Source organism: Capsicum annuum, chromosome 12 (assembly GCF_002878395.1).
Source record: "Capsicum annuum cultivar UCD-10X-F1 chromosome 12, UCD10Xv1.1, whole genome shotgun sequence".
Classification (NCBI taxonomy): Eukaryota; Viridiplantae; Streptophyta; class Magnoliopsida; order Solanales; family Solanaceae; genus Capsicum; species Capsicum annuum.
In genome coordinates this window covers 205,254,175-205,308,362 of record NC_061122.1, presented here as the reverse complement: position 1 = coordinate 205,308,362, position 54,188 = coordinate 205,254,175, and the positions used below count along the sequence as shown (strand labels likewise).

Below are 54,188 nucleotides of genomic sequence, written 5' to 3'. Positions count from 1 at the left end.
AACGAAAGAAGTGTTCTTATTCAAACCCCACATATCTTGGATTATGGATTTAAGATGAACAAGCTTGATTGGGAACACTTCTTCACACTTTTGAGCTAAGTTTCTTGATGCCTTTGACTTGAAAAATTTGATTCTTGGACAAATTGATAAAATCTTTGGAAGATTCTTAAATTTCTTGGAGAAGATTTGATTTAGGATTTTAGAAGAAAACCCTAGTTTCTTGATCTTTTCCTTGAAAGAGAATGAGAGATAATGAAGGTTTTCTCCACTACTAGTATATATATAGAGACTAAAAATGAGTGTAAAAGACCAAAATACCCTTTTAAAAACGTCCTTGAGTTGCTGGAAAAATATACTTGATGCCATCCGTGACGGGCCGTCAGGTCCGTGATAGGCCGTCATGAATGGTCGTCACAAAAAGGGGTCCAATTCTTGATTTTCTGTCCAGGGCTGACGACGTCGTTAGAAATGTCATCAGAATGTGACGAAGTCGTGAAAAATGGCATCAGAAATGTGACAGCCCATTAGAACCGTCGTCAACGTTTTTCAGCTTGACATGCTGGAGTAAAATGGGCATAACTCTTTGATCCGATCTCGGATTTTGGCGAAATTGGTATTGTTGGAAATATAATTAAATTATCTATCATTTTATAGGTCACTAGATCAAAAATTCCAAGTGTAATGAGATATATGCTCATTTGAAGTTGACTATACTAATATCCTTTCCAAGAATTCAATCGGTAAGGCATGTTTTGATTCTCCAAATCGTTAAGACATCTTTAATGCCTTAATACACACCATACTTGATTAGAAAACAACCAAAGCACTATAATTTATTTCTCAAGATATTGATTCATGGTTGCACTATTGGTTAGATCTTGATGAATTACAAAATGGCTCTAACTTTCTCACCGAGTGTCGGATTCGGGTGAATCTTATGTCGATGGAAAGCTTATCCAATTCTCCACATGATAGAAAGTAGAATTTAGGGAAATACAACATGAGATAAACAACAATTAATTTGAAATTCATCAATGTTCACTCAAAAGATGGATTTAGGCTTAAGAAACGATCGGGGTATTATAGGTATTCTATTGCGACATATTAGTAATCTGTTCCAACAGATAATTAATCTGTTGCACCAGATTAGTAATGTGTTCCAACAAACAATTAATCTATCCTAATAGAATATTTATCTATTGCAGCATATTATAATTCTGTTGCAACAGATAAATAATCTATTTCAAACAACAGATGAATAATCTAATTCAAACAACAGATGAATTATAATTCTGTTCCATATTATAATTCTGTTGCAACAGATGAATAATCTCTTGCTATTGATACTGGATTCAAATTATTTCTTAATCATAGACATGTTCGTTTAAAAAATAGACATAATGAAAATTAAAATGTCAAAGTGGATCAAACATAAATTTTTTATTAAAAAAAATAAATATAAATACATTTATACATAGGTAAAAGAAAAAAATAATCTAATTATTATTATCATCATTATTATTATTATTATTATTATTATTATTATTATTGTCAGTCGGCCAATCTTCAACCGGCAGCAGCATTGCCTTTGGCATCCTGAGGATCTCCCGCAACATCCTTACTCTAACAGTGGCCAACTCTCATTGTATGTCATGAACTTGCCTCTGCAGTTCCCTCACGGCGCCTCATAAAATAGCATCATCCCACACTGGATCAACCATATCTAGAACACACATAAATTGATTAAAAAAATGCAAAAACAAAAGTAAAAAAAAGAATCATAAAGTAATACAACGTATATTTACACATAAAACAAGAAAAAAAACTTACCAAAGACAGGAAAAAGTTATCAAGTCCTTGAAGAGAAAGTAGTTAAACGTGTAATATGAAACGCAAGAGCAAAAAATAAATAGATATGTGTAGCAGAATAAACGAGTAAGGAGGGACCTATTTATAGAGGATTGAATTTGAATGAGTTAGGCAAAAAGGCGCAACTGTTCACCTCCATTTATTAATTACATTCAAAATGGTGACTTTTTTATTACTGTGGAAAGTTATGACTTAATTATTTCTTTTCAGTAACCATTTTTATTGAGTTATGGAAACAGAACATATATCTGTTGCATCAGATAACCCATCTGTGACAACAGATATACCATTTATTGCAATAAATCTACAATCTGTTGCATCAGATAATCTATTTGTTGCAACATATATCTATTTTAATAATCATCATATCTTTATCTTAAATTCAAACTTGGTGACTTTTTTATTATATAAATTAAAAAACAGATTCAAAAATAAAAAGGAGCGACTGTTCACCTCCATTTATTAGTTACATTCAAACTGGTGACTTTTTTTATTACTGTGGAAAGTTATGACTTGATAAGTTCTTTTCAATAACCCATTTTATTGAGTTGTGGAAACAAATTATATATCTGTTGCATCAAGTGTGACAATAGATATACCATTTATTGCAACAAATAGATAATCTGTTGGATCAGATAATCTATTTGTTGCACATATAAGCTATCTTTTCTAATAATCACTATATCTTTAATCTAAATTTGATGACCTTTTTATTATATAAATTAACAGATTTAAAAACAAATATGTCGAAGAGTCACGATCAGTTATTAAAATTAAATAACCGTTCTTTTACGGTTATAAATTGTGTTTATCATTTATTTTCTTATCTTACGAACTATTTTTCATATGAAAAAAGTCATGACTAAAGACTTTTCATCCTCTTAATAATAATAATAATAACCTTATTTTTATTAATAATCGCCTGTTGCAACATACGCTAAAAGGAAAAACATAACCTATTTATTGTTACTATTATTATTATTATCATTATTATTATTATTATAAGTATTACTATTACTACTTTCATTATCTGAAGGATAATTTTCATCCAACAGCAGCAGGACCCTCCTCAGCCTTGCTCTGAAGTCCGTCAAATCCCTCTGGAGTTCATCATACGGCCTTCGAAGTTCCCAGAAGGACTCAATATAAATGTTCTTGTACGAATCTAGATCAAACATATCTGGAAGTGTAGTAGTAGAATGAATGAGTAAGGAGGTACCTATTTATAAAGGAAGGAGTTAGTAAAAATGTCACGACTGTTCATCCCTTAATTAAATAAACTGGTGACTTTTTGAATATATAAATTAAAAAATGGATCTAAATAAACATTGTATCTTTGTATCTTTATTGTATTTCATAAAGGAAAGAAAATTGCTTTAAAATAAATCTAATAGATGCGTAATTTATTGCAAATACATTCTAACTATTGGATAATTTATAAAATATTTAAAATGTTGCAACAGATTCATATACCTATTTGATATGTCCAACAAATAAGTCCTATGTCACAACAGATTAGTCATCTATCATAACAGATGTCTATAATTGTTTGACATTTTAAACAGATGTGACATCTGTTACAACTTATTAGTCATCTATTTATTTAATTTAAGCCATAGATGAGCTAGGAAGAATAAAGTACGTATAGATGGATGGATCCACTTTCATGCGTGGGAGTTAAGTATTACTGATAAGGTCATCGGGACAATACACATAGTATAATGTTTTTGTGAATGCAGTTTTTAACCGATTAGGCACTGATCATTCAAACAAGATCCTACATTGTATAGTTAAGTTTGATAGGTTTGAATTGATAAGGCCGGGGAGGGGGGGGCATGATGATAGTTCTGATACCCTGTTACGAATTACAGATAGTTGTTGCTTATGTTTATACGTGTCAAGCTTTGAGAAGGGATCAATATTTGCTGTCATTGTAGAGATCCAATAGAAATTGGACTTAACTTTAAGTATGCATTAAACTCTGAGAAGACCTTCAAAGCCTCACACTACATCAAACAAGAACGAAAAATCAATAGAAATTCCCCTATCCTAAATTTATATGGAAGAGTTGTTCGAGAAGATAATTATATACCAAAAAGAGCCGAAGGAGAATATCTGCAATGGAAAGGGGAGTTGATGAAAGATTATATCATCTGAGAGCTAATTAAAGAGGAGAAATAGGGTAGAATGGAACTTCTAGTGAATCTAGCTGATGAAACTGAATTAGAACATGAGAAATCTGAATCAAGTACAAATATGAAAGTGTATCCATTAATGTAAATCCATATGTTATTTCTCTGAAAGAAAAATAATCAAGATAGACACTTTTCTAGGGTACTGCAACTAGGTAGTGTGGTTGGGATAATCACCTAGATAGAAAATAGCAGAAGACCAAGAAAGCAGCCTTGCAAGCATCGAGGGTTGAAATGATGTACACTAAATCGAGAAAACTTATGCCAATAACAGCTGCAGTTAAAATAAGAAATTTAAAAGAAGGCTACAATTTTTGAATTTTAAATTGCATACCATGACTTCTTGTTTGTGGTTCTGATTAGGTCCACTGTTGTTGACCTGATCGAAACCACAAACAAAATTGAAAGGCAGATTGAGTATGACTACTTTCTTAGAAATATGGATTAATTGATTGTGTTTTCTTTTCATAGCATGCTTTCAACATATCTTAGAGAAGATCAGAAGCTTGTTATAGTATGTGAACCCCGATAAGTTTCAAGTTTGCCTCCAGCTTGTCAATTTGGTATTCAAGCTTGTCGTTGCTATCTTTGAAGTTGGTATAGAGTTACTGGTATTTTGTGAGCGCGATCAGGAACACTTTCTTCCAAGTTATGGCATTGTAAAAGCCCTTCAAAACACTTTATTCAGAAGCCTTGAATGATACATGGAAGGTCGCTGTTCTTGTTTTAGGTCCTTCAAAACACCTAAAATGCTTGTTTTAGGTCAAAATGCACACTCAAGCAGTGGTCCCAACAGTTGAATAGATCACTTTATCGAGTTTTGTTTAATCTCTTAGCCTTTCTGCTGATCTCTATTCTCCCATATAGAGGACAACATATCCTCCATGCTAAAGTCTACACCATCGCTAGAAATTCTTGCCACAGCAAAAGTCTTTCAAAGGTATGTATAGTAATCTCTCAATATCACTTTTATGACTTTCTTGATGTCTATTGTAATTATCTTAGAATGGACATAGCGAGTAATTATGCTTAGTTTGGTTTGGTTTGTCCATTCCAATATAATTTCTAGAGACGTCCAGAAAGTCATAATAGTGACATTGAGAGATTACTAGTCATGCCCTCTTAAGACTTTCGTTGTGGCAAGAATTTCTAGCGATGTTGTAGACTTTTGCATGATGGATATGTTGTCTTCTATATAGGAGAAGAGATATCAGCAGAAAGGCTGAGATATTGAGCTAGTTTGATTTGTGCACGAACTCAAGCAAAGGTTTTTGATAGGGTAATAAGCCTGGAGTTACGTAACATCTGATAGGCTTGGTAGAGTCAGTGTAGATAAAACATTACATAACTCTTTGCTAATTAATTTATCAAATCCCTTGAAGATTGATTGAGCAAGCTACATTAAGCAGCGCTAAAAAAAGTGAGTTACTCAACTGTTGGGACCACTGCTTGAGTGTGCATCAACACATTTATATCTAAAACAAACACAGCGACCCTTCATGTATCATTTAAGGCTTCTAAATAAAGTGTTATGAAGGCCTTCTATAATGCCACAACTTTGAAAAAAGTGTTCCTGATCTAGTTTACAAAAGACCAGTAACTCTATACCAACTTCAAAGACGGCAACGACAAGCTTGAATACCAAATCGGCAAGCTAGAGGCAAGATTGAAAATTATTAGGAATCACATACTATAGCAATCATCTGATCTTTTCTACGATATGTAGAAAGCATTCTAAGTCTAGAAAACAGAATCAACTATACCTATATTGTTAAAGAAGTAGTGATACTCAATTTTTCTTTCAATCTTGTTTGTGGTTCCGATTAGGTCAACAGCAGTGGACCTAATCAAAACCACAAACAAGAAGGCATAGGATGCAATTTAAAATTCAAAAATTGTAGCCTTCTCTTAGATTCCTTATTTTAACTGCAGCTGTTATTGGCATAAGTTTTCTCAACTTACTGTACATTATTTTAACCCTCGATGCTCGTAAGGCTGCTTTTTTGGTCTTATACTATTCTCTATCTAGGTGATCATCCCAACCATACTACCTATTCACAGCTCCCTAGCAAAGTGTCCATCTGCACTATTCTTTTTTTAGAGAAACAACAGACGGATTTACATTACTGGATACACTTTTATATTTGTACTTGATTCAGATTTCTCATGTTCTAATTCAGTTTCATCGGCCAGATTCGCTAGAAGTTCCTTTCTACACTATTTCTCCTCTTCAATTAGCTCTCAAATGATATAGTTTTTCATCAAATCCCCTTTTCCCATGTACGTATTCTCCTACCACACCTTCTGGCATATAATCATCATCCTGAGCAACCCAACCATATAAATTTGGGCTAGGTCAATAACTATATTGGTTTTTCATTTTTGTTAGATGTAGTGCTAGGCTTTGAAGGCCTTATCAAAGTCCAATGAACCCTAAAAGTTAGTTTAATCACTGTTGAATCTCTTTACAATGACACTAAAACTAGATCCCTTCACAATGCTTGACACATAAACATGAGCAATAACCAACATAAAATATTAACAGGGTATCAAAATCATATTTATGGTCCCTCAGCCTTATCATTTCGAACCTATAAAACTTAACAGTAAAATTGTAGATATCTTATTTATATGATCAATGACTAAATGGTAAAAAAACATTCACAAAATTAGTATATTCTATGTGTTTTTTCACGATAACATTATTAGTAATACATACCTCTCATATATGAAGTGGTTTCATCTGCGGTCAGCTTATTTCTCTGAAGCCATCTTTACTGTAGCCTCTTGTGTTGGTCGGGCAAAAGTTGATCAACTTTCAGTTTCTTATATCTACAAAGAAGAGGAAAAAAATTAATGTCAAACAACAGAAGAATAGAAAGAACATTATCCATTTGTTGTAATAGATGTGGAGCCTGTTGTAACAGATGTGGAGTCTGTTGCAATAGATGTGGAGTTTGTTACAATAGATATAGAATCCGTTGCAACAGATATAGAGTTTGTTGGAATACATCAAACCAGCCTTGCTAGTGGTTTGATTTGTTCCAACAGTTGCTCCATCTATTGCAATATCAACAACAACATAACTATAAAGAAATAATAAATAAAAAACATCAACAACATCATTTGTTCCAACACCATCAATATCATCAACAATCAAAAAGTAACATTCTTTGTTCCAATAACATTAACAACACCACATAAAAATTTCCAAAAACACCAACAACATCAATAACAGCATCAACAACAAAGAAATAAATAAAATACATACAAAAAAATGATACTGCCAACAATGCTTTTAGACTTCTCCCAACAGATGACTTTTTCTCCTATTGTAATAAAAATTCTCAGTTCATTTATTCAATACTTAAAAGTTCCTTCAAATTTTTTAAATAAATATGATATGGGTAAATGGTAATTAAATAAAAAAATAAATGTAAATAACTTGCAAAGAAGAAGACGAGAATGAAGAGCAATGGTGAACCATACCTTACCTGCAATATCAAAAGGGGATCAAAACAACAATTTCAGTTTAGAAAAGCTATGGATTGGTTTAGATCCAAAAGGATCTTTATGAGAAAGAAGATACAAAACGAGAGAAAAAAATTGTAATAACCCTAAAGAGGAGAGAAAGTGTAAGAGCCCACAAAATTCTTAGCTTAATGCAGTCTTTTAAGATTGTTAAGGGGTCCCAAACTTAGAAAATTTTAGCTAAGTATTCTCATTCAGAGTCATTTTATCCTTCATAAGTTGGAAATCTTATTTTATGACTTCCTGGCCTTAGTTTGTCGATTTTCAAATTGATTCATGATCAGAGTCACTTGTGGGTCATTTCAAGCGAGTTTTGGATTTTTCGGACTAGCATAAGGGCGAGTTTGGATGCCTAAAATAGTAAGGGGTCATGATAACCCTATGTCGCGAGGGTCACTCAACCTAAAAAAGGGTCACGCCATAATGGCTGCTTGACCCGAGTAGGGGTCGCATCGCAATGGCTACTTGACCCAAACAGGGGTCGCGATGTGAGGGAAACCCTATTCAACATTATTTTAATATGGGTTGTGGGGTAAAATGGGTTATTTTTCCCACTCTTATTCATCCTTAACACAAAATTAATAATCCTATAAGGCAAAATCTCATTATTTACTCATAAATTCTCTCAAGAGCAAGCCCTTGCCTCATCAAGTTCAAGAATTCAAGTCTCAATAACTCACTTCAATCTCCTCGAAAGTAGTAATCAAGGTATGTGAAGTGTTCATCCAAGGGTCCCTTCCACCCTTGGAGTTTAAGAAACCATTTTTAAACTTCAAGTTTATGGATTTCATGAATTCCATGTTGGGTTTAATTATATTCATGTTTAAAATGATTAATTGGGATTTTAATCCATGTTTTATGATATGTTTCATGTGAGGTTAATTAATATATATATGTAATATTATGTGGATCTATGTAAAACCCATGAAATTGTGAAGTTGGAGTTGAATTATGATTCCCACTTGTTGTTAATGTTATGTGCATATATAATGCTCACTAAGAGCTTGATGAATTTCTCATGTGAACTAATAAGATAAAGAAATCATGTAATGTTAGCTTATGTTCAAGTTGTATCACGCAAGTGTTTGACAAAATGCCTCCATGAATGAGTTATGAACAAGTGCACATGATTATGCTTTCCAAGGCTATGCTATGATTTACTTTACATGCTATCGAGTCTTGGGGGTATTTAATACCCAACAGTTTAGCTGTTTACTTAGAGCCAGTGTCAGTTACAGAATGGTATCAGTCATGTCACGACTAGTAGTACTCTCATCCAGTTACAGAACCAATTAGTATTCATTCAGTTAACAGGATTTAGTAGTATTCCATCAGTTAATAGAACTCAATAAACTCAGTAATAGTTCAGTCAAGCCAAGTATGAACTAGAAAATTAGTCCAGTATTTATTCAGTTAGGAGTAGGATTCAGTACCTAGTGAACCTAGGGATGGGGGTACACCCATTAGATAGGATTGGTTCCCTAGAAGCAATCCTTAAGTTCCAGAACTACGTATCCAGTGTAGGTTTAGAGATGTCACCCGTTAGATAGGAATAACATGCTCAGGGATCACCCACTAGATTAGGACTGATCTCAGGGGTCACCCGTTAGTTCGGACTGACTCCACAACAATTGTGTTTACCCGTGGCATGGTACTGATACCCTTCCAATTGGGGTTACAAATTGGACCCCAACTCAGTCATCTTAATTGGGGCATATCGGTTAGATGATTACCTCCCACAATTTCAGTCTCAGTGTTAGATTTAGTTTCAGTATAGAACTCAGTTCAGTTCTACATATTCAGGACTATCAGATACAGTTATTCAATAATCAGTAATACAGTATCAGTAAACTAGAATATCAGTTAATCAGTATTCAAACTTAATATTCAGTGCTATCACGATCTCAGTTATAGTTTTTGTATTCATGCATATACTCTTATTCAGTCATACTTATGTTATTCTGTTCATGCATATGAACCCATACATTTTAGCCCACCTCACTGAGCATACCAGTACATTCAAAGTACTGACGTGTGCCTTTTTTGTGCTATAATGTCTTATATCATAGTTTCAGATGCACAGGCTTCCGAGCACCCTTAGCAAATTTAGATTCCCAGCAGACATAGTAGTGGTTAGTCCTCATAGTTCGAGGACATGATTGTTTTTTTTTAGAATTTTAGTTCATTTTAAGTAGTTGAAGTTAGTTGGGGATTTGTCCCATCAACTCCATAGTTCAGATAGTTTAGAGGCTTTTCAGACTAGAGTATTTTCTAATAGATATTTTAGTTTTGGTATTGTTATACCTTATTCAGTTTATTTTCAGATCTGAACCTTATGGCAGTTTTTCGTATTTGTCTAAGTTATATTATTGTTATAGTATTACTATTATTCAGTGCTCACAGTAGGTACCAGTCATGGGTTAGCTTATGGTCCTTCAGGACTATGAGCACCATGTAGCGTTCGAGGTACAGACTCAGGGCGTTACTGAAAGAAAAAGAAGAAAAATGAGAGATGAATAAAATAAATTTAGGGTTGAAGGAGACATGGGTAATTATTTATTAATTAATATTCATTAATAACTTTGATGGGCATGAGGAAGACGGGTGACATTGAAAAGACAAGACAACACTACTCAATGAGATTTTAAGTTATCCAAGAAATATTTTTTACCGCCTTTATTAGTACTATTTTATCTATATTTTCTTCTTTCGAACAGAAGCTTGCTTTAAAACTAAAAGAAAAAAAAATTTCAAACAAATATGTCATCTGTTGCAACAGATATCAATATCTATTTGAAAAAATCCAATAGCTCAGTCATCTGTAACAACAGATGCAAATGTCCATGTGATAATTAAATCAGATATGTCATCTGTTACAATAGATATCAATATATGTTTGAAAATTTCCAATAGCTCAGTCGTTTGTCACAGCAGATGCAAATTTCTATTTGATAATTAAATCGGATATGTTATCTATTGCAATAGATATGAATATCTATTTGAAAATTTCTAATAGCTCAGTCATTTTTTGCAACAGATTTTCTTTAAATTAGTTTTGGTAGAACTATGGATGAATGAGTTCATAGGATCAACTACAACTTCAATTGAGTTTTTGATATTACATGCTGTTGGTATTGCATTTATCATGACCCGAGTAGTCGATCGATCACTTTGAGTTAAAAAGATTCTCATTAACTTAATGTTAAGCTACTACCTAAATTGATTTAGGTAGAAATAGGGATGAATGAGTTCATAGGGTCAACTACAACTTAAATTGAGTCTTTGCAATTGCATGGTGTTAGTATTGCATTCATCCCAACCCGAGTCCTTGATCGATCACTCTGAGTTTAAAAGATTCTCATTAACTTAATGTTAAGCTACCACCTAAATTGATTATGGTAGAACTAGGGATGAATGAGTTAATATGGTCAATTACAACTTTAATTGAGTCTTTGCAATTGCATGATGTTGGTATTGCATTTATCCTGATCTGAGTCGTCAATCGATCACTTTAAGTTGAAAAGATTCTTATTAACTTAATGTTAAGCTACTACCTAAATTGATTTAGGTATAACTAGGGATGAATGAGCTCATAGGGTCAACTACAACTTCAACTTCAATTGAGTCTTTACAATTGCATGTTATTAGTATTGCATTCATCCCAACTCGAGTCATCGATCAATCACTCTGAGTCGAAAAGATTCTCACTAAATTAATGTTAATCTACTACCTAAATTTATTTAGGTATAACTAGGGATGAATGAGTTTGTAGGGTCAACTACTACTTCAATTGATTCTTTGCAATTATATGGTGTTGGTATTATGTTCATCTCGAACCGAGTCGTCGATCGATCACTCTGAATTGAAAAGATTCTCATTAACTTAATATTTTAAAAACTATATCTTTTAAAATTTTAAAAATTAATTAAGATCAATTCAAACCAAATCAACAATTCCAAAACTTATCATTCTCTTCCAAAATTACAAATCATCCATTTGCGGGAAAAACTTTTTCTCATTTCAAATCTCAAGTTCTCACTCTTCTCTCTCTCTCTCTCTCTCAACAATACAGATAACAACTACTCAACATATTGATCAATCCTTCAAAATAGATTGATTTTCTTCCCATTTCCGACCACATAGTTGTTATTTTTTACTTTATTCTCGCTTGTATCCGTTGCTTTCTCTGTGTTTGTAGGTAATAGAGTTCGAGAAGAGTTCCACCTTTGTTATTTATTCTAAAAATTAGGTTTTTTTAGTTAATGATGAAAAAAAAGACTTTTAGCTGTATCATCTTTGAGAATGAGTTAGCAATTTTGAGTTTTGATGCTAAAAATGTTGGAAACACCTGAGAAAATCTTAGTTTTGTAGCAGTGTTTTTTTGTTTGTCATGGTATTTTTGGATGGTGTTTGTGGTGTTATTGGTGGTTGTTGGTGGTTGTTGGTGGTGGTGTCGGTATTTATGATTTTGGTGGTGGTGTCGGTGGTCTTGGTTTTGGTATTGGTGCCATTGGTGGTAGTGTTGGCGGTCTTGGTATTGTTGTTGGTATTGGTGGCATTGGTGGTGGTCTTGGTGGTCCATCTATTGCAACAGGTGGAAGATCTGTTGGGAGATATTAAATAGGTCTTCAAACAGATTCCCCATCTATTCCAATTGATGGGTCATCCATTGGAGTATTTTTTTTGTAATGTGGCGTATAATAATTTATTGAAATTTGTCTTACCTTTTTTAAAAAATTTTTACAGACATCAAATGTTTTGTATTTTTTGTTTTTCTATTAGTTTTAGTTAAAATATGTCTCCCAAAAGAAAAGAAACTGAAACTGAAAGTGGATCAACTTCTTACCACTCAACAAAAAAAAGATAGAGTATAGATAGATTCGGAGGAACTTACTGAACAATCTCAGTTAGGGAAAAATAAAGCTGAGGAAAGTAGGAACTCCTTCTCACAAATAGGGTATGAATTAATATCAAATACCCATATTAATCATGTCAAAACCATTAGTATCGATAGGTTTAGAGTTGCGATGCTGATGGATCACCCTAAAGAAGAAACTGGTGATCTTATACTTAAATATCAGTTGGGGAATTGTTTTGATGAAGTTAGGAGTATTATGAAGAATGAAAACATAGACGGACTTTTTAAGAGGAGCTATTTTGCATACTTTCTTAAGCTGCCTGAGGACTGCACTCTCCGTTTTCAAATGAGCATGGTATATGGTCTTCTCAAGCACAGGATCAAGTACGTGAACGATGATAAAGATCCGAAGGAGGGTAAAAAAAGATGGATGGAATCTGGATCAACTACTGTGGAATGCTGATTTGTTTTGGATTGAAAGAGTTTGCCATAGTGACGAGCTTGAGATGTAATCGTCTAGAAAAACCTCTCATCAAGGAAACACCCTCCAACAAACTCAAGAGAAAAAATGGGTTATTGGGCATTGTTAGATGACGTAGCTAGAAAGCGGGGGATTTGATGGCAAATCTCAAGGATAAAAACATACCAAAGCACTACAGGGAGAAATTGTGCTTAGTTTGGTTTGTCCATTCCGTTTTATTGGCAAGAGACATTAGAAAAGTCATAGAAAATGATTTGTTGGTGCTTGCTGATAATTTTGAGAAATTCAATGATTATCCCTGGGGATATGCAGCTACTACTTGACTATCCAAAATTTACTGAAAAAGCTATCCACAGGGACGATCACATTATACGGCCTTCCTTGGGCTTTCATGGTAAAATTAATCACTATTTTTACTCATTCATTAATTTATATTGAATATAGTTATTATGACTTTTTTTTTCTTGCTTACTGTTTACATTTTTTAGGCTTGGGCATTTGAAGTCATTCCTCCTCTCCGAAAGTAGTTCAAGGATTACACAGATGAGGTTTCTCATCCAAGGATCCTTAGGTGGTTGGCTACAAAAGGTAGCAAAAAAATTAAGGAGGCTGATCTCTTTAACCCTCTGGATGAGGCGGTACGTCTTCTTTCAACTAAAATAATTTGCCTCAAAGAAAGATATTGAAACAGATGTGCCATCTGTTGTACCTATCTATCGCGACAGATTACCCGTCAACTATAACTAGTGCAATAGATAGGTAATTTATTGTGATAGACGATCTATATTTCACAATAGATTAACCATCTGTTGCTCTGGTTCCCTGAACCCAACTCAATAGATTACCCATCTACTATAAATTATGCAACACATGGGTAATCTTATGCAATATATTATCAATATGTTGTGACTATAGATCAACTGTTGTGGCAGATAGATCATCTGTTGCATAAATTAGTTGTGTTAACATGTAACCCAACTGACTCTAAATTATTATTATATGATATAATTTAAATGCCTTCTATTTTTTTCATAGGTTGTGCATCCTTGGATCGTACCTACTGAGTAGGAGTTGGGGATGACTTTTTTATTACTCTAGGTCTTATTGATATAATAGCAAACCCAATGATGGAGTTAATAAAGAAGGAATTGGCTGGAGCAATAGCCATAAAAAAAGAATTTAGGCAAGGTCAGCCTAATGTTAAAGCTCTTCATGACCAACCTACTGCAATAGATCCGCATACTTCTTCTAGGGGTGTTGCTAGTGGAGTTATTGATGATGGTGGCAGCTATCCTGATGCTGCTTCTGCTGCTTCCAGTCGTGATTATGATTATGTTGGTGCTAAAAAAAATACATTTGGAAACACCCTTGCACAGTTCCCCCTCACCCATCTTTACCCTCATATTCTTATTGCAAATGCAAAGTGTGCAAGGATAGAGAGGATAAAACCCTTAAAAAACTATAGGCTATTGCTGAAGATGCCGAGGAGTTAAAATCCAAGAGGGGTGCCATACCATCCAATAAGGTGAAGAAGTTATACACTCCTATAGCAGCGGTTAGGAGGAAAAAATGAGCAATTAGCCAAGTACTCTCCAATCAGGAATTCAAAAAAATTGCAACTCCTCCCGCTCCAAGAGTTGTTGAAGTTCAAGGGCCTCTAAATAATATGGACATTTACGTGACACCTGGATACAAAGAGAAGGAAGGAACTGTTTGAAATCATGACTGACAAGACGAAGGTTCCACGAGAATACACCATGCATTCATTTGACGCCAAAAACTTCACGAGTATGATAAATATACATGAGTAGTACATGGACAATGTAATTTTACTTTTGCAAACCTAGCCTTCCTATCTACTCCATGAAGAAGAAGCTATGCAACAGATGTATAATCTGTTGGAATAGCTGGGTATTCTATTGCAACATAATACATATCTGTTGTATAAGTTGCGTTAGCTGGGTAGTCTGTGAACTGATTCAGAGAACCCTTTGCAACAAAATCTTTTCACTGTGTTTTTATTTTTTACAATTACTAACCTATTTAAAAATTATCTTCTTATACCATAGTATGTTGATAAAATTCTCTGCCTTATGAGTGGCAGACAATTAGCATACCCGGATGCTTATGATGTTGCCGATATGATAATGGACCTCAACTTCTACAATAATTTCCAGAGTAGGTACTATAGTCTCCTTAGTCAAACTGGTCTTGGTGGCCAGATAATTGATCAGTTAGTTTCTATATTTGAATGGGATAAAGACATAATTGGCCATGTTAGAGAGAAGAGGCCATATCCACAGGGCAAGAGCTGGACCAAGGCAAAGATAATCCTTCCAGTCATGAACGTGGAAGTCAAACAGTTTCTCATTATTGAGATACTACACGACGAGGGAAACATTAAGGTTTATGACTGAAACTTACCTGTATTCAAGGAGGCCAAGTTTTTAACCCACATGCAGCTACTCTTGAAGCTGTTCCCCAAGTTGTTGACGCAGAGTAAACTGATAGATCATTTATCGATGGAAGTCTTGATGAAGGAATCATGGGATTTTCAAGGTCGAAGTAAGAAAATTTACCTCTAAAAAATAAAACCAGTTCAGTGTACGAGCCGTACTCGCTTGTATACATTGAGTGTTTGCTGCCTGGCACAAAAATGACCGATATGTGCGATACCATTGTGGAAAGATAAAAAAGGTCTGGGCATATGAGGTACTAACTAAATGGTTGGAGCTCGTGTATAAAGAAGAATATGTACAAAGACAATGACGAAAACGATAACAAATTTTTATTTCAAGCCACTTCACTTCACTTTACATTGTATGCTAATTTTTTTTATGTCTGACAAAAGTTGAATTTTTATAATGCAACAGATTGTCTATCTGTTGTAACAAATATCATACCTGTTGTGGTATATTGATTATCTGTTTCAATAGGTTGGTCATCTGTTGCATTATGCAAATGTTTCTGTCTCTCTATCGCAACAAATATACAATCTGTTGCAACATATAATCTATCTATTGCAACCGATGGGTAATCTATTAGAACAAATCAAAAAAGTAAGAAGACCTGTTATATAATTTTCAGTAGATGACCTACATGTTGTAATATATGTCAAAATTTATTTGATAAGATATGTTGTCTATTGTAGTAGAAGTATTATCTGTTGTGATATTTGAATCTAGTTTTCCATTTCAATTAACAAGTTCAAAACTAAGGATTAAATTATATTCAGAGACAATATAAAATAAATCAAAGCCTTCGAAAATTACATGAAATAACTCAACAAATAAGTAAAATGTAGAAAAATTATTATGGGTAAAAATGATCTACTCTACAAATAAATCAACAAGTTAACCGAGGAGGATAGGTTATTACATTGACAGACTAAAGCTATAAAGATCTACTCAATATGGACAAGTTGTTCTTCATCCGGTGCTATGAAATTCAGCTTTGGTCGTTGTGGATCTTTAATATCGCTTGTGCATGGTTTTTAAGCTTTTGCTTCTCCGTATTTCCATAAAAGAGTAGAATATCTTTGGCAGAGTAATCTGGTATCAAGTCCATCATTTGGTACTTGTAATCCATCACTCAAATACTCAACGTAAGCGGCAACAAAAAGATCGCAATCCCTGCGTTTTAAAAAATAGATAATCCATATCTTGAAGTTCATGTAAGTGTTGTAAAATTTATAAAATGAAACTAAATCATGATACTTATACTTACAGGCTACCAATTGTTTGTTGAGTAATTCCTTCAACATATTGTACATTAAATGGATTACCCATTTTATTGCGGTATGCTTCAATTGTCGACCAATCAGTATAAACCTTTTGATCCAAAAAGCCACTCATATCAAGATAAGTAGGCAATATTTTAGCCAGCTTTTGTATCTCATATGATGGCTCGGAACGTCTCCTTCACGACATCAAGTAATAAACTCAGATGTGCCTTTCTTTTAGAATGACGGCGGTCAACACCTAATGGAATTCATCATGACAATTGACTAGAATGTACACTTCGTTGATCAAATTCCAAGGTAAGCCAGTGGAATACTAAAACCTTTGAAGATATTGATTAAGAATTCCTCATGTCGGGAAACTTCCGGCTATTGTTGACAATACCTATCGTAGGCATTATTGATGTAAACTTTGAACAAACAATTGTCTGACGTGTATCTGTATTGTTCTTGTGTTTTCAACTTGGCCTTCTTTTGGAAGTAGTAAAAAATAACATCAATGTGCTGCACATATTATCAAACATTTCATATTACGTGATGAAAAAATTAATACACAGATATAAATAAATAGAGTATTAATTAATAGTAATATGTATGGCATTTAAACCTCATCATTCCAGCAAGTTTTGGGGTGTGACATCAAATAGAATTAATTCTTCATTCCAGAATGTGCAACAACAAAGTCAAACATATCAAAACCAAGACTCGATTCGTTCACTTTGTAGTGTTAGTCCTTTTGTTTTCTACATGATGATTTATATATGCTAATGTCATGTTTTTACAACAAGAATTGTATCAATCAATATCTTTAAAATTAATTTATGTACCTCCCGGTATGATGCTTTAACAGCCCATCGGCAATCCATTATGAATAGTCGTAGATCAATTTTGTTAGTATTTTTAAAGCCTCGTCTGAGATGTTGAATTCTTCAAATGGTTAATTCTTTCGTTCTCCCGAACTGACAGGTGATCTTGGGCGTATTTATATGTCTAATCACCAATATTCACCCAGATGTAGGCTTGTTTTGAAATCTATAATGTGCTATTTTGAGTGTAAATTTAGCTTTAATTGTGTTATTGATCTAATGGATATGATTAGTACTTGCAAGAGTAAATTGTGATGAATTATCCATGATTGGATACATTAAGGATACGCAAGGGTAAGGAAGAGCGAACAAAGGGGGAACATAGTTTAGTAAGGCAAACTGGAAGTCAGAAATTTCCATTTATGCAGTTGGCGCATCGTGGAGAAGGACCAAATGGCGATTGTAAAAAACCAGTAAGGCACCGTGAAATCACTGCGTCGTGGTTAAGAGACATTTCTCAATTGACAAGATTCTAGAAAAAGAAAGTGATATTACCGCAATGTGGCAAAATTCCAGTTGCCAGTTTTTCAAAATCTAAAGCTTAGCACATCGCGGAGGAGGATGAATTCACAATTGTCACAAACTAGTAGCCCTTCGCGATATCACCACGTTACGGTGATGAGCCAAGTCGCTATTGGCCCAAAATAGGTACCTTTCACAATAACCCAGATTTGCAAGGAATTATGGCATTTAACAGCACGCCGCAACACATCAGAGGTCCAAATCAGGTTTTTTGTGCCCAGCTATAAAAGGAAAAATTTAGAATAATTTGGATACTTTTGAAAAACATAGTAGCAGCGGAAAACACACAAAACTCTCTCTCTTAGGGTTCTTAGAATTTCTTTTGAACTTCTTCATTTTAAGATTAATTCTTGGTATGATTAATTTCTTATTTTTGGTGTTGAATTCAAACATGAGTGGCTAGATACCCTTGTTCTGGGGTTGAGGCCAAAAACATGATTACTCTTTGATATTCTTTATCGTAGTTTCTTTTTGGATTACTATCTGGGTTGTTCTTAATTTCTTGAGCTTACTATTTTGATGAGTGGCCACCATTAAATAAATCTATATTTCTATGTGAATTCGGGAGGAGAGTCATAGGATAGAACGAAGAAATTAAGAAGCAAGGTTATTATCATTTTATTAAATAAGGGGTTTGAATTAGCATCTAGGATAGAGATATACCTAAAAGTGTTGCTTGGTTCAATTACAAGAAGACAACTTTATGAATCTAGAAGAATTGTTGTATATCTGGGGGAGTTGTAGTTGCAATATTCAATAGATAAAAGATTTGAGGTCGAGAGACCAAGATCATAGCATAAACCTTACAAATCAACAATCTGATAACCAAGTAGATTACGATAAGAATAGAAATTTGTATGATTGTTAGAAATGCCTCAACCCTGGAATTCTCATTATTACTATTTACAATCGTGTTTGCTTTGCGATCGTCACAAATTATTATTTTTTATTCATTAATTTACATTTTTATTCATAAATTCCAAATCATCTTGATTATTTTCAACACTTAATACATCATTGTCTAAAACTAAAAGTTGGTTGAATTTCTAGTTGCTTAGTCCTCGTGGGAATGATATCTGACTGTCTAAGTCACTATATTACTTGTGAAGACCCGTAGTAGCACATACAAATCTTCCTGGAAATAACCGATACTTACAATCCTAAAGGGGTGAATACTGATTATGTCAGATTGACACTCTTTCTTTTTTATTTAATTGGGGAAGCAAAGAGGTGGTTACATGCTGAACCACCACTCTCTATTACTTCATGGGAAAATCTGGCTTAGAAGTTCCTTATTTGATTCTTTCCATCAGGGAAGACTGCACATTTGAGAAGTGAGATTCTGAGTTTCAGACAGAAAGAATGAGAGAATCTCTACCAAGCTTGAGAGAGATTTAAGGGTATGCTCAAAAGTTGCCCTGACCATCATCAGTCTAATAATGTTCTTGTTCATACTTTCATTGAGGGATTAGATCCAAACTCCAAGATTCTTTTAGATTCAAAAGCAGGTGGGCAAGCTCTTGAAAAGACTTATGACGAATTGTACACACTGCTGAATCGGATTTCACAAGGGAATCCTGATTGGCATGCTGATTCAAGGAGTTCCCCTAAGAAGGTTGCAGGGGTATTGGAGGTAGACCAGTTTACTGCATTACAAGCACAGATTGCACCAATGCAAAATCATATAATTGCTCAGCTTAATAATATTAAGTTGGGGATTCCATAAGCAGCAGCTATAGATAATGTAGTCTAACAGGCAAATTCCTGTTGTGAGGTTTGCGGAAGTAGTGAGCATGCCACAGATACTTGTACAGATAATCCAGATTCTGTCAACTATGTGGGAAATACGAATCATCAGGGATAGAAGAATTTTGGTAATACATATAATCCCAACTAGAGAAACCATCCCAATTTCTCATAGGGTAGAAATCAGGCACGAAACACTAATTAGTATAAGGGGCCAGTGCAACAAAATCAATAGCAGGTTCAGAATAATCAGGCTACTGCTCAAGCTAGTAATATGGATGAGATTATGAAGCAGCTTTTAGCTCAACAAGCATAGTTTGTAGCAGAAGTGAAGACTCAACAAGCGCAGTTTGCAGCAGAGTTGAAAAGTCAACAACTGTTTACGAGAAATCTAGAGTTGAAACTCGATCAAATTATAGAAGCACAGAATATAAGACCTCAAGGAGCTTTACCTAGTGATATAGAGGCAAATCTAAAGTAGGTAAATACAGTGACAACAAGGAGTGGGTTGTAGTTAGAGGAGGCAGTATCTGAGCAGGCTAGTCCTATAACCACTGATGATGATCTCAAGGTCAATGAAGAGAAAAAGGTAGAAGAAAAAGCTACAAGTGATTAAACTCATAAAGAAAAGAAGACTCTACCTCTACCATTCCCTCAAAGACAAAGGAAGCATCAAGAGAAGGCCAGTTATAAGAAATTTTTGGATCTTCTAAAGTAGGTTCAAGTAAATCTTCCTCTTGTTGATACTCTATAGAGTGTTCCAATATATGGAAAGTACCAAAAGGATATAGTGGAGAATAAGAACCGGTTGACGGAGTATGCTACAGTTGCACTTACTAAAGAGTGCAAATCCAAGATTCAAATAAGCTACCTACGAAGCTAAAGGATCCAGGTAGTTTTACTCTGTAGATCACTATAGGGTAGACCATCAGTACTCGTGGATTATGTGACTTGGGGGCTATTATAAATCTTATTCCCACATCAGGGTACCTGAAGATGGCTCTTACGAGTCCTAAACCCACTACTATTGTTTTGAAGTTGGCAGATAGGTCCCTTGCTAGGCCTGATAATATTATTGAAGATGTCTTGGTGCAATTTGGATCCTTAATCTTTCTGGTGGACTTTGTAATTCTTGACTTTGAAGCTGATCCTATTGTTCTATTTATTTTGGGATGGCCTTTTCTAGCAACAGGATAGTCATTAATTGATGTAGCAGTAGGGAAGATGACAATGAGAGTGCATGATAAAGTAAAGGTTTTTGATGTGTATAAGGCACTAAAATTGCCAGCTATATATGAGGAGTTGTCTGCTATATGCATTATAGATTAGGAGTCTGATCAGAGGTTATTATTGTTAGATGATCCATTAAAGCAATCTTTGGTGGGTCGTTATCCTTATGAAAATATAGAGGCATTGAAATTAGTTCAAGTCATGAATTCGCCGGTCATTAAAATAAGAAAATTGCCTTTTGAGCCATTGAATAGGACTATTGGTCCATCCCCCAAAGCTTTAATTGATGAAACTCCAAAATTAGAGCTTAAGGTTCTTCCTCCTCACTTGAAATATATTTACCTTGGTGACAATGATACCTTGCCTATTATTTTGTCTACAGAATTATCTAATATGCAGGTAAAGAAAGCAATAATAGTTTTGAAAAGGAGGAAGAAGGCGATTGGGTGGCAGATGTCTGACATTACAAGGATAAATCCAGATTTTTACACGCACAAGATGCACATGGAAAAAGGTTTAAGGGTGTAGGAACAACGTAGGTTAAATCCAGTGATGAAAGGCGTGGTATGAAAAAGGGCCATCAAGTAGCTCGATAATAGGATTATTTATCCAATTTCAGACAGCAAGTATGTAAGCCCAATACATTGCATCCCAAAGAAAGGTGGGATGAATGTTGTTACTAATGAAGCAAATAATCTAATTCCCACTCTCATGGTGACTGGATGGAGAATCAATTTTGACTATTGGATGTTGCATAAAGCCACAAGAAAGGACCACTATCCCATCTCTTTCATTGATTAGATGTTGGATACGTTGGCAGGGCAGGAGTATTACTATTTTCTTGATGGTTATTCAGGTTATAATCAGATCACCATTGCTCCCGAGGACCAAGAGAAGATGACTTTTACTTGCTCATATGACACATATAAATTCAGAAGCATGCCTTTTGGCCTCTGCAATGCACCTGCAATATTTCAGAGATGTATGATGGCAATATTCTATTACATGGTTGAAGAATTTGTTGAGGTATTTATGGATGACTTCTCTATTTATGGTGATTCTTTTGATAAATACTTCCAGAATCTAGATCGAGTCCTAGCTCAATGTGAAGAGATAAATTTAGTGCTGAACTGGGAAAAGTGTCACTTTTTGCCAAAGGAAGGAATAGTCCTTTGCCATAAAGTGTCATGTAAAGGTTTTGAAGTAGATCCTGGAAAAATTGAAGTTATTGAAAAAGTACGACATCCAGTTACATTAAAAGAATTATGAAGTTTTTTGGGGCATGTAGGTTTCTACAGGCATTTTATTCAGGGTTTTTTGAAGATTGCAATCCCAATGTGTAAATTGTTAAAAAAAAAGGCCAAGTTTGATTTTGGGGCTGATTGTCAAGAAGTCTTTGAGAAGATGAAAAAGAAGCTGATAGAAGCCCCTATTTTGATTTCTCCATATTAGAAGTTATTATTTGAATTGATGTGTGATGCTAGTGGCACGGCTGTAGGAGCTATTTTGGGGCAAAGAAAACATAAGGTATTTCACTCTATTTACTATGCTAGTAAAGTCTTAAACGATGCCCAAATAAATTATACAGTCACTGAAAAGTAGATATTAGTGGTGGTTTATGCATTCGACAAATTTAAAGCATATTTGGTGAGCACAAAGGCTATTGTTCACAAAAACCATGCAGCCATCAAGTATCTTTTCAATAAATAGAAAGAAAAGCCTAGATTGATACGGTAGATTTTATTACTGCAAGAGTTTGACTTGGAGGTTCGTTATCGAAAAGAAGCAGAAAATCAATTGGCAGACCATTTGTCAAGGTTAGAAACTCATGACTTTCTCTGCATTCGAGAGGAATTTTTGGATGAAAAGTTATTATCTATAAAAGAGTATGAAGTTCCTTGGTATGCGGACATTGTGAATTTGTGGGCAAGTGACTTTTACCCTCCTGAAAGTAAATTCAATAGAGGAAGAAACTGCTTCATAATTCTCGTGCTTATATATGGGATGAGCCATATCTTTTCAAGCAGGGCCCGAATGGAATTATACGAAGATGTGTTCTGGAAGCTGAATTCACTCAAGTGCTACAAAAGTGTCATTCATCCCCTTATGGTGGACATCATGGAGGTGAGAGAACAACTCGAAAAATGTTGTAATCTGGTTTCTTTTGGCTAATATTGTTTTAAGATGCAGTAGCTTTTATAAAGATTTGTGATCAATGCCAGAGGTTAGGTACCATTTCAAGGCATCATGAGATGCCCCTAAATAACATCCTCAAAGTTGAAGTATTTGATGTTTCGGGGTTTTATTTTATAGGACCATTCCCACCATCAAATGGTAATTTGTACATCTTAGTGGCGGTTGATTACGTATCTAAATAGGTGGAAGCTGCTGCTTGTCCTACTAATGATGTGAGAGTAGTGTTGAAGTTAGTGAAGAAGCACATATTTTCTTGGTTTGGCACCCCAAGAGCTATAATCAATGATGGAGGTATGCACTTTATTAACACTTGGTTTAAGAATCTTTTATCTAATACGGTGTAAGGCACAAGGTGGCCACAGCATATCATCTATAAATGAGTGGACAAGTTGAGGTCTCCAATCGGGATATAAAGAAAATACTGCAGAAGACGGTTAATGGGCAATGGAAGGATTAGGATGAAAAGCTAGATGATGCATTATGGGCATACAAAACAGCTTATAAGACACCCATAGGGACCTTCCCATATCATTTGGTTTATGGTAAAGCCTGTCATTTGCCCGTAAAGATGGAACATCAAGCTTATTGGGCAGTTAAAAAATTTAATGTGGAGATGAAGGCCACGGGAGAAAAAAGATTGTTATAGCTTATTGAATTAGATGAATTTCATCTCAATGCTTATGAGAACGCAAAACTGTACAAGTAGAGAACCAAGAGATGGCATGACAGGAAAATTCAGGACAGAGTATCTGAACCCGAACAACTTGTTTTGCTATTCAACTCAAGGCTAAAATTATTTTTGGGTTAATTACAGTCTAAGTGGTCTGGGCCTTTTGAGGTAGTACAAATGACGCCTCATGGAGCAGTTGAACTATGGAACAAAGAGAAGACTGAGAATTTTTTGGTGAATTGACAACGTGTGAAGCATTATTGGGCTACTCATGGAGACATGCACAACGTGTCTATTATTTTTGCTGATGAGTGAGACTGAGCTAAGTCGTGCCACGCCATAAAGTAAGGCGCTATGTGGGAGGCAACCCACAAATGTAATGTAATAGGTAGTTTAATTTTTAGTTGTTAAAGATAAAGAGAAAAATACAAAAGATGAGTCGTGCCACGACCAAAACTAAGGCGCTGAGTGGGAGGCAACCCACTTTTTCTTACAATAGTTTCTTTTTTTTTGTTTGATTTATAGGGATGAAGAAATTTGAACCAAGGAGAACATCATGTCCAAGGAAGCAATCAGGATCGAAAAAAAATTGATGTGTAAGTCATGTGCAAAAATCAGGTAAAAAGGTTGAGAAATGCACTGAGAATGTAAATTGGGATGCCAACGCATCGCAGAACCGGCTAAAATGACAATTGTCAAAATTCAGTGGTCTGGCGCGATACCCACGCGTCGCAAAACCCTCCAAGATAACAATAGTCAAAATCCAGTGGCCTGGCGCAATACTATCGTGTCGCGGTGGGCTGTTAAGTGGCAATTGGTACTTTCCAGTAGACTGATGTAATCCTTCTGCATCACTGTGGGGGTACAAATCGGACAAAATATTTTAGGTGAACCTGATCCGACTCGGTTTTGGCCCCTTCCCTTTATATATATTCCCCCTTAACCCTAATCCCCTTAATCTTTCTTTTTAGAGTGCCGCCTTAAGATCCCCACCACCAAAAAATTTTCTCGTTCACTCTCCTTAAACGAAGAATCAAGGTCACTCTTGTTCCTTCCCCATTCATCACCAAAAAGGTAAGTATTTTAAGTCTTTTGACTTGGTATTATCTATTTACTAAGGGCATTTTGCAACTGATATCATGTTTGATTTGAATGGGGCATGTGATTTAATATTAATGTTAGGTTAGCCTTGCTCATTTCAACTCTATTAGGTGCGAGATTTTCATGGTCCATAAGATTTTCTGATAGAAATTGTATGTTATATCATTATGAACAATGAGGTGTGGCTTGAAATTGTGCAGATTGAAAGTACATTGAGTGAAATTGATTAGTCACAGTCCTGCTCTGAATTCCGTTTATGTTGCTTGCTGTTGTAAACGTGTGTCTAAATGTGTAGTTGGGTAATAATGGTGAAACCATGCACTTTTCCTATCAACTCCTGACTATGCCTTATGATAACAAAGGTACAATTTTAAGGGTTGCCCGTTCTAGTGTCCATGTTTGCATTATGTAACTAAATGAGGTACATGTATTGGGGTATTTTGATTTTGAGTTCTTATGATGAAATCTTATCGACCAATTTTTATATGGTGGTAATTTTCCACACTGTTTGAATGTGTTAATCATGGGGTAATATGCGTTACCATGAAGGGAAGTCTGTGTACCTTGCGTTGTGATGATGGACTGATATATAACAAATTAAGTGTGGGATGAATAAAAGAGTTGTAAAAAAGGTGGAATTTGGAGTGAATGTGCATGATTGAATCATTCTTGTAGTAATGTGCATACCTTGTTTGTCGACCCCTTATTTAATATACCATGATGTTAATGAATATTCTAATTTGGAGCTGTTTGAAATTGTATCACAATCGCATCAACAGGATGTAACGAATAGTGAACATTACTGTGGATAGCTGTCTCTGTTCTTAAATTTGAGGATTGCTTGAGTTAATGACATTCTAGGGTCCTAATTTATTTTGGTTTAGCTAAAATTTGACATGCTTGCATTATGGACCCATGTGTGTGAAATATTTAGAATATAGGGAAGTCTGAGTACCCTGTTCTTATTTGTGCACAATTGAGCTAACAACTAAGAGTGGGGTGTCGATTGAGACCCGTTGACACCTATGACTCAGTTACTCACTTATTAATTGCTTGTATTGAATGACAGGTACCATGGATCCCCAATATCAGAAAGGAAAGGCCAAGGTTGGTCCCTCTACACCAGCTAGGAAACGAAGTAGGCCATCTAAAAATCAACTTGCCAGGGTGCCCCGTGCTCTACCATTACAGCGTGGGAAAATGAGGAAGTTCGGGTTCAAGGCAGTCCGAAAAGTAGGAAAACAATGGTACTCAAAAAACACTGAAGCCCAATACATTCCGTAGGTCTTCATTGATAGGACAAGCCTGCTAAGGGACTGCCCAAGCAGAGATGATGAATTGAGTAGCTGAATATGAACTTCATCTTTTATCAGCCTACTGAGTGCAACTTGCACTTAGTACACGATTTTTACGCTAACTGGGATCCAAGTGACCCCGATCATGAATTGAAGATTCGAGGTAAAAAGGTCCAGTTCACAGCTACGGATATTAATGATTTGCTGGGTATACCTGAGGCGAATGCAAACTAGTTGAGGCAGTTCATTGTCACTCCTTATGCTTACATCAGACATTTGTTAAGCGGTACGCGCTCATCTGCAAGGTGGACCAGGCATTAAGTCACCGACTTTCACTCATCTTTCCCCTATGCACAGATGAACAAAGAAGCCCATATGTAGGGACGCATTGTATATCATTGCCTTGTCCAAGGCAAACATATGACAGAGTTTACACGTTATTGGGTATGTTTAATTTATGCTCTAATATGTAACCATGTTGAGATTAATGTGGGCCAGGTCATTTTCTCTGCTATGAAGAAAGCACACTATCAGTCAGGCCGTTGCTATAGTTTTGAAGGATTGCTGACTCAGATCTTGAGGAGGCATACGGTGGATAAAGAGGAGCTGGATTACAAGCCGGATATTGTCACTCGCCTGGTTGATATCAAAACTGCTAGGAGCACCACTGGGGCCCAAGGCCCAGTCCTGACTATGGCCGAGCGTCAAGTTTGGGCTGATAAAATATCTGCCTGGATGTTTGGCCTATAGATGTTGTAGCTGTAGATAGGGGGAAGATCTGCAACGAATGAAGAAATTCATGCGGTGGAGTTAGATTACCCCCTAGGCCATCATGCTTGAACTCTGCTGCGGATCGAGCCTGAGTTTGTGGAACCTGTTGATGATGACGTGTCTACTGATGCTAAGAGAAAGTACCAGGACTCGAAAGATGAGTCAGACACTGAGGATCAATCTGATGAGGGTGAGGGCGATGCATAAGTTGATGATGTTTATGATGAGGATGGTGCAGATAAGGTCATGACGGTGATTGTGCCCTTTGACTGAGCAGGGAGCATGATGCCACCTTGCCTTTTGCTTACTAATAGCACTGGGATAATTCTATGTTTAAAGTGTGGAGTGGTTATCCTCTATTTTCATCTCTGCTTTCTATCTTGGTTTATTTTGGTTGGACAATTTCTATTTATTTTGGTTAGACAATTTCTATTTCTTTTATGTTTTGTTGGATTGTAATTGTTAGTAAGTTTAAGGATGGATTTGTGCAATTTTCCCTAAAGGCATTTTCTGCATGTTGTTATCAGTTTAAAGTAGTTGTTTTATTTATTTTCTCCCTCCTTGGCTAATTTCAGTTTACAGTATTTATTTATGCCCTCTTTGGAAATTCAAAATAACCCATCATAGATAGTGCCTTCCCCCATGATAAATGGATGACGACCATCTTAAGGGGAGTTGGTCTTAAGAAATAAAGGATTGATGAGAATCCGATCCCAACTTTAGAGAAGTGCTTTATGTGGGCCATATTTTTTTGCAGTGATTTGGGCTAAATTGAGTTTTAGCAATGAAAGAATGTCTGAAATTTCAAAGTATCTGATTATAAATAGCTTCATCTCAATAGGTGAAATATGAGTTGTTGGCTTAATGTTGAATTTGACAAAGAACAAGATCGGGAACCGTAAGGATCCAATTTAATTTGTTGCATGCATTGTGAGTGTGAGTATTTGTGAATATTCTACATGTATAAGAGTATCTAGAACTTTTCCGGTGTGTTTAAAAAGCAAAATAAAGGGTGTTGGATGAAGGAAATGATTTAGGTATTTCTTTGTTAGCCTAATTGTAAAGACTTTATTTACCTACCCTTATGCATGTCCTTAGTTAGCCCCATTGAGCCTATATCGTAATTTCTTTGGTAGCCGCATATAAAGCCTACTCTCTTCTTTGATAGACCTTGCTTTGATCCATAGCTCCTAAGTGTTTTAGTAAAGATGATTAAAAGAGTAGGGAGTGTGAAAGTGAAGTAGGGGAGAGGTAAAAGTGAATCCCTAAAGAAATAGTTATTTGTGTGTTTAATTGTGATGGTTAGGAGTTATATAAAATTTGAGAGAAATTTTAGTTTTTGTAGCCCGATTTTTATTACAATGAACCTGTTTTGGCCCTAGTCCATTTTGATTACTGTGCACCTCAACCAAGGTGAATGTTTTAGTTGAGGGTGACTATGGTAGGGATGCGAACAGTAAATGGGTGTTAAATAAGGAGTTAAGAATCAAATCGTGATGTAAAAGAAAAAAATACTCCTACCATAGGTTATGTTAATGTGCTTGATAAATTGGGGCAAAATGAATGAGGTGTGAAGGTAATGAAGTGGAAATTGGGTTGATAGAATGTGATCTTGATTGAAAATTGATGTGTATTAAAGTGCTTAGGGAGATTAGTCACTATTTCCTAAATGGTTCCAACCCGTCCCTTAGCCTACATTACAACCTTGGAAAACCTAATTGATCCTACTTTGCAATATCTGACTATTAGTGGAGTAGTACACTAAAGGCAAGCTTATGGCTCACTATCTATTATGTATGAATTCTTTGTTGAGAGTGAGCGATTGAATTTCGATATGCCCCTAATATGAAAAAAATTAAAATATTGTAAGTGGTATGGGGAAACTTTATTATTATGAGGGTGCATGCGCGAGAAAATTCGAATTTCTAGTTGTGTTATTCGATTGAGTGATTTGGTTAAGTTTGCCAACAAATCAAATGTCACTATTGAGATAGTGAGGTTTGAAATAATTTGTTCATGTGCATAAAAGTAGTTTTGACATGTGTTGAGATGAAAAGTCATTGCCATAAATTGTAAGCACCCAATTCAAGCATAACTCTTTGGTTGTGATGTGAAGATTGATTGAGAGATTGTGTTTATGTTTGTTCAAGAACGAACAAGGTTTTAAGTGTGGGGTGGTGATCTTGGGCGTATTTATATGTCCAATCACCAATATTCACCTAGATATAGACTTGTTTTGAAAGCTATAATGTTCTATTTTGAGTGTAAATTGAGCTTTAATTGTGTTCTTGATATAATGGATATGATTAGCACTTACAGGAGTAGATTGTGATGAATTATACATGATTGGACACATTAAGGATATGCAAGGGTAAAGAAGAGTGAACAAAGGGTGAACATATCTCAGCAACGCAAACTGGAAGTTAGAAATTCCTATTTGTGCAGTCGGCGCATCACGGAGAATGATCAAATGGCGATTGTCAAAAATCAGTAAGGCACCCCGAAATCACCGCATCACGGTAAGGAGATATTTCCCAATTGACAAGATTCCAGAAAAAGGACATGATATTACCGCGATGCGAAAAAAATTCCAGTTGCTAGTTTTTCAAAATCTGAAACTTAGCGCATCACGGAGAAGGATGAATTCACAATTGTCACAAACCAGTAACCCTCCGCGATATCACCGCATCGCGGTGATGAGCCAAGTCGCGATTGGCCCAAAATAGGACCTTCTATGATAACCTAAATTTGCAAGGAATTATGGCATTTGACAGCACGGCGTGACACGCCAGAGGTCCAAATCGAGTTTTTTATGCCCAGCTATAAAAGGAAAAATTTCAGAACAATTTGGACACTTTTGAAAATCATAGTAGCAACGGAAAAACACAAAATTCTCTCTCTTAGGGTTCTTAGAATTTCTTTGAACTTCTTCAATTCAAGATTAATTCTTGGTATGATTAATTGCTTATTTTTTATGTTAAATTCAACCATGAGTGGCTAAATACCCTTGTTCTGGAGTTGAGGCCAAAACATGATTACTCTTTGATATTCTTTATCGTAGTTTCTTTTTGGATTATCTCTAGGTTTTTCTTAATTTCTTGAGCTTACTATTTTGATGAGTGGCCACCATTAAAATAATCTATATTTCTATGTGAGTCTGGGAGGAGAATCATAAGATAGTACGAAGAAATTAAGAAGCAAGGTTCTTATCCTTTTATTAAATAAGGGGTTTGAATAAGCATCTAGGATAGGGATATACCTAGAAGCCTTGCTTGGTTCAATTGAAATAAGACAACTTTATGAATCTAGAATAATTGTTGTATCTCTGTGGGAGTTGTAGTTGCAATATTTAATAGATAAAAGATTTGAGGTCTGAAAACCAAGATCATAGCATAAACCTTGTGAATCAACAATCTGATAACCAAGTAGATTGCGATAAAAATAGAGATTTGTATGATTGTTCAAAATGCCTCAACCCTGGAATTCTCATTATTACTGTTTACAACTGTGCTTGCTTTGCGATTGTCACAAATTATTATTTCTTATTCATTAATTTACATTTTTATTCTTAAATTCCAAATCATCTTGATTATTTTCAACACTTAATACATCATTATCTAAAACTAAAAGTTGTTTTAATTTCTAGTTGCTTAGTCCTCATAGAAATGATATCTAACTGTCTAAGTCATTATATTACTTGTACGATCGCATGCACTTGTGTGTGCATTTGAGTCCAACAATAGACTCCACTTTTTCTTCTTCTTTGGAAGCAGTTGATGGATTATCAACTATGATATTATACTCTTCAGTAGTAGCTTCTACTGTGACATCCACCTGGAAAGCCAGAATTGTCAATGCTAATTACAGATATACAACAGATTGTCTATCTGTTGAATAGATGAGTCTTATGTTGCAACAGATGGATCATCTGTTAAGACAAATTCAAATAGAAAAAATAGAGCAGTACGATAATTTTGAACAGATGACCTATTTGGTGCAAAATAAGACTCATCTGTTGGTACAAATTAAAACAGTACAAAAACCTGTTTGATTTGCTAAAACAGACGAACATATATTGCAACAGATAACGCTTCTGATGCAAAATGTTAGATAACAGTTGCAACAGATGTATGTATCTATTTGATAATTTTTAGCAGATGTAACATCTATTGAAATGGATATGTGTCTCTTTGTTTGTTGGAACAGATAATATATATTCACCTTCTTCAGCTCATACTACTTTCTTATGGCCCTTGTACATTGAACAACGGTACAAGACAAAGACAGAGGAGTTGCAATTCTGCTTTTTTGATACTTGATGATGCCCTGGAAATATCTTTCCTTCTCATATTATACACTTTGATCTCAAGTGGAGTGTATGGATATGAAATCCTCGTTAATGGAATGACACCCCTCTTAGATGGCATTTTCTTTACAGAAGTAGTTAGTGCATTAATAGCATTAATTACTCGATCATGTTTCTCTTTGCAGTCTTGACATTTGCATGCAGAATATTCGCTAGAAGGGACAAAATCTGTATAACCAGTATGATCATAATCATAGTGGCTTGTTGTTTTAAAAACTATAAGAGGAGTATTATTAGCACAACAACAGCACCAGCACCACTACTACTACCATCATCAACAACAATAAGCCCACCCGCTAAAATTATTTTTCTTGCGATGGTTGTTGCTCCAAAAAATTCCATTTTTATTCCATGAATAACCTTAGGGTCCGATAAAGTTTGAACATACCATCAAGTAAGAAAAATGGCATCTTCAACTCTCGATTGGTCGGAACAAGCCACGGATGGACAATCTAAAATAAATTAGTACATATATTAGAATGATGATGAAATCATTTAAAATAATCATTAATTAAAATAAAAACTTGATTAGAATTAGACTTACTGCTTCCTTCAGGGGATTGAAACTATCAAGAAATTTTGCATTTTTACAATTTTGGCCGACAACCATCTCACGATTCTTGGACAGGAAACTTCTTCCTAGTAGTTCACTTATTGTCTCAAATAAGAAATGACTTCAAATGCCCAAGCCTATAACATAACGACAATAAATCTAAAGTAATATTGAATTAAAAAAATGAATCATATCATAATAAAAGAAATATTTACCATGAAAGCCCATAAAAAGCCATATAAGTTGACTGTCTTTAGCATTAATGGAGTCAACAAATATTTAATAGTCATTTTGAACCTTTCATAACCCTAAGGATAGTTGTTAAATGCCTCAAGATCCTCGGAGAGATTTATTAAATAGAGGCTTATGTTATTGTTAACATCTCTCGCCTAAAGAATATTATGTACAAACCAAACCAAGCACAATGATTGCTTATGCTTCTTTGAAAGTTTTTTACCTTTCAACGTTTCTATCAAATTTTTATTTTTGAAGCTTGGACCAACAATGGACACCAGGTCATCACGATCACTCAACTTGCCTTTGCCTTTTTTTGGGTATGCGGGGTGCATTTTTGGGGTTAGAGTAGGTATAACTTGAGAAGGAAGAGGAGGATAACATTTTAGTCCAGTAACTATGGCAAACTCCTTCAAACCAAAACAAACAGGCATGCCACAGTAATTTATCTATGTCTCATCCATATTATCTTTATTTTCATACATAAATCTACGCTTGAGAAGATCATATACCATTTTTATTTGAAAACAAGTATTGTTGTCCTACGACAAATCAAGATATTGCCCAAAGTAACTTTCCCTGAAATAAGAATCCAGTTTTTGTTCTCGAAGTATTTTTCTGAATGCATCAAAAGATTTTCCCATGGCTGACTTAACCACGAAATAACCCATTAAATCTGTGGCACCATCGCACTGCATTCTCACAGAATAACGATCAATACTGAAGGTTTTGACAAACTCTTCGGTAGAAGGACTATTAGCATTTGGATCATCTATTTTGAAACATTCATCTTTTTTGTGTTCATTATCTTCTACTCTTGATTGAGATAACACTTGTAAAGCAAGCTCATAGAGTGGTGGATGTAGCCTGGCTGCTTCACTTGTTCCTTTACTTGAACTTGATTCAGTTTCTTTTCTTTTGGGAGCCATATTATCTTAAATTAATAGGCACAGAAAATAGATTATGATTGATTAATGCATCGTTAAAAAGGATAACAGTAAATCTAACATACAAACAGTAAAATAACAATTCTAACAAACCACATATCTTTTTCGCCAGGTATGTTATCTGTTGCAATATATAACCGACCTGTTGCAACGGATGAGTAAATTGTTGAAAACAATAAAAATAGATCACTCATTTGTTGCACTGGAAAGGTTATCTATTGCAACATATAACCAAGCAGTAAAGGATGAGTAATCCATTGGAAAGAATAAAAACTGATTACTCATCTGTTGTACCAGGAAGGTTATCTATTGCAACATATAACCAACCTATTACAACGGATAAGTAATCCATTGAAAATAATAAAAACATATCACTCATCTATTGCACTAGGAATGTTATAAGTTGCAACATATAACCAACTTGTTGCAGCGAAGAAGTAATCCGTTGGAAATAATTATAACAGATCACTCATCTGTTGCACTAGGTTGGTTATATGCTGCAACAGATATCATATCTGGTGTAATAGATGAGCGATCTATTTTATTATTTTCAACGGATCACTCATCTGTTGCACCAGGTAGGATATCTATTGCAGCATATAAGCAACCTATTACAGCGGATGAGTAATCCATTGGAAATAATAAAAACAAATCTCTCATATGTTGCACCATGTAGGTTATCTGTTGCAGCATATAACCAACCTATTGCAGCGGATGAGTAATTCATTGGAGACAATAAAAATAGATCACTCATTTGTTGCACCAGGTAAGATATCTATTGCAGCATATAAGAAACTTATTGCAGCGAATGAGTAATCTGTTAGAAATAATAAAAACAGGCCACACATCTATTGAAATAGATGACTCATCTGTTTCTAAATGAGTTATCTATTGGATCAATATTATTTAGATTTATTCCAAACAGAAGAGTCGTCTGTCACAACAGATGAATGATCTGTTGTGTTCATCTATTATATCAAATGTTTCATCTATTGAATCATATGGTTAATCTGTTGCACCAGATGGTTAATCTGTTGCACCAGATGGTTAATCTATTGCATTAGATGGTTAATCGGTTGCATCACCATTTTTACCAAGAAAAAACAACAAATCAATCCAGCAACATTAACACAACACACACACATTAAGAACATCAACGATGACTAAAAATCACCAATAAATTGAATCAACAGTTGGACAACAAGAAATAACAACAAAAAATTATATTTCACACCAAAAAGAGTAGAGAAGAAATACCAAAAATTAGGATTTATTCAGTTCACATTTCAAATTTAAGCAAGAAATATTGAAATGGTTAACCAATCTAGAAAAGAAGTTGGCTCAAGTCATAATTTTTTACCTGTGAAATAAGAAATGGGACGACGAAGAACTCGAAGTTGTTGTTGCTGGAGAAGTTGGCTCAAGTTCCTCTATTTCTTCACGTCGATTGACGGTTGAAAGTCGAAAAGGAACTCGCCCAGCTATTTGTCACCAGAGCTTAAAGTGAGAAATTTTACAGAACTGTTGATTGGGAGAGAGTCGAGAGACTGTCTCGAGAGAGGAGAGAGAAAGTTAATTTGGAGGAGAGGGGTGTGGATTGATTTGTATTTTTAAAAAAATTAGAAAGTCTTGAAAATATTAACAAGTCCACAATTAACTTAATCAAGTTTTCTAATTATGTTTGACCCTTTAAGTTGATCAATGTCATAAATCCTTCATTCAAGACTTAAAAGATACATTTCCTTCAATTTTCTCAACTTACTTGCTAGTTTGTATTTGTCACTTGGTATTATACCTGAACCAAAAAAAAACTATCTTAATGTAATTACTTGAATTGATAGAGGTGGTATGTGTCGAAAGTTAGAACAAACATTTCACATATCCAAAAATATTCAAGATACACACAAAAATAAAAAAGCTTCAAACAATACCTCACACTTCATTTCTTCTAATTTTTTCTATGCAAAGCTGTAGAATCTATATAAACATAAAAAATAAAAAAAAAAGTAAGCCCTTGCAAAAGTTATATAACATGTATTGTTTGAGGGGATTAAGTAAGGGAGGAAAATATATGAAAAAAGTGTAGTAGCTTAAGAGTTAATTTAGAAGATTTTTATCTTACAATTCAAATATAAAATTTTAATCTCAATGCACATATTTTCTCTACATAGAAAGGAACATGTAGGAAAAGGAAACAATTGATTTAATTATACCTACTGAATATACTAAAATTAGTTGTGTTTCATATTTTAAGAAAATATTAATTAATAATTGTCTTAATTTAGGAAAAATATTATATGATTATTTCTATGAATGTTCTTACCTATCAATTCAATACAAATTCAATTTTTGTTTGTTTAAATTCAAAATTTTACAACTTTCCATTCAAATTAAAAGATTTTATCACAATTCAATATTTTTTTCAAATATGTCTCACAATTACTAATTGATTATCCTATGATCTTGATTTACGCAATTTAAATTAAATCATAAATAATTTTATCATGTAATATAGATTCTTATACACATATATATATTTATGTCAAATATAATTGATTATATGGATAGTTTTTTTAACAATAACCCTTTTCATATACATCACTTGATTTGTAATTGATTATTTCCAAATTGAAATGATATCATAAATATTTAATTGAACCATAGTATTTTAAAAATAATTATATTTATTTCTACCATTTTTATCCATCAAAACCATAAAAATAAGTTTGGGCTAAAATAACGAAAAGAAAAAAAAAAGTAACGTGAAGAATTTTGATATCCTAAAAAAAATTTGAGTTTGATGCATTAAATATTTAATAACAAAATTAATTCACTATCGAATTAAATTTAGGAAGAATTTGATTATTTTAAAAATATATTTTATATTAAATTCAATCTATATTCAATTATTTTTGCCTCAGTCTATTCAAATTAAATTCCTAATTTATTTTAAATATTCTTTCCGAATAGATATTTTTTTATAGTCCAAACTTATGAGTATAAAATCATTTTATTGTTTAGCTTAAAAAATATTTCTTATGATTTCCAACAATATTCTATTTGAATTCTTATTAGATTTTATTAAATAAATTTTATTGTAAAAATGTCATTGTTTAGTATAAAAATGAAAATTCTCATCATTACCAACAATATTTTTATTTTAATTCTTATTAGATTTTAGTAAATAAAATTTACTGTAAAAATGTCAAATGGCTGCTACTACTATTATTTTTTACCACAATATGAAATAATATTAAAGAAAATAATATGAAATTATAATAGTTTTAATCAACTAGAAATAAATCTTAATAGTTTATACCACAATATTCTAAATTTTAGTCTAAACTATCCTTATTTATTATATATATAGATTAGCAACAATATTCTATTTGAATTCTTATAAGATTTTATTTATTGAATTTTGTTGTAAAAATGTCATTGCTTAGTATTAAAGATAAAATTCTCATCATTACCAACAATATTTTTATTTGAATTCTTATTAATTTTATTAAATAAATTTTATTATAAAAATGTCAAATGGCTAGTATTTTAACTAATAATAATAATAATAATAATAATAATAATAACAATAATAATAATAATAATTTTATTAAATTATTAATAATATTAAATAAATAAATAAATAAATAAATGATCAACTAAACGTAGAATGATATGACATAATTAAATACTAATCTTAATATGAAATAATTGAACAACCATAATAGTTTTAATCCGATAGAAATGAATTTTAATTGGTTTTTACCCCAATATGAAATATATTAAATGGAATAATATGAAATTATAATAGTTTTCATCAAATAGAAATGAATCTTAATAGTTTATACCACAATAGAAAATAATATTAAATAAATAAACAAATAATCAATAAAAATCATAAATAATTTTCATCCAATAAGAATCAATCTTAATGGTTTTTTTACCACAATAAGAAATGCATTATAAAATAATATTAAATATTTAAATAATTAACAAAATAACTTTTTCTTATGAAATGATAATTTTTTGTTGTTAGAATTCAAATAGGTAGTTCTCAAAATGACACTTGTCTAAATTTTAGGCTAGACTATCCTTATTTATTATATCTCTCTCTATATATATAGATATGAAATAATATTAAAATAAATAATATGAAATTATAATTGTTTTCATCAAATACAAATGAATTTTAATAGTTTATACCACAATAAAAATAATATTAAATAAATAAACAAATAATCAATAAAAATCATACATAATTTTCATCCAATATAAATCAATCTTAATTTTTTTTTACTACAATATGAAATAATATTTTAAATAATCAAAAAAATAAATATTTTTGTTATGAAATGATAATTTTTTGTTGTAAGAATTCAAATAGGTAGTTCTCAAAATGACACTTGTCTAAATTTTAGACTAGACTATTCTCCTTTATTATATATATAGATTTGTATAAAGGCAAAAAGATCTTCAAAGCTCACTAAAACATGCTTACTAGCATTATCTTTTAGTATTTATAGATTACAATAATTACAATATTTATTGCTTTTGTGGTTTATGCTTTGATTTTCATTGATTTAAAATTGTCTAATATTTTTCTTAACTATGATAGCATTGACTTGATACTATCAATTTATCCAACTCTATTAAGCTATAAATGGAGAAGAAAACAAATTTTATATGAAATCTTTTTTTGACGTATTAATTTTCTTAAAAATTATTTAAAATGAGTTATATCACATATTAGTTGATAATTACACATATCAATAGCATCTTTGTATATACGAAAAACCTAGTTTCTTATGTTTATATTTTCAAATTTGAAAAGAAGTTGTACTTTTGCTAACACTGCATTACATTTTAGTATGTAATATGGTAGAATTCTGGTGTTGAATAAATTGGTAAAAACAACTATTTTTACACATTGCCAAAAAGAAATACACTCTTTTGCATTTGAAAAATATTTCATTACATGTTATGTGGTGAAATAATAGAGCTAATAGTTGAAATATGATTTCAAAAAATTTCAAAACAACAAAGCAAATTAAATTAAATTATTTAGAAATAAGAGGGGTCCTCAGGTATAATCAAGAAGAAAAAGTACTTTTCAAATAAAAGAGGAACAGTGTATAAAAAGATTAAAAACTTAAAATTAGTTGAATATAATCTTAACCAAAACAATGATATTTATAAAAATGTAAATTATCTTATTAAGAGTAAAATGATAAGTTTAAAGTTAAATTATTGTTAAATATTAAGAAAAATATTTTTATTTTTTATTGATCAAATAAAAATGTATCACATAAAATAAAATCATGGGATCATAGTTTAAGTTAGATATTGTGACTAAAATTGTCATGTCTCAATTTAAAGATGAGGACCATGAGTTAAGTTTGTAATGTTCTATATTAAAATTTCACAAATAGTATCTTCTTATCGACTAAAATGTACATGCCAATATCAATAAGCTATGTTGATTCCACAAATATCAAAGTATTTAAAAATAATTAAAATTTTTAAAATATATATCGTCAATCAAGTTGATATTCGGTGGAAATAAAACTGAAAGATAAGAAATCTAGAGTTATTTCATCATTCAAATTAAAAATTCTATGATGAAAATAAAAGAAATAGGTATTCGGTGATTAATTAGTAAAAAATCATCTCATGAGTAATTGATATTCCGTGATTAATTAGTAAAAAGTCATATCATGAGTAATTGATAATGTAAAAATGAAAACTAAGAAATTAAAGTTCTTAAGGAATAATGCAATTTAGTGTTCTCATTTTGGGAACTAAAACTAAGACGACAATTAAAAATTTAGTTAAATAATATGAATTAATATATTCAATTAGCGTATTATAATATGATATAATTTATATTTTCTAATATTATCCCTACATCACACAGGTATTATTACTAGTATGGATAAAAATTATTATAGTTTTTAAAATTTTCTCCCAAAAATTAATGATTGATGATTTTTATTTTTTTAAAAAAAAATATTAAAACTTGGCAATCAAATAAAAAATAATACCGAACATATAGACAAAAAATAATGAAATTTATTGAATTTCAACACATCAAAATTTGACAATAACATAATCTCCTTGTTTATGGTCTTAGTAGGATCATCTGCATTAACAACTGCATTTTTTAAAAAATAAAAAATAATTGTCAAAAAATCAATATATAAATTTTCAAATAATTGAAGTAATAAAAAATAAAGATGGAAAATAAAAACGAAAAAGTATATTTATACCCAAAAAGTACTAACTTGCTAGTTTGTAGCTATCACTTGGTATTATACCTAAACCAAAAAAAAAAAAAAAAACTATCTTAATGTAATTGCTTGAATTGATAGAGATTATATGTGTCGGTAGTTAGAACAAATATTTCACATATTCAAAAATATTCAAGATACATACAAAAAAATAAAAAATAAAAAATAAAAGAAGCTTCAAACAATACCTCACACTTCATTTCTTCTAAGTTTTTCTGTGCAAAGCTATAGAGCCTATATAAACATAAAAAAAGTAAATATTAAAGTAAGCCCTTGCAAAAGTTATATAAAATGTATTATTTGAGAGGATTAAGTAAGGAAAGAAAATATATAAAAAAAAGTGAAGTAGCTTAAGAGTTTATTCAGAAGATTTTTATCTTACAATTCAAATGTAAAATTTTAATCTCAATGCACATATTTTCTCTACATAGAAAAGAACGTGTAGGAAAAGGAAACAATTGATTTGATTATATCTATTGAATATATTAAAATTAGTTGTGTTTCATATTCAAAGAAAATATTAATTAATAATTGTCTTAATTTAGGAAATATATTATATGATTAATAATAAGAATGTACTTACTTATCAATTCAATACAAATTCAATTCTTGTTTGTTTGAATTCAAAATTTTACAACTTTCCATTCAAATTAAAAGATTTTATCTCAATTCAATACTTTTTTTTCAAATATGTCTCTCAATTACTAATTGATTATCCTGTGATCTTGATTTACACAATTTAAATTAAATCATAAATAGATTCTTATATATATATATATATATATATAAAATTATTATATGGATAGTTTTTGTCACAATAATCTTTTTCATATACATCACTTGATTTGTAATTGATTATTTCCAAATTGAAATGATATCATTAATATTTAATTGAACCATAGTATTTTTGAACTAATTATATTTATTTCTACAATTTTTATCCATCAAAACCATAAAAACAAGATCAGGATAAAATAACAAAAAAAGGTGAGGTGAAGAATTTTGATATACTAAAAAGATTTTGAGTTTGATGCATCTAATATTTTATAAAAAATATTAATTCACTATCGAGTTAAATTTAGGAAGAATTTGATCATTTTAAAAATGTATTTTTTATTCAATTCAATTTAAATTCAATTTTTTTTTTTGCGTCAGTCTATTCAAATTAAATTCCTATTTTATTTTAAATATTCTTTACAAAAAGATCATTTTTTATAGTCCAAACTTATGAGTATAAAATCGTTTTATTGTTTACTTTAAAAAATATTTGGTATAATTACCAACAATATTCTATTGGAATTCTTATTAGATTTTATTAAATAAATTTTATTGTAAAAATTTCATTGTTTAGTATAAAAAAGAAAATTCTCATCATTACCAACAATATTTTTATTTGAATTCTTATTAGATTTTATTAAATAAAATTTATTGTAAAAATGTCAAATGTCTAGTATTTTAACTAATAATAATAATAATAATAATAATAATACTTTTATTAAATTCATAATATTAAATAAATAAATAAATAATCAACAAAACATAGAATAATATGACATAATTAACTACTAATCTTAATATGAAATAACTGAACAATCATAATAGTTTTAATACAGTAAAAATGAATTTTAATTGGTTTTTACCACAATATGAAATAATATTAAATGAAATAATATAAAGTTATAATAGTTTTAATCAAATAGAAATGAATCTTAATAATTTATATCACAATAGAAAATGATGTGAAATAAATATATAAATAATCAATAAAAATCATAAATAAGCTTCATCCAATAGAAATCAATCTTAAGTTAATTTTTTTTACCACAATATAAAATAAATTATGAAAAAATATTAAATATTTAAATAATCAATAAAATATCTTTTTGTTATGAAATGATAACTTTTTATGTAAGAATTCAAATAGGTAGTTCTCAAAATGACACTTGTCTAAATTTTAGGCTAGACTATCATCCTTTATTATATATATAGATATGATATAATATTAAATAAAGTAATATAAAATTATAATAGTTTTCATCAAAGAGAAATAAATCTTAATAGTTTATACCACAATAGAAATAATATTAAATAAATAAACAAATAATCAATAAAAATCATAAATAAGATTCATCCAATAGAAATCAATCTTAAGTTAATTATTTTTTTTACCACAATATGAAATGAATTATGAAATAATATTAAATATTTAAATAATAAACACCCTTTTTGTTATGAAATGATAACTTTTTCTGTAAGAATTTAAATAGGTAGTTCTCAAAATGACATTTGTCTAAATTTTAGGCTAGACTATCCTCTTTTATTATATATATAGATAGATATGAAATGAATTATGAAATAATAATAAATATTTAAATAATCAACAAAATATCTTTTTGTTATGAAATGATAACTTTTTATGTAAGAATTCAAATAGGTAGTTCTCAAAATGACACTCGTCTAAATTTTAAGTTAGACTATCCTCATTTATATATATATATATATTCTTTTTGAATTCTTATTAGATTTTATTAAATAAATTTTATTGTAAAAATTTCATTGCTTAGTATAAAAAGAAAATTCTCATCATTACCAATAATATTTTTATTTTAATTCTTATTAGATTTTATTAAATAAAATTTATTGTAAAAATGTCAAATGGCTAGTATTTTAACTACTACTACTACTACTAGTACTACTACTACTACTACTACTAATAATAATAACAATAATAATAATTTTATTAAATTTTAATAATATTAAATAAATAAATAAATAAATAAATGATCAACAAAACATAGAATGATATGACATAACTAACTACTAATCTTAATACGAAATAATTTAACAATCATAATAGTTTTCATCCTATAGAAATAAATTTTAATTAGTTTTTACCACAATATGAAACAATATTAAATGGAATAATATGAAATTATAATAATTTTCATCATCTAGAAATGAATCTTAATAGTTTATACCCAATAGATTTTTTTTTTCAAATAAACACATATAATCAATAAAAATCATAAATAATTTTCATCCAATAGAAACCAATCTTAACTGTTTTTTTACCACAATATGAAATGAATTACGAAATAATATTAATATTTAAATAATCAAAAAAATAACTTTTTGTTATGAAAGGATAACGTTTTGTTGTCAGAATTCAAATAGGTACACTATAAGAAAGTGTATCTATAGCTACCAAACTTAAACTATGAATTAAAAAATCACAGCTATTAGTAAATAACAACCATAACAAATCAATTTTTGTAGCTATTTATAAATTTATAAAATTTCTCAGCTACAAATATTAAATTGACAAAGCTAATTTTTTTTTTTGCTACAATTACTAACATTCGTGATAATAATTAGTTAAATAGCTACAAATTTATTGTTATGATAAAATTTTATAGCTGATCATAAGTTTTTGCCATGCGATAAAAATTATTGTAGCAATAGTAGATTTTTAGCCATGATAAATTATTTGAAGCAAAATATTGTAGCTAAATAATTTTTTTTTTCTTCAAGTTGTAAAAAAAGTAATCTTTTTGTAAAAAATTGTGGCAATAGTTAAATAATATAGCTACGTATTTTTTGCTATCGTTAACTCTTGTAGCCAATTATTATTTTTTGCCACAGGTTAAAACTTATTGTTGTAACAGTAACCTTTTAGCTATAATAAGTATTTAAAATAAAATATTGTTACTTCAAGTTATAAAACATTATTACAAAAATCAAACTATATAGACAGAGAATTTTTGTTCAGTAAAATCTTATAGATAATTATTAATTTTTGTCACGTGCTGAAATTTTTTAGTAATTAATGACATTTTAGCCGTTATAAAAGGTTACTTAAACAAAATAGTATAGCAATAGTTGTCATGACAAAATGATTTAGCGACGAATATATTATTGTGATTAAATTTTATGAATAGTAATTATTTCTACCACAAGCTAATGCTTTAGCAATACTTATCTAGAGTGATTAGAGATATTAACCATTCAATTCAATTTAGTAATACATATGTCTACTTTTAAATTTCAAATATAATTTCAGTATTAGGTAATTATATCTAATTAATTTAATTAGTTAATTATACTGAGCTTAAACATGACTTTACTAAGCTCACAACCTAATCAAATGCTTCTAAAATTATTATTTGGTTCAAACTAATTACATTAAATTAATATATTTAGCGATCTAATATGATTGGAGGCATTAATCATTCGATTTAACTCAATTTTATAAATTTTAAGTCCTAAATATAACTTACGTAAATATCTAATTATATTTATTTCAATTGACTAATCATATCAAATCTTAGCAATACTTCTATTCAACTTCATCCTGACCAAGTGTTTTCACAGTTATTATTTGACATTTTTTGAAAAGTCTATCGTAAAATAATTTCCAAACTTAAAATTTATGATGATGACACTTGTTATTATGATATTATTTCACTTCTCCTATTCTAAATAAACATATTAAATAGAATTTCTGACATTGGCAATTTTATTTCATTTTATTTTATTTTTGGGGTTTTTATTTTAAACTTGATATATAATTTATATAATTTTACATTTTAATTCAAAAAATAAAAATTACAATTCAAATTGTAATATTTTCTTTTGAAAAGGTCAAATTGAAATAATCGAATTTTGTGAAATATGATTCTACCATAATAAGACACCTTATATGAATTCATATTTTTGATGATAAAAATGAAAATTAAATTGACATTCTTTGGAAAGTTCTATAGTAAATTATTGGCCAAATCAAATTTTATGGTGATGATGCTAGCAGTTATAATGTTATTTCGCTTCTTCTATTCTATTTGGACAAACTAGATAGCAGTTCTAACATTGACAGTTTATTTTATTTATTTTAGATATTTGTTTTATATTTACAATTTTAATTGATATAAATATTAAATTTATATAATTTTTATATTTTAAATTCAAACAAAAAAATTATAATTCAAAATTCATATATATTATTTTGAAATTGGAATTGAAATAATCTAGTAATGTGAAAGTATGATTCCACCATAATAGGACACCATAGCATGAATTTGAATTGACGTTGATTCTAAAAAGAAAAATTAAATTGATATTTTTTCTAAAAAAATATTTAATTTAAATAATTTTCAAACTTACATTTTATGATAATTACCACTTGTCATCACAATATTGTTTTTCTTCTCTAATTCTATACGGATAGATTAGATAGATTTTTTGATATTGAATATTTCATTTTAAAATCTTTTAAATATGACATTCTAATCCATATAAATTATTTTAAATTAATATAATTTTTATATTTTTAATTTCAATATAAATAGCAATAATTCAACATTAAGAATAGTCATAATATTTAGAATGATATTTATTTCACATAAATAGATAACTTTTCCATTAACTTAAGTAGAACATATATGTATTATTAACAAAATTAATAATGTTATAGAGGACCAAAATAGTTGAAAAGGAATATACATTTTAAAATATTATCTGTTTCCTAAATATTTGACTTTTCCATAAATTTAGAGTAGAGTATATATTTATTTTTATTATTAATATTATTTTCTGTTAGATATTTTTGTGTGTTACATTTGTTAGTTACAGAGTAAGCATTTGTGCATAAAAAAAGTTTTTTTTAAAATATACATACACACACACACACACACACACACACACACACACACACACACACATATATATATATATATATATATATATATATATATATATATATATATATATTACTACCATATATAAGTGTGAAGAAGTAGACACCTTTTCGTCGTCGTGCCTCCTTCCAGACGAATTTACTATATCATCCTTAATTAATTATTATAAGTCATTACCTATTAAAAATTTAATAATATCTAATTAAAAAATAAACATTTATGACATGTCTTCTTCAACCGTGATTTTTTTATATAACCCCTAATTAATAATTATAAGTCAACTACGTATAAGAAAATTAATAATATTTAATAAGAAATAGAATATACATTTATGTCATGTCTGCTTCAACCATAATTTACTATATAACCTTTAATTAATTATTATAAGTCATTTAAGAATTAAAAATTGATAATATTTAATAAAAATGAAAAAATAGACATAGAATGATAAATTAACTCTTGATATTTAAATTAACTTGATGTCTTATGTGAGGATCTTTAAATTTTTTCACAAGTATTTTTATAATAATTTTGCTATATCACTTCTAATTAGTTATTATAAGTCATTTAAGATATGTTTGTTACACTGCTTCAACAGGAATTTTACTATATCACCCCTAATTAATTATTATGGTCATCTAAATATTGTGCCAATTAAATTGATATAGAAGAAAAAAGTATTATAAATCATAATAATTAAAAGCTTAATTTTTTTTTAAAAATATAATTAACTATCAATGCCAAAAAAGTTTGGACAAGGAGAGTAGCATATATTATTTGAAAATTACATAAAAAGTATTATAAATTACAATTGTTAACAACTTAAAATATCTAAAAAAAATTAATCTATTTTATATCTCAAAAAATACGTAAAAAATACTATAAATCACAATAATTAACAATTAGCAATATTTAAAAGATATAAAATATTTGGCTGAATCTCAAAATTATATTAGTGTCACTTAAATTGAAATAAATGAAAAAGTATTATAAATCACAATAGTTGAAAACTTAAATTATTTTGAAAATATAATTGACTATCAACACAACAAAAATTTGGACAAGGAGAGTAACATATATTATTTAAAAAATATATAAAAAAATATTATAAATTACAATAGTTAAAAACTTAAAATATCTAAAATTATATTAAAAATATGATTGATTATCTAAATTATATTTGTGTACGTAAATTGAGACAAAAAAATATATATTGAGACGAGTTTCTCGATATCTAGTGTGTATATATATTCCATCGGACGAATATTGTTCCACCATTGTCACTTCTCCTTTTTTTATAATCATTATTATATTGTTTACTTCCATTTCAACAATATTAATTAAACAAATTTCCTTGGCATGTCTGTTTCAAAGATTGATTATGGTATATGGTAAACAATATGTGTGTTTCAAAAGGGCAAGTCAAAAATTGCTGCAAGAATCTCATCGAAAGGAACACGCTAATTTGATGAAATTAATCATTGAATAATAAAGAAAATCATCTTTTTCTCTAGTAGTAGAGTCATACGTAAAGGAAATAATAAATTTTACCCAAATTAAAAAAATAAACACAAAGGCCAATTGGCCAAAAATTTCTCCCAAAAGATCTCCCTCCAAAATTAAAAATTTTAAAATAGTAAAACTTCCTCCAAAATTTTAAAATCCAATAAAATAACATACTTCTCCTTCCTTCTTAAAAAAATACCTCAAATCTCTTTCTCCTTTCCCCTTTCTCCATTCCTTTCTTGTCCGTCACCTCCCATCCCACCCCCCACCTTCACCCCTGACTCCTGTGTCCCACCATCTTTTCCTTCACCTTCATCCCTCGATTTTAAAATTTTCATTTATGATGTTTAACTAATTAACTTCTTTACTCTTTGTAGGCTTTGTAACATGAAAATTCTTCAACTATATGAGATAAGTTTTTATAATAAAAGCAGTGTATTGAAGTGTGTGTATATATATATATATATATTTTGATGTAAAAGTCACTTTTTATTTGTGTGAATTTTAGAATTGATATTGAAATTTGAGATCTATATTTATAGGTTTATTTACTTCCTTGGTTGGCTTGCGCTTTTTTTTATTTTTTATCCTCCTCGAAATGTTATATATACATACTTCTGGATAATTAGTTCGTATTATTGACAGAGTCATTGGTGGAATCAAAGCATGAAGGACAACAATTCGTTTGCAGTTGAAGATCGAGGAAGGAGAGATAGAAAAAGACTGTTATTTTGGACTAATTATAATTTTTAAAATTGTAAAATGCAATTATATATAATTTAATACTTGTTTTGGAATCTCAAGAATAGATTCCTGGCTACATTATGTAACTTTTGTGTCTTATTAAAGTTGTGGAGAATTTTTTAATTTATTGTAATAGCATTTTAGGAATATTTCTTGAATTTTTTGAAGTTACATTATAGAATTTTTTTGTGATTCATAATATTTATGACAATATTTTTTAAGTTGTAGCAATGAATTTTTATATTTGTGGTCAAACCTATATGTAATTATCAAAAATCTGGCTATACATTTTCATTTTTCATAGAAAATTATTAGCTACAATTTATGTATTTTTTGATAAAAAGAATGAATTTTTAGCCATGTATAAGAATATTTGTGGCAATTACTTCTTATAGATACAGATTTTCTAACTTGTAGCTAAATAGAAGTATTGTTACAATGAAATTAAAACATAAAATGGCCACAAATTTTAAATTTTCTTAGCAAAAATATCGAATCTTTTGTCATAATAAAATACGTTGTGGCTACATTACAAAAATTACTATAAATTTAATTTTTCATGGCAACAAAGTAAACTATTAGCTACAAAAATATATTTCGTAGCAAGAATATTTTTTATCATCACAGCTACAACAATTTTTTTTTGTAGCTGTAAGTAGTAATTCTTAGCCACAAATCATGTAAAGTCTATAACTATCTTTTAGTTACGCCGCTTCTTGCTACGAAAGCTACGGAAAAGAAAATTGTGGCTAAAGTATTTATCCATGAAAATTTTCACATTTAGCTACAAGCTATTCTGTAGCTATACATGCTTTATGTTGTAGTGGTAGTTCTCAAAATTACACTTGTCTAAATTTTAGACTAGACCATTCTCCTTTATAATAAATATATATAGATTTGTTTTTCTTAGTACAAGGTTACTCAAAAATCATTACTAGGAGGTAGTACTTTAAGTATACGAGTTGAAATGAGAGAATAGAGCGAGCTGAAATGATTCAGAATAAAAAATTGTTTAAATAATGAAAAAAGTCATGCAAGTCGCAGGACCCAGACGACTTACAAGTCACTAGACCGACAACATTTTGCCCCCTTTAATTTTTTTTCCAAATCAAGTAGCCCCTTTAGAATTCCTGCCCAAAACATAAATGAACTTTAATATATTAACTTATGCATATTGGAACATCAGGTGCATTGGTTTTAGCCTAGCCAATACTAGTATAGATTTCAATTTCTTGTATATAACTTATTAGATTTTACTATACTCCGGTCTCAATAATCATTGTTTTGATAAACTTACGAATCTGTTTAATTTTTTCTGTTTACTATTACTTGTGGGTGTCGTATTTATGTTATGCCATCTTGTTCCATGCTTTACTATGAATTTGTTTAGTACTCCGTGTCTCGAGCCGGGGGTTTATCGGAAACAACCTTTCTACTTCTTTAGAGGTAGAGGTATGGACTGCACTGCGTACATCTTACCCTCCCCAGACCTCACTATGTGGGAATACACTAGGTTTGTTGTTGTTGATCAATTCTTTCAGAATAGAAAAAAAGTCTTTTTTTTCATATTTACTACTTTCAGCTCTTTTAAAATAGAATAAAACTTTATTTATCATTATTTTCATTTCTGCTACTTTACTGTTCTAATTAGTAGAGTATTAATTAAATGAGATATTATGAGTAACTAAAGGTTCTTATGATAAATGCTACTATTAATTTTACTTCATTTTCTTGATCATGACACTCTTGTGTTGGGATGTTATTTATAAGCATCATTACTTGTTGCTCATGAGATTGTACAATTCTGAAAAAAAAAAAAAAACAGGAATTGTTTTTAATTTAGAAAGAACTTAAAATAATAAACAATCCTACTCAAGTAGAGGGAGAACTCTAGAATTGTAGACTATTTTTCTTTATGTATCCTCATGCAAGTCGCTGGTTCCAGGCAACTTGCAAGTTGCTGGGCCGATAGCGTTTTGTCTCATTTGGTTTCTTTTCAAATCAAGTGACTTCTTTGGAATTTTTAGTCAAAAAAAGAATCCTTTTGACTCCAGACTCATATTTGTTGTCTGCTTTAGTATTATTCGGTGAGAAGGGTCAAAAACTAAAATCATTTCCATAATAATTTGTGGAAGAAGAGCTTTAGAGTAGTTGGTAAAGTTGTTGTCATGTCATTAGGAGGTCACGGATTCAGACCTTGAAAATAACTTCTGACAGAATTGCAAGGCAAAACTGTGTACAATAGACTCTTGTGGTCCTTCCCTTCGCCAGACCTTGCTCATACTGACCATTGACCACTTTAGTTCACTGGAATGACCTTTAGCATAATAATTTGTGAAAATTTCAAAAGTATACGAGTTTTGAAAATATTTGTGTCACGTAGCCCAATATACATTATTCAACATTCTGGGGGAAATTATTACTTATAATGTATCAACCTTATATAAAAACTGCATAATAACGTCTAGAAGGTATTTATACATATATATGAGTTAAATTGTTTGTTTATACACAAAACAAAGACTACATGACATAATTTTTTTTCAAAAATAGAAATAAAGCGTCATTTTTCCTAATTTCTCAGCTATGGAGATACGATTCTGATGATGAAGGTAGCATTAGCGGATTGAGCAGAAGTGGCTATGATGGGAACAAATTAATTGAAGGCCAGAACAGAAAAGCACTAGCATACATGTCCGTCAATATACACAATTTTTCTGAATAGTCATTTAAGAATGTATCGGCATTACTAGGTAATTTTTACAGAGTGATAGTTCAACTAATCTTTATTGCATAAGACAAAATGTTAGTCAATCAAAAATGCGCACACCCAGAAGATAAGGCGGCGGAAATAAAAATACTCAGATAAATATGCGGGCATATTACTTCTTATATATAAATGAAGAATGAGTGTACTACTATTTTGTCTTTTTGTGTAGTGCATCAATCCGTCATTTATAAGTAATTATATATTATTATTATATATGTTATGAAATATAAATAACGAACAACAAGAATAAATAGAAATAGAAGAGGGAGACTTCTTTATTTCTCTTGAGGGATGAGAGATCATCTTGATTAAGAATACAATGAACAAAAATCCTCTATTTATAGGAAAAAATACTCCTAGTTTCTGACTAAAATACAGGTACTTCAAATCCTGATAGATATCAACTAGATTTTATTAGATCTTGATAGATCTTATCTATATTCTTGATAGACATTCACTATAATGTAAATACATGTATAACTCTCCCTCTTGAATGTTTAGATAGATAATGTGCCTCGTTAAAACCTTACTAGAAAAAACCCAGTGTGAAAAAAATCTAGTAAAGGAAAAAAAGTATACATCTCTAACAATACGCATATAGGCTGCCTCATTAAAAATTTACAAGGAAAATTCGGTGGGACAAAACCTTGAAAGGAGAAAAGAGTACAACGCGTATTTGCTCCCCCTGATGAGAATATCAATGAACTTTTGCATCCCGATCTTGTGCATCATTTTCTTGAAAGTTGCAGTTGGAGAAGACTTGGTGAATAAATCAGCCACATTGTCACTTGAACGAATCCATTCTTTTGTAGCTCATGTATGTAGAAAAACTTTGATGAAGTGTGCTTCGTTCTATCTTCTTTTATGAAACCTTCATTAAGATGTGCTATGCATGTTGCATTATCTATGTATAAAACTGTGGGTACATTGTCATATTTCAAACCATATTTTTCTCGAAAAAGATATATCATGAACCCCAACCATACACATTCTTGGCTAGCTTTATGAATAGCTATTATCTTAACATGGTTCGATGAAGTAGCTAGATAGACTGCCTTGGATATCTCAAAGATATGACAGTACCCCCACATATGAACACATAGCCTGTTTGAGACCGAGCTTTATTCGAGTTAGATAAGTACCCAGCATCAGTATAACCAATAAGATCAGGACTACAATCTTTAGAATAAGACAAACTCATGTATTTTATCCCATTCTGATGTCTCCTAGTAGGAGCAGAAATATACCTTGCTAACAAATTGACTGAAAAGGCTATATCAGGTACTTCATAACTAATCTAATTCGGTATATTTTTCATTTCAGCAAATAATCTATTGCTTTTGAAAACTCTCCAAGAGTTTCAACAATATTCATACCATCAATTTATCCCTTATAAGGATAATAAACAAGTTTCCCAAAAACATTATATGCTTCAGGAATTTTGAATCTTTTAGAAATTTTCGTATGGATTTTTGTCAAGTGACAATATCAATATGTGTGACATCTTCAAGTGTCTGGACTGCAAATCAAATAAGTGTTATGCTTACCAAGATGCATCCTTTCATTTCACTTGATAAATGCTTCTACGTCAGCTTGCTTAAATTAACGTAGAATTCAGATCCTCGTAATCTTTCACAATATTACGCCAATATTGTATCAAAGATATTATAGACGGTTTCTCATTTTGTATCGGTTTGCAATGTGATATAACATTTTGAGATCTCATCACTTTATTATTTTCAGGTACCTGAACCTATCATAAGATTTCATGAAGTATTATGTCGTAGGCTCTTTATGAGCACATTACCTTCTTATTATGATTATTTGCTCCTTGTTTTATTTGGAACCGATTAGTCTACCATGTTTCATGCATGCATACACTTTAAGGACACAAAATAGGAGCACTTGCAGCTTAAATATGAGATGCTTTCGGCATATGACTTGAATTATCTTATGAATGAGGATCTTATGATAATTCTTAACATATTTCACAGCTGCTTATAATCTCCCCCTTATGTAAGGAAAACTAACATACATCCTCCATCTTCTTTGAGAAATCCATCTTTGTGCATCATGGTATATTCATTAATAGTATACCGCACATTAACTATAAGATGGACAACGTGTGATTCTTGACTTAGAACCAACTTTGAGGAAAAATTAATCATAATTTATTGGTTTGATGCATACAAGTACTTTTGTATATAATATTTCAAACCAACACATGAAGCTTTCATTCTCAATGGTTTAACTATTTATTGAAGGCATTCGATGCTAAACCATGATCATCAAGATGAATTGTCCTGATTGCATAATCTGAAAGTTATGCTTTTAACTCAATTTTATTGAGCAAGCAACTTTATTAATGTCAAACTACAGGTTGACAATAAACGTATAAGTGATCATCTCATATCGATGCATCTTAATTGATCACATGACTGGTGAACATGCCCATATTCACCTTTTATATTTTTCAGATTTTAGGGGATCCAATCTCAAAATTAGTTCGTCCAACCAACGTATCATGAGAACAAGCAACATTACAGTTCATCAAGAATTTCGAATTCTTCAATATATGTTTAATACTTAATATGCACATCTTTAAGATGTTGCAATCGTTCATGTCAACTTATGAACTTTTATGCTAGTAAACTCCAAGTTTACCATGGCATGTGCTTTTTTATTTTAGTAAATTTCAGATTTACTATTACATGAATAAATTTCAGATTTACTACTTCAGAAGTAGATTTCAAAATTATTCTTCTCAGTTATTCTGCCTCTTTCGGAGGTAAGTTGTGATACCATCACAATCAAGTACACGTTTGTATTGAAACAATCAAAATTCTCATTCCCCATAAATGGAATATAATCATGCCTTAAGTCTATCAAATTTTGATAGCTTAGAACCTCTTTCAAAATATTGCTACTTCAGGAGAAAATCGAGGCACACATATGATCTAGAGAATTTTTCTCTAACATATCTTATGATCATAATATGCATGCAAAAATATCATCACTTTTGATGATCATTATCATATTGTCCCTCCACGTGTATATTCGTGCATTCAATCACTTGTCTTCTTTCAGACATATTATGCACTGTTAAGTTGTCATATTTCAGACTTATCATATATTGCTACCACATTCACTTCATGGAATGGAGCATATTCAATGGATCGAATTTCATGACTTTTCATCAAACACCTATTATTTTGACTTAGCCATCACTATATCATCAATATGGTGTATTGAGATTCAAACTCAATATTTTATCCATATAAAGACGTCTTAGACATAAATCGATGGGACTTAAACCCAACATCTTACACTTTTGGTGTGATAGAAATTAAATCCACCGTTTTATCCTTAATAAATTATGAATGACATAGTAATCCAGAATACATTAGAACTCATATTTAAGCCATTGGTGAAATAAAGGATCCAATCCATAAAGTCAGTACTAACAAAACAAATGCTCTTTTAAGATTTCCTGGCTTCTTGTAATTTAGATACAACAATATATTTGAAGTTTTCCTGAAGTAAATAATAATATACGAATATAGTAACATACCTCGACGTCCCCTTCCAAATATTGACCATCATATTAGGTAGATTTTATATAAACTCAAATAAGATTCATGGTTAGCGGCAATAAATAACAAAAATTAAGACTCATGGTTAGAGACAATAAATAACAATAATGCTCCTAGCACATCACTGACTTTACCTGTTTACCATATGGTTATTAGGCTGCTTCCACTACACATCTCAAGTTCTAAATCCAACCCTTAAACATTCTCTCAGTTCTCCACCAGATTAAATTTTACGTCTTGGTAATAATGCAAGAGAATCACCTGAGTTTGTCGTTGTTTTGCTAAATTATCCCGCATAGAATATTATATGCATTCCTTAACTAAAACCACTTGAACCATTGTCGGCCTAAACTTAAATAGATGGTTAGAGATTCATACCGATAATGAAGTATAAATAAAGAACAACAAGAATAAATAGAAAGAGAAGA

General features: G+C 31.1%; 1 long non-coding RNA gene and 1 other non-coding gene across 2 annotated transcripts; one reads left to right on the top strand and one right to left on the bottom strand.

The window, feature by feature from the left end:
• Positions 1-19,382: 19,382 nt before the first annotated feature.
• Positions 19,383-19,489, bottom strand: LOC124889863. The gene has a single exon (XR_007048777.1). It is a non-coding gene; the product is annotated as a small nucleolar RNA R71 (small nucleolar RNA).
• Positions 19,490-24,417: 4,928 nt separating this feature from the next.
• LOC124889356 lies at positions 24,418-27,616 on the top strand. The gene is made up of 2 exons (XR_007048293.1): positions 24,418-24,974; positions 26,071-27,616. It is a non-coding gene; the product is annotated as an uncharacterized LOC124889356 (long non-coding RNA).
• The last annotated feature ends 26,572 nt before the right edge of the window (positions 27,617-54,188 follow it).